Source organism: Electrona antarctica, assembly GCF_951216825.1.
Source record: "Electrona antarctica genome assembly, chromosome: 15".
NCBI lineage: Eukaryota > Metazoa > Chordata > Actinopteri > Myctophiformes > Myctophidae > Electrona > Electrona antarctica.
Window position 1 is genome coordinate 12,489,150 of NC_136796.1, and position 72,089 is coordinate 12,561,238.

At 42.8% G+C, this 72,089-nt stretch overlaps 3 protein-coding genes across 4 annotated transcripts; all 3 read right to left on the bottom strand.

Annotated features, from left to right (window-relative positions):
• Positions 1-24,652: 24,652 nt before the first annotated feature.
• Positions 24,653-29,020, bottom strand: smim13 (small integral membrane protein 13). Its single transcript, XM_079522866.1, has 2 exons — positions 28,523-29,020; positions 24,653-26,921 (listed from the first exon to the last, which is right to left on the bottom strand). Exons 1-2 carry the CDS (start codon positions 28,596-28,598, stop codon positions 26,731-26,733), a joined length of 267 nt encoding a protein of 88 aa, XP_079378992.1. The 5' UTR covers positions 28,599-29,020; the 3' UTR covers positions 24,653-26,730.
• Positions 29,021-32,803: 3,783 nt separating this feature from the next.
• LOC306938956 (lamin-B3-like) lies at positions 32,804-49,570 on the bottom strand. Its single transcript, XM_079523361.1, has 13 exons — positions 49,428-49,570; positions 46,311-46,564; positions 45,287-45,475; positions 44,221-44,377; positions 43,228-43,353; positions 42,838-43,008; positions 41,254-41,379; positions 40,586-40,806; positions 39,435-39,654; positions 38,073-38,180; positions 37,715-37,831; positions 34,279-34,389; positions 32,804-32,980 (listed from the first exon to the last, which is right to left on the bottom strand). Exons 2-13 carry the CDS (start codon positions 46,535-46,537, stop codon positions 32,945-32,947), a joined length of 1,809 nt encoding a protein of 602 aa, XP_079379487.1. The 5' UTR covers positions 46,538-46,564; positions 49,428-49,570; the 3' UTR covers positions 32,804-32,944.
• A 1,705-nt stretch (positions 49,571-51,275) lies between these two features.
• On the bottom strand, positions 51,276-58,845 carry zc3h12ab (zinc finger CCCH-type containing 12Ab). Of its 2 annotated transcripts, none has more exons than XM_079522480.1 (6): positions 58,481-58,845; positions 57,704-57,889; positions 55,494-55,633; positions 52,861-53,095; positions 52,679-52,779; positions 51,276-52,533 (listed from the first exon to the last, which is right to left on the bottom strand). In XM_079522480.1, exons 1-6 carry the CDS (start codon positions 58,678-58,680, stop codon positions 51,500-51,502), a joined length of 1,896 nt encoding a protein of 631 aa, XP_079378606.1. In that variant the 5' UTR covers positions 58,681-58,845; the 3' UTR covers positions 51,276-51,499. The 2 variants fall into 2 exon arrangements, with proteins under 2 accessions (XP_079378606.1, XP_079378605.1); XM_079522479.1 differs by having other exon boundaries at positions 57,704-57,901.
• Between the last annotated feature and the right edge of the window lie 13,244 nt (positions 58,846-72,089).

Below are 72,089 nucleotides of genomic sequence, written 5' to 3' on the forward strand. Positions count from 1 at the left end.
GTTTTGCATCATTTTTGAGGATTTGAAAAAAAGACGAAAATCACTCCGAGACCATGGGCTATAGCCCATCGTCTCGGAGTCATTTTCGTCTTTTTTTCAAATCCTCATTTTTCATCATTTATGACCATGGGCTATAGCCCATATAGGACGGCATACTATAGCATGCCGTTTTCCATCATTTTTGAGGATTTGAAAAAAAAGACGAAAATCACTCCGAGACCATGGGCTATAGCCCATCGTCTCGGAGTCATTTTCGTCTTTTTTTCAAATCCTCGTTTTTCATCATTTATGACCATGGGCTATAGCCCATATAGGACGGCATACTATAGCATGCCGTTTTCCATCATTTTTGAGGATTTGAAATAAAGACGAAAATCACTCCGAGACAATGGGCTATATCCCATCGTCTCGGAGTCATTTTCGTCTTTTTTTCAAATCCTCGTTTTTCATCATTTATGACCATGGGCTATAGCCCATATCGGACGGCATACTATAGCATGCCGTCTGAGGCCATGGGCTGAACTTGAACCCACGACCTGTGGCTCACATAGAGAGCAGCTTATCACAGAGTGCCACCATGCTCTCTGAGAATCTCCTCAGCTTTCCAGTTCTCTTCTGGATGTTATTCTCCAAAACATGCTGCAGCGTGAAAGTAGGAGGAACTCAGCTGGATTTGAACTCACAACCTCTGGCTCACATGGACGTCATCTTAACAAGGGTGCCACTGAGCTCTCAGTGATTTGTAGGTTGTAAGTTGTTCTTCTTGGTGTTACTTTTCAAATGGGGCCTTGGGATCATGTACAGGGCATTTGAATGGTGCTGTGCATCAAATGTGTCTTTAGTGCTTTTAAGTGTTATCTTGGATGTTAATCAGATAATACAGAGGAGAAACCATGACAGGACACAGACAGCCTCCCCATTGGTGGATGTGATCCTGGCAGCCAGCCCAGGTGTGTTCTGGTCCTGTTGATTGAGCTGAGAAGGACCTATAGACCTATAAACCTTCAAGGTTTTTTGAGGATTTGAAAAAAAGACGAAAATCACTCCGAGACCATGCCCATGGTCTCGGAGTCATTTTCGTCTTTTTTTCAAATCCTCGTTTTTCATCATTTATGACCATGGGCTATAGCCCATATCGGACGGCATACTATAGCATGCCGTTTTCCATCATTTTTGAGGATTTGAAAAAAAAGACGAAAATCACTCCGAGACGATGGGCTATAGCCCATGGTCTCGAACGGCATACTATATATAGCATGCCGTTTTGCATCATTTTTGAGGATTTGAAAAAAAGACGAAAATCACTCCGAGACCATGGGCTATAGCCCATCGTCTCGGAGTCATTTTCGTCTTTTTTTCAAATCCTCATTTTTTATCATTTATGACCATGGGCTATAGCCCATATAGGACGGCATACTATAGCATGCCGTTTTCCATCATTTTTGAGGATTCGAAAAAAAGACGAAAATCACTCCGAGACCATGGGCTATAGCCCATCGTCTCGGAGTCATTTTCGTCTTTTTTTCAAATCCTCGTTTTTCATCATTTATGACCATGGGCTATAGCCCATATCGGACGGCATACTATAGCATGCCGTCTGAGGCCATGGGCTGAACTTGAACCCACGACCTGTGGCCCACATAGACAGCAGCTTATCACAGAGTGCCACCATGCTCTCTGAGAATCTCCTCAGCTTTCCAGTTCTCTTCTGGATGTTATTCTCCAAAACATGCTGCAGAGTGAAAGTAGGAGGAACTCAGCTGGATTTGAACTCACAACCTCTGGCTCACATGGACGTCATCTTAACAAGGGTGCCACTGAGCTCTCAGTGATTTGTAGGTTGTAAGTTGTTCTTCTTGGTGTTACTTTTCAAATGGGGCCTTGGGATCATGTACAGAGCATTTGAATGGTGCTGTGCATCAAAGGTGTCTTTAGTGCTTTTAAGTGTTATCTTGGATGTTAATCAGATAATACAGAGGAGAAACCATGACAGGACACAGACAGCCTCCCCATTGGTGGATGTGATCCTGGCAGCCAGCCCAGGTGTGTTCTGGTCCTGTTGATTGAGCTGAGAAGGACCTATAGACCTATAAACCTTCAAGGCTTTTTGAGGATTTGAAAAAAAGACGAAAATCACTCCGAGACGGTCTCGGAGTCATTTTCGTCTTTTTTTCAAATCCTCGTTTTTCATCATTTATGACCATGGGCTATAGCCCATATCGGACGGCATACTATAGCATGCCGTTTTCCATCATTTTTGAGGATTTGAAAAAAAGACGAAAATCACTCCGAGACCATGGGCTATAGCCCATCGTCTCGGAGTAATTTTCGTCTTTTTTTCAAATCCTCGTTTTTCATCATTTATGACCATGGGCTATAGCCCATATAGGACGGCATACTATAGCATGCCGTTTTCCATCATTTTTGAGGATTTGAAAAAAAGACGAAAATCACTCCGAGACGATGGGCTATAGCCCATGGTCTCGAACGGCATACTATAGCATGCCGTTTTGCATCATTTTTGAGGATTTGAAAAAAAGACGAAAATCACTCCGAGACCATGGGCTATAGCCCATCGTCTCTGAGTCATTTTCGTCTTTATTTCAAATCCTAATTTTTCATCATTTATGACCATGGGCTATAGCCCATATAGGACGGCATACTATAGCATGCCGTTTTCCATCATTTTTGAGGATTCGAAAAAAAGACGAAAATCACTCCGAGACCATGGGCTATAGCCCATCGTCTCGGAGTCATTTTCGTCTTTTTTTCAAATCCTCGTTTTTCATCATTTATGACCATGGGCTATAGCCCATATAGGACGGCATACTATAGCATGCCGTTTTCCATCATTTTTGAGGATTCGAAAAAAAGACGAAAATCACTCCGAGACCATGGGCTATAGCCCATCGTCTCGGAGTCATTTTCGTCTTTTTTTCAAATCCTCGTTTTTCATCATTTATGACCATGGGCTATAGCCCATATCGGACGGCATACTATAGCATGCCGTTTTCCATCATTTTTGAGGATTTGAAAAAAAAGACGAAAATCACTCCGAGACGATGGGCTATAGCCCATGGTCTCGAACGGCATACTATATATAGCATGCCGTTTTGCATCATTTTTGAGGATTTGAAAAAAAGACGAAAATCACTCCGAGACCATGGGCTATAGCCCATCGTCTCGGAGTCATTTTCGTCTTTTTTTCAAATCCTCATTTTTTATCATTTATGACCATGGGCTATAGCCCATATAGGACGGCATACTATAGCATGCCGTTTTCCATCATTTTTGAGGATTCGAAAAAAAGACGAAAATCACTCCGAGACCATGGGCTATAGCCCATCGTCTCGGAGTCATTTTCGTCTTTTTTTCAAATCCTCGTTTTTCATCATTTATGACCATGGGCTATAGCCCATATCGGACGGCATACTATAGCATGCCGTCTGAGGCCATGGGCTGAACTTGAACCCACGACCTGTGGCCCACATAGACAGCAGCTTATCACAGAGTGCCACCATGCTCTCTGAGAATCTCCTCAGCTTTCCAGTTCTCTTCTGGATGTTATTCTCCAAAACATGCTGCAGAGTGAAAGTAGGAGGAACTCAGCTGGATTTGAACTCACAACCTCTGGCTCACATGGACGTCATCTTAACAAGGGTGCCACTGAGCTCTCAGTGATTTGTAGGTTGTAAGTTGTTCTTCTTGGTGTTACTTTTCAAATGGGGCCTTGGGATCATGTACAGAGCATTTGAATGGTGCTGTGCATCAAAGGTGTCTTTAGTGCTTTTAAGTGTTATCTTGGATGTTAATCAGATAATACAGAGGAGAAACCATGACAGGACACAGACAGCCTCCCCATTGGTGGATGTGATCCTGGCAGCCAGCCCAGGTGTGTTCTGGTCCTGTTGATTGAGCTGAGAAGGACCTATAGACCTATAAACCTTCAAGGCTTTTTGAGGATTTGAAAAAAAGACGAAAATCACTCCGAGACGGTCTCGGAGTCATTTTCGTCTTTTTTTCAAATCCTCGTTTTTCATCATTTATGACCATGGGCTATAGCCCATATCGGACGGCATACTATAGCATGCCGTTTTCCATCATTTTTGAGGATTTGAAAAAAAGACGAAAATCACTCCGAGACCATGGGCTATAGCCCATCGTCTCGGAGTAATTTTCGTCTTTTTTTCAAATCCTCATTTTTCATCATTTATGACCATGGGCTATAGCCCATATAGGACGGCATACTATAGCATGCCGTTTTCCATCATTTTTGAGGATTTGAAAAAAAGACGAAAATCACTCCGAGACGATGGGCTATAGCCCATGGTCTCGAACGGCATACTATAGCATGCCGTTTTCCATCATTTTTGAGGATTTGAAAAAAAGACGAAAATCACTCCAAGACCATGGGCTATAGCCCATCGTCTCGGAGTAATTTTCGTCTTTTTTTCAAATCCTCGTTTTTCATCATTTATGACCATGGGCTATAGCCCATATAGGACGGCATACTATAGCATTGATTGATTGAGCTGAGAAGGACCTATAGACCTATAAACCTTCAAGGCTTTTTGAGGATTTGAAAAAAAGACGAAAATCACTCCGAGACGGTCTCGGAGTCATTTTCGTCTTTTTTTCAAATCCTCGTTTTTCATCATTTATGACCATGGGCTATAGCCCATATCGGACGGCATACTATAGCATGCCGTTTTCCATCATTTTTGAGGATTTGAAAAAAAGACGAAAATCACTCCGAGACCATGGGCTATAGCCCATCGTCTCGGAGTAATTTTCGTCTTTTTTTCAAATCCTCATTTTTCATCATTTATGACCATGGGCTATAGCCCATATAGGACGGCATACTATAGCATGCCGTTTTCCATCATTTTTGAGGATTTGAAAAAAAGACGAAAATCACTCCGAGACGATGGGCTATAGCCCATGGTCTCGAACGGCATACTATAGCATGCCGTTTTCCATCATTTTTGAGGATTTGAAAAAAAGACGAAAATCACTCCAAGACCATGGGCTATAGCCCATCGTCTCGGAGTAATTTTCGTCTTTTTTTCAAATCCTCGTTTTTCATCATTTATGACCATGGGCTATAGCCCATATAGGACGGCATACTATAGCATGCCGTTTTCCATCATTTTTGAGGATTTGAAAAAAAGACGAAAATCACTCCGAGACGATGGGCTATAGCCCATGGTCTCGAACGGCATACTATAGCATGCCGTTTTGCATCATTTTTGAGGATTTGAAAAAAAGACGAAAATCACTCCGAGACCATGGGCTATAGCCCATCGTCTCTGAGTCATTTTCGTCTTTATTTAAAATCCTAATTTTTCATCATTTATGACCATGGGCTATAGCCCATATAGGACGGCATACTATAGCATGCCGTTTTCCATCATTTTTGAGGATTCGAAAAAAAGACGAAAATCACTCCGAGACCATGGGCTATAGCCCATCGTCTCGGAGTCATTTTCGTCTTTTTTTCAAATCCTCGTTTTTCATCATTTATGACCATGGGCTATAGCCCATATCGGACGGCATACTATAGCATGCCGTCTGAGGCCATGGGCTGAACTTGAACCCACGACCTGTGGCCCACATAGACAGCAGCTTATCACAGAGTGCCACCATGCTCTCTGAGAATCTCCTCAGCTTTCCAGTTCTCTTCTGGATGTTATTCTCCAAAACATGCTGCAGAGTGAAAGTAGGAGGAACTCAGCTGGATTTGAACTCACAACCTCTGGCCCACATGGACGTCATCTTAACAAGGGTGCCACTGAGCTCTCAGTGATTTGTAGGTTGTAAGTTGTTCTTCTTGGTGTTACTTTTCAAATGGGGCCTTGGGATCATGTACAGAGCATTTGAATGGTGCTGTGCATCAAAGGTGTCTTTAGTGCTTTTAAGTGTTATCTTGGATGTTAATCAGATAATACAGAGGAGAAACCATGACAGGACACAGACAGCCTCCCCATTGGTGGATGTGATCCTGGCAGCCAGCCCAGGTGTGTTCTGGTCCTGTTGATTGAGCTGAGAAGGACCTATAGACCTATAAACCTTCAAGGCTTTTTGAGGATTTGAAAAAAAGACGAAAATCACTCCGAGACGGTCTCGGAGTCATTTTCGTCTTTTTTTCAAATCCTCGTTTTTCATCATTTATGACCATGGGCTATAGCCCATATCGGACGGCATACTATAGGATGCCGTTTTCCATCATTTTTGAGGATTTGAAAAAAAGACGAAAATCACTCCGAGACCATGGGCTATAGCCCATCGTCTCGGAGTAATTTTCGTCTTTTTTTCAAATCCTCGTTTTTCATCATTTATGACCATGGGCTATAGCCCATATAGGACGGCATACTATAGCATGCCGTTTTCCATCATTTTTGAGGATTTGAAAAAAAGACGAAAATCACTCCGAGACGATGGGCTATAGCCCATGGTCTCGAACGGCATACTATAGCATGCCGTTTTGCATCATTTTTGAGGATTTGAAAAAAAGACGAAAATCACTCCGAGACCATGGGCTATAGCCCATCGTCTCTGAGTCATTTTCGTCTTTATTTCAAATCCTAATTTTTCATCATTTATGACCATGGGCTATAGCCCATATAGGACGGCATACTATAGCATGCCGTTTTCCATCATTTTTGAGGATTCGAAAAAAAGACGAAAATCACTCCGAGACCATGGGCTATAGCCCATCGTCTCGGAGTCATTTTCGTATTTTTTTCAAATCCTCGTTTTTCATCATTTATGACCATGGGCTATAGCCCATATAGGACGGCATACTATAGCATGCCGTTTTCCATCATTTTTGAGGATTCGAAAAAAAGACGAAAATCACTCCGAGACCATGGGCTATAGCCCATCGTCTCGGAGTCATTTTCGTCTTTTTTTCAAATCCTCGTTTTTCATCATTTATGACCATGGGCTATAGCCCATATCGGACGGCATACTATAGCATGCCGTCTGAGGCCATGGGCTGAACTTGAACCCACGACCTGTGGCCCACATAGACAGCAGCTTATCACAGAGTGCCACCATGCTCTCTGAGAATCTCCTCAGCTTTCCAGTTCTCTTCTGGATGTTATTCTCCAAAACATGCTGCAGAGTGAAAGTAGGAGGAACTCAGCTGGATTTGAACTCACAACCTCTGGCTCACATGGACGTCATCTTAACAAGGGTGCCACTGAGCTCTCAGTGATTTGTAGGTTGTAAGTTGTTCTTCTTGGTGTTACTTTTCAAATGGGGCCTTGGGATCATGTACAGAGCATTTGAATGGTGCTGTGCATCAAAGGTGTCTTTAGTGCTTTTAAGTGTTATCTTGGATGTTAATCAGATAATACAGAGGAGAAACCATGACAGGACACAGACAGCCTCCCCATTGGTGGATGTGATCCTGGCAGCCAGCCCAGGTGTGTTCTGGTCCTGTTGATTGAGCTGAGAAGGACCTATAGACCTATAAACCTTCAAGGCTTTTTGAGGATTTGAAAAAAAGACGAAAATCACTCCGAGACCATGGGCTATAGCCCATGGTCTCGGAGTCATTTTCGTCTTTTTTTCAAATCCTTGTTTTTCATCATTTATGACCATGGGCTATAGCCCATATCGGACGGCATACTATAGCATGCCGTTTTCCATCATTTTTGAGGATTTGAAAAAAAGACGAAAATCACTCCGAGACCATGGGCTATAGCCCATCGTCTCGGAGTCATTTTCGTCTTTTTTTCAAATCCTCGTTTTTCATCATTTATGACCATGGGCTATAGCCCATATCGGACGGCATACTATAGCATGCCGTTTTCCATCATTTTTGAGGATTTGAAAAAAAGACGAAAATCACTCCGAGACCATGGGCTATAGCCCATCGTCTCGGAGTCATTTTCGTCTTTTTTTCAAATCCTCGTTTTTCATCATTTATGACCATGGGCTATAGCCCATATAGGACGGCATACTATAGCATGCCGTTTTCCATCATTTTTGAGGATTTGAAAAAAAGACGAAAATCACTCCGAGACCATGGGCTATAGCCCATCGTCTCGGAGTCATTTTCGTCTTTTTTTCAAATCCTCGTTTTTCATCATTTATGACCATGGGCTATAGCCCATATCGGACGGCATACTATAGCATGCCGTTTTCCATCATTTTTGAGGATTTGAAAAAAAGACGAAAATCACTCCGAGACCATGGGCTATAGCCCATCGTCTCGGAGTCATTTTCGTCTTTTTTTCAAATCCTCGTTTTTCATCATTTATGACCATGGGCTATAGCCCATATCGGACGGCATACTATAGCATGCCGTTTTCCATCATTTTTGAGGATTTGAAAAAAAGACGAAAATCACTCCGAGACCATGGGCTATAGCCCATCGTCTCGGAGTCATTTTCGTCTTTTTTTCAAATCCTCGTTTTTCATAATTTATGACCATGGGCTATAGCCCATATAGGACGGCATACTATAGCATGCCGTTTTCCATCATTTTTGAGGATTCGAAAAAAAGACGAAAATCACTCCGAGACCATGGGCTATAGCCCATCGTCTCGGACCTATTTTCGTCTTTTTTTCAAATCCTCGTTTTTCATAATTTATGACCATGGGCTATAGCCCATATCGGACGGCATACTATAGCATGCCGTTTTCCATCATTTTTGAGGATTTGAAAAAAAGACGAAAATCACTCCGAGACGATGGGCTATAGCCCATGGTCTCGAACGGCATATTATAGCATGCCGTTTTGCATCATTTTTGAGGATTTGAAAAAAAGACGAAAATCACTCCGAGACCATGGGCTATAGCCCATCGTCTCGGAGTCATTTTCGACTTTTTTTCAAATCCTCATTTTTCATCATTTATGACCATGGGCTATAGCCCATATAGGACGGCATACTATAGCATGCCGTTTTCCATCATTTTTGAGGATTTGAAAAAAAGACGAAAATCACTCCGAGACCATGGGCTATAGCCCATCGTCTCGGAGTCATTTTCGTCTTTTTTTCAAATCCTCGTTTTTCATCATTTATGACCATGGGCTATAGCCCATATCGGACGGCATACTATAGCATGCCGTTTTCCATCATTTTTGAGGATTTGAAAAAAAGACGAAAATCACTCCGAGACCATGGGCTATAGCCCATCATCTCGGAGTCATTTTCGTCTTTTTTTCAAATCCTCGTTTTTCATCATTTATGACCATGGGCTATAGCCCATATCGGACGGCATACTATAGCATGCCGTTTTCCATCATTTTTGAGGATTCGAAAAAAAGACGAAAATCACTCCGAGACCATGGGCTATAGCCCATCGTCTCGGAGTCATTTTCGTCTTTTTTTCAAATCCTCGTTTTTCATCATTTATGACCATGGGCTATAGCCCATATCGGACGGCATACTATAGCATGCCGTTTTCCATCATTTTTGAGGATTTGAAAAAAAGACGAAAATCACTCCGAGACCATGGGCTATAGCCCATCATCTCGGAGTCATTTTCGTCTTTTTTTCAAATCCTCGTTTTTCATCATTTATGACCATGGGCTATAGCCCATATCGGACGGCATACTATAGCATGCCGTCTGAGGCCATGGGCTGAACTTGAACCCACGACCTGTGGCTCACATAGAGAGCAGCTTATCACAGAGTGCCACCATGCTCTCTGAGAATCTCCTCAGCTTTCCAGTTCTCTTCTGGATGTTATTCTCCAAAACATGCTGCAGAGTGAAAGTAGGAGGAACTCAGCTGGATTTGAACTCACAACCTCTGGCTCACATGGACGTCATCTTAACAAGGGTGCCACTGAGCTCTCAGTGATTTGTAGGTTGTAAGTTGTTCTTCTTGGTGTTACTTTTCAAATGGGGCCTTGGGATCATGTACAGGGCATTTGAATGGTGCTGTGCATCAAATGTGTCTTTAGTGCTTTTAAGTGTTATCTTGGATGTTAATCAGATAATACAGAGGAGAAACCATGACAGGACACAGACAGCCTCCCCATTGGTGGATGTGATCCTGGCAGCCAGCCCAGGTGTGTTCTGGTCCTGTTGATTGAGCTGAGAAGGACCTATAGACCTATAAACCTTCAAGGTTTTTTGAGGATTTGAAAAAAAGACGAAAATCACTCCGAGACCATGCCCATGGTCTCGGAGTCATTTTCGTCTTTTTTTCAAATCCTCGTTTTTCATAATTTATGACCATGGGCTATAGCCCATATCGGACGGCATACTATAGCATGCCATTTTCCATCATTTTTGAGGATTTGAAAAAAAAGACGAAAATCACTCCGAGACGATGGGCTATAGCCCATGGTCTCGAACGGCATACTATATATAGCATGCCGTTTTGCATCATTTTTGAGGATTTGAAAAAAAGACGAAAATCACTCCGAGACCATGGGCTATAGCCCATCGTCTCGGAGTCATTTTCGTCTTTTTTTCAAATCCACGTTTTTCATAATTTATGACCATGGGCTATAGCCCATATCGGACGGCATACTATAGCATGCCGGCGTTTTGCATCATTTTTGAGGATTTGAAAAAAAGACGAAAATCACTCCGAGACCATGGGCTATAGCCCATCGTCTCGGAGTCATTTTCGTCTTTTTTTCAAATCCTCGTTTTTCATCATTTATGACCATGGGCTATAGCCCATATCGGACGGCATACTATAGCATGCCGTTTTCCATCATTTTTGAGGATTTGAAAAAAAGACGAAAATCACTCCGAGACCATGGGCTATAGCCCATCGTCTCGGAGTCATTTTCGTCTTTTTTTCAAATCCTCGTTTTTCATCATTTATGACCATGGGCTATAGCCCATATCGGACGGCATACTATAGCATGCCGTCTGAGGCCATGGGCTGAACTTGAACCCACGACCTGTGGCCCACATAGACAGCAGCTTATCACAGAGTGCCACCATGCTCTCTGAGAATCTCCTCAGCTTTCCAGTTCTCTTCTGGATGTTATTCTCCAAAACATGCTGCAGAGTGAAAGTAGGAGGAACTCAGCTGGATTTGAACTCACAACCTCTGGCCCACATGGACGTCATCTTAACAAGGGTGCCACTGAGCTCTCAGTGATTTGTAGGTTGTAAGTTGTTCTTCTTGGTGTTACTTTTCAAATGGGGCCTTGGGATCATGTACAGAGCATTTGAATGGTGCTGTGCATCAAAGGTGTCTTTAGTGCTTTTAAGTGTTATCTTGGATGTTAATCAGATAATACAGAGGAGAAACCATGACAGGACACAGACAGCCTCCCCATTGGTGGATGTGATCCTGGCAGCCAGCCCAGGTGTGTTCTGGTCCTGTTGATTGAGCTGAGAAGGACCTATAGACCTATAAACCTTCAAGGCTTTTTGAGGATTTGAAAAAAAGACGAAAATCACTCCGAGACGGTCTCGGAGTCATTTTCGTCTTTTTTTCAAATCCTCGTTTTTCATCATTTATGACCATGGGCTATAGCCCATATCGGACGGCATACTATAGCATGCCGTTTTCCATCATTTTTGAGGATTTGAAAAAAAGACGAAAATCACTCCGAGACCATGGGCTATAGCCCATCGTCTCGGAGTAATTTTCGTCTTTTTTTCAAATCCTCGTTTTTCATCATTTATGACCATGGGCTATAGCCCATATAGGACGGCATACTATAGCATGCCGTTTTCCATCATTTTTGAGGATTTGAAAAAAAGACGAAAATCACTCCGAGACGATGGGCTATAGCCCATGGTCTCGAACGGCATACTATAGCATGCCGTTTTGCATCATTTTTGAGGATTTGAAAAAAAGACGAAAATCACTCCGAGACCATGGGCTATAGCCCATCGTCTCTGAGTCATTTTCGTCTTTATTTCAAATCCTAATTTTTCATCATTTATGACCATGGGCTATAGCCCATATAGGACGGCATACTATAGCATGCCGTTTTCCATCATTTTTGAGGATTCGAAAAAAAGACGAAAATCACTCCGAGACCATGGGCTATAGCCCATCGTCTCGGAGTCATTTTCGTATTTTTTTCAAATCCTCGTTTTTCATCATTTATGACCATGGGCTATAGCCCATATAGGACGGCATACTATAGCATGCCGTTTTCCATCATTTTTGAGGATTCGAAAAAAAGACGAAAATCACTCCGAGACCATGGGCTATAGCCCATCGTCTCGGAGTCATTTTCGTCTTTTTTTCAAATCCTCGTTTTTCATCATTTATGACCATGGGCTATAGCCCATATCGGACGGCATACTATAGCATGCCGTCTGAGGCCATGGGCTGAACTTGAACCCACGACCTGTGGCCCACATAGACAGCAGCTTATCACAGAGTGCCACCATGCTCTCTGAGAATCTCCTCAGCTTTCCAGTTCTCTTCTGGATGTTATTCTCCAAAACATGCTGCAGAGTGAAAGTAGGAGGAACTCAGCTGGATTTGAACTCACAACCTCTGGCTCACATGGACGTCATCTTAACAAGGGTGCCACTGAGCTCTCAGTGATTTGTAGGTTGTAAGTTGTTCTTCTTGGTGTTACTTTTCAAATGGGGCCTTGGGATCATGTACAGAGCATTTGAATGGTGCTGTGCATCAAAGGTGTCTTTAGTGCTTTTAAGTGTTATCTTGGATGTTAATCAGATAATACAGAGGAGAAACCATGACAGGACACAGACAGCCTCCCCATTGGTGGATGTGATCCTGGCAGCCAGCCCAGGTGTGTTCTGGTCCTGTTGATTGAGCTGAGAAGGACCTATAGACCTATAAACCTTCAAGGCTTTTTGAGGATTTGAAAAAAAGACGAAAATCACTCCGAGACCATGGGCTATAGCCCATGGTCTCGGAGTCATTTTCGTCTTTTTTTCAAATCCTTGTTTTTCATCATTTATGACCATGGGCTATAGCCCATATCGGACGGCATACTATAGCATGCCGTTTTCCATCATTTTTGAGGATTTGAAAAAAAGACGAAAATCACTCCGAGACCATGGGCTATAGCCCATCGTCTCGGAGTCATTTTCGTCTTTTTTTCAAATCCTCGTTTTTCATCATTTATGACCATGGGCTATAGCCCATATCGGACGGCATACTATAGCATGCCGTTTTCCATCATTTTTGAGGATTTGAAAAAAAGACGAAAATCACTCCGAGACCATGGGCTATAGCCCATCGTCTCGGAGTCATTTTCGTCTTTTTTTCAAATCCTCGTTTTTCATCATTTATGACCATGGGCTATAGCCCATATAGGACGGCATACTATAGCATGCCGTTTTCCATCATTTTTGAGGATTTGAAAAAAAGACGAAAATCACTCCGAGACCATGGGCTATAGCCCATCGTCTCGGAGTCATTTTCGTCTTTTTTTCAAATCCTCGTTTTTCATCATTTATGACCATGGGCTATAGCCCATATCGGACGGCATACTATAGCATGCCGTTTTCCATCATTTTTGAGGATTTGAAAAAAAGACGAAAATCACTCCGAGACCATGGGCTATAGCCCATCGTCTCGGAGTCATTTTCGTCTTTTTTTCAAATCCTCGTTTTTCATCATTTATGACCATGGGCTATAGCCCATATCGGACGGCATACTATAGCATGCCGTTTTCCATCATTTTTGAGGATTTGAAAAAAAGACGAAAATCACTCCGAGACCATGGGCTATAGCCCATCGTCTCGGAGTCATTTTCGTCTTTTTTTCAAATCCTCGTTTTTCATAATTTATGACCATGGGCTATAGCCCATATAGGACGGCATACTATAGCATGCCGTTTTCCATCATTTTTGAGGATTCGAAAAAAAGACGAAAATCACTCCGAGACCATGGGCTATAGCCCATCGTCTCGGACCTATTTTCGTCTTTTTTTCAAATCCTCGTTTTTCATAATTTATGACCATGGGCTATAGCCCATATCGGACGGCATACTATAGCATGCCGTTTTCCATCATTTTTGAGGATTTGAAAAAAAGACGAAAATCACTCCGAGACGATGGGCTATAGCCCATGGTCTCGAACGGCATATTATAGCATGCCGTTTTGCATCATTTTTGAGGATTTGAAAAAAAGACGAAAATCACTCCGAGACCATGGGCTATAGCCCATCGTCTCGGAGTCATTTTCGTCTTTTTTTCAAATCCTCATTTTTCATCATTTATGACCATGGGCTATAGCCCATATAGGACGGCATACTATAGCATGCCGTTTTCCATCATTTTTGAGGATTTGAAAAAAAGACGAAAATCACTCCGAGACCATGGGCTATAGCCCATCGTCTCGGAGTCATTTTCGTCTTTTTTTCAAATCCTCGTTTTTCATCATTTATGACCATGGGCTATAGCCCATATCGGACGGCATACTATAGCATGCCGTTTTCCATCATTTTTGAGGATTTGAAAAAAAGACGAAAATCACTCCGAGACCATGGGCTATAGCCCATCATCTCGGAGTCATTTTCGTCTTTTTTTCAAATCCTCGTTTTTCATCATTTATGACCATGGGCTATAGCCCATATCGGACGGCATACTATAGCATGCCGTTTTCCATCATTTTTGAGGATTCGAAAAAAAGACGAAAATCACTCCGAGACCATGGGCTATAGCCCATCGTCTCGGAGTCATTTTCGTCTTTTTTTCAAATCCTCGTTTTTCATCATTTATGACCATGGGCTATAGCCCATATCGGACGGCATACTATAGCATGCCGTTTTCCATCATTTTTGAGGATTTGAAAAAAAGACGAAAATCACTCCGAGACCATGGGCTATAGCCCATCATCTCGGAGTCATTTTCGTCTTTTTTTCAAATCCTCGTTTTTCATCATTTATGACCATGGGCTATAGCCCATATCGGACGGCATACTATAGCATGCCGTCTGAGGCCATGGGCTGAACTTGAACCCACGACCTGTGGCCCACATAGACAGCAGCTTATCACAGAGTGCCACCATGCTCTCTGAGAATCTCCTCAGCTTTCCAGTTCTCTTCTGGATGTTATTCTCCAAAACATGCTGCAGAGTGAAAGTAGGAGGAACTCAGCTGGATTTGAACTCACAACCTCTGGCTCACATGGACGTCATCTTAACAAGGGTGCCACTGAGCTCTCAGTGATTTGTAGGTTGTAAGTTGTTCTTCTTGGTGTTACTTTTCAAATGGGGCCTTGGGATCATGTACAGAGCATTTGAATGGTGCTGTGCATCAAAGGTGTCTTTAGTGCTTTTAAGTGTTATCTTGGATGTTAATCAGATAATACAGAGGAGAAACCATGACAGGACACAGACAGCCTCCCCATTGGTGGATGTGATCCTGGCAGCCAGCCCAGGTGTGTTCTGGTCCTGTTGATTGAGCTGAGAAGGACCTATAGACCTATAAACCTTCAAGGCTTTTTGAGGATTTGAAAAAAAGACGAAAATCACTCCGAGACGGTCTCGGAGTCATTTTCGTCTTTTTTTCAAATCCTCGTTTTTCATCATTTATGACCATGGGCTATAGCCCATATCGGACGGCATACTATAGCATGCCGTTTTCCATCATTTTTGAGGATTTGAAAAAAAGACGAAAATCACTCCGAGACCATGGGCTATAGCCCATCGTCTCGGAGTAATTTTCGTCTTTTTTTCAAATCCTCGTTTTTCATCATTTATGACCATGGGCTATAGCCCATATAGGACGGCATACTATAGCATGCCGTTTTCCATCATTTTTGAGGATTTGAAAAAAAGACGAAAATCACTCCGAGACGATGGGCTATAGCCCATGGTCTCGAACGGCATACTATAGCATGCCGTTTTGCATCATTTTTGAGGATTTGAAAAAAAGACGAAAATCACTCCGAGACCATGGGCTATAGCCCATCGTCTCTGAGTCATTTTCGTCTTTATTTCAAATCCTAATTTTTCATCATTTATGACCATGGGCTATAGCCCATATAGGACGGCATACTATAGCATGCCGTTTTCCATCATTTTTGAGGATTCGAAAAAAAGACGAAAATCACTCCGAGACCATGGGCTATAGCCCATCGTCTCGGAGTCATTTTCGTATTTTTTTCAAATCCTCGTTTTTCATCATTTATGACCATGGGCTATAGCCCATATAGGACGGCATACTATAGCATGCCGTTTTCCATCATTTTTGAGGATTCGAAAAAAAGACGAAAATCACTCCGAGACCATGGGCTATAGCCCATCGTCTCGGAGTCATTTTCGTCTTTTTTTCAAATCCTCGTTTTTCATCATTTATGACCATGGGCTATAGCCCATATCGGACGGCATACTATAGCATGCCGTCTGAGGCCATGGGCTGAACTTGAACCCACGACCTGTGGCCCACATAGACAGCAGCTTATCACAGAGTGCCACCATGCTCTCTGAGAATCTCCTCAGCTTTCCAGTTCTCTTCTGGATGTTATTCTCCAAAACATGCTGCAGAGTGAAAGTAGGAGGAACTCAGCTGGATTTGAACTCACAACCTCTGGCTCACATGGACGTCATCTTAACAAGGGTGCCACTGAGCTCTCAGTGATTTGTAGGTTGTAAGTTGTTCTTCTTGGTGTTACTTTTCAAATGGGGCCTTGGGATCATGTACAGAGCATTTGAATGGTGCTGTGCATCAAAGGTGTCTTTAGTGCTTTTAAGTGTTATCTTGGATGTTAATCAGATAATACAGAGGAGAAACCATGACAGGACACAGACAGCCTCCCCATTGGTGGATGTGATCCTGGCAGCCAGCCCAGGTGTGTTCTGGTCCTGTTGATTGAGCTGAGAAGGACCTATAGACCTATAAACCTTCAAGGCTTTTTGAGGATTTGAAAAAAAGACGAAAATCACTCCGAGACCATGGGCTATAGCCCATGGTCTCGGAGTCATTTTCGTCTTTTTTTCAAATCCTTGTTTTTCATCATTTATGACCATGGGCTATAGCCCATATCGGACGGCATACTATAGCATGCCGTTTTCCATCATTTTTGAGGATTTGAAAAAAAGACGAAAATCACTCCGAGACCATGGGCTATAGCCCATCGTCTCGGAGTCATTTTCGTCTTTTTTTCAAATCCTCGTTTTTCATCATTTATGACCATGGGCTATAGCCCATATCGGACGGCATACTATAGCATGCCGTTTTCCATCATTTTTGAGGATTTGAAAAAAAGACGAAAATCACTCCGAGACCATGGGCTATAGCCCATCGTCTCGGAGTCATTTTCGTCTTTTTTTCAAATCCTCGTTTTTCATCATTTATGACCATGGGCTATAGCCCATATAGGACGGCATACTATAGCATGCCGTTTTCCATCATTTTTGAGGATTTGAAAAAAAGACGAAAATCACTCCGAGACCATGGGCTATAGCCCATCGTCTCGGAGTCATTTTCGTCTTTTTTTCAAATCCTCGTTTTTCATCATTTATGACCATGGGCTATAGCCCATATCGGACGGCATACTATAGCATGCCGTTTTCCATCATTTTTGAGGATTTGAAAAAAAGACGAAAATCACTCCGAGACCATGGGCTATAGCCCATCGTCTCGGAGTCATTTTCGTCTTTTTTTCAAATCCTCGTTTTTCATCATTTATGACCATGGGCTATAGCCCATATCGGACGGCATACTATAGCATGCCGTTTTCCATCATTTTTGAGGATTTGAAAAAAAGACGAAAATCACTCCGAGACCATGGGCTATAGCCCATCGTCTCGGAGTCATTTTCGTCTTTTTTTCAAATCCTCGTTTTTCATAATTTATGACCATGGGCTATAGCCCATATAGGACGGCATACTATAGCATGCCGTTTTCCATCATTTTTGAGGATTCGAAAAAAAGACGAAAATCACTCCGAGACCATGGGCTATAGCCCATCGTCTCGGACCTATTTTCGTCTTTTTTTCAAATCCTCGTTTTTCATAATTTATGACCATGGGCTATAGCCCATATCGGACGGCATACTATAGCATGCCGTTTTCCATCATTTTTGAGGATTTGAAAAAAAGACGAAAATCACTCCGAGACGATGGGCTATAGCCCATGGTCTCGAACGGCATATTATAGCATGCCGTTTTGCATCATTTTTGAGGATTTGAAAAAAAGACGAAAATCACTCCGAGACCATGGGCTATAGCCCATCGTCTCGGAGTCATTTTCGTCTTTTTTTCAAATCCTCATTTTTCATCATTTATGACCATGGGCTATAGCCCATATAGGACGGCATACTATAGCATGCCGTTTTCCATCATTTTTGAGGATTTGAAAAAAAGACGAAAATCACTCCGAGACCATGGGCTATAGCCCATCGTCTCGGAGTCATTTTCGTCTTTTTTTCAAATCCTCGTTTTTCATCATTTATGACCATGGGCTATAGCCCATATCGGACGGCATACTATAGCATGCCGTTTTCCATCATTTTTGAGGATTTGAAAAAAAGACGAAAATCACTCCGAGACCATGGGCTATAGCCCATCATCTCGGAGTCATTTTCGTCTTTTTTTCAAATCCTCGTTTTTCATCATTTATGACCATGGGCTATAGCCCATATCGGACGGCATACTATAGCATGCCGTTTTCCATCATTTTTGAGGATTCGAAAAAAAGACGAAAATCACTCCGAGACCATGGGCTATAGCCCATCGTCTCGGAGTCATTTTCGTCTTTTTTTCAAATCCTCGTTTTTCATCATTTATGACCATGGGCTATAGCCCATATCGGACGGCATACTATAGCATGCCGTTTTCCATCATTTTTGAGGATTTGAAAAAAAGACGAAAATCACTCCGAGACCATGGGCTATAGCCCATCATCTCGGAGTCATTTTCGTCTTTTTTTCAAATCCTCGTTTTTCATCATTTATGACCATGGGCTATAGCCCATATCGGACGGCATACTATAGCATGCCGTCTGAGGCCATGGGCTGAACTTGAACCCACGACCTGTGGCTCACATAGAGAGCAGCTTATCACAGAGTGCCACCATGCTCTCTGAGAATCTCCTCAGCTTTCCAGTTCTCTTCTGGATGTTATTCTCCAAAACATGCTGCAGAGTGAAAGTAGGAGGAACTCAGCTGGATTTGAACTCACAACCTCTGGCTCACATGGACGTCATCTTAACAAGGGTGCCACTGAGCTCTCAGTGATTTGTAGGTTGTAAGTTGTTCTTCTTGGTGTTACTTTTCAAATGGGGCCTTGGGATCATGTACAGGGCATTTGAATGGTGCTGTGCATCAAATGTGTCTTTAGTGCTTTTAAGTGTTATCTTGGATGTTAATCAGATAATACAGAGGAGAAACCATGACAGGACACAGACAGCCTCCCCATTGGTGGATGTGATCCTGGCAGCCAGCCCAGGTGTGTTCTGGTCCTGTTGATTGAGCTGAGAAGGACCTATAGACCTATAAACCTTCAAGGTTTTTTGAGGATTTGAAAAAAAGACGAAAATCACTCCGAGACCATGCCCATGGTCTCGGAGTCATTTTCGTCTTTTTTTCAAATCCTCGTTTTTCATAATTTATGACCATGGGCTATAGCCCATATCGGACGGCATACTATAGCATGCCGTTTTCCATCATTTTTGAGGATTTGAAAAAAAAGACGAAAATCACTCCGAGACGATGGGCTATAGCCCATGGTCTCGAACGGCATACTATATATAGCATGCCGTTTTGCATCATTTTTGAGGATTTGAAAAAAAGACGAAAATCACTCCGAGACCATGGGCTATAGCCCATCGTCTCGGAGTCATTTTCGTCTTTTTTTCAAATCCTCGTTTTTCATCATTTATGACCATGGGCTATAGCCCATATCGGACGGCATACTATAGCATGCCGTTTTCCATCATTTTTGAGGATTTGAAAAAAAGACGAAAATCACTCCGAGACCATGGGCTATAGCCCATCGTCTCGGAGTCATTTTCGTCTTTTTTTCAAATCCTAATTTTTCATCATTTATGACCATGGGCTATAGCCCATATCGGACGGCATACTATAGCATGCCGTTTTCCATCATTTTTGAGGATTTGAAAAAAAAGACGAAAATCACTCCGAGATGATGGGCTATAGCCCATGGTCTCAAAGCTGAGGAGATTCTCAGAGAGCATGGTGCCACTCTGTGATAAGCTGCTGTCTATGTGAGCCACAGGTCATGGGTTCAAGTTCAGCCCATGGCCTCAGACGGCATACTATAGCATGCCGGTTTGCATCATTTTTGAGGATTTGAAAAAAAGACGAAAATGACTCCGAGACGATGGGCTATATAGCCCATCGTCTCGGAGTCATTTTCGTCAGCAGCTTATCACAGAGTGGCACCATGCTCTCTGAGAATCTCCTCAGCTTTCCATCTCTTTCCAGTGTTCTTCTGGATGTTATTCTCCAAAACATGCTGCAGAGTGAAAGTAGGAGGAACTCAGATGGATTTGAACTCTCAAGCTCTGACTCACATGGATGTTGTCTTAACAAGGGTGCCACTGAGCTCTCTGTGATTTTAAGTTTTAAGTTGTTCTATGTCTTCAGTGCTTTAAGTGTTATCATGGATGTTAATCAGATAATACAGAGGAGAAACCATGACAGAAATCAGAAAGCCTGGTAGCTCTATGTGTGGCTGTCCACATGATCCAGACATTGTGGTCTTTACTCTGAAACTTTACTTTGAAGAAAGAAGAAGATAAAAGCACCCGGAAATCTCTCTGTGTCAGGCTAAGGTAGTGATGGTGCAGTTGGTAAAGAAAAGGACCTTGAAGTCAAAGAAATTACTTTCACCTAGAAACTCCATTCACACTTTTTAAAATTCATCTTACTGTGGAGACACATGCTGGAACCTTTTACTTTGCAATGTTTTTTAGTTTCTGAGTTATTTAACCTAAACGCCCAATGCATTCTCAATGGCAATAGCACAAACTTTGGCATGCCTACTAGTCCTACATACTTGCACCTAGAAACCCCATTCAAACCTATTTAGGTTCATCTTACGGTAGACATGCCTGAAAAGGAATCTTTGAAATGTTTCATAGTTTTAGAAATATAGTGCTTTCAAATTTGAGAAATGTATAATGGGGGTCAATAGCAGATTTTGGGATGTCAAAAAAGCACTTTCACCTGGAAACTCTTCAAACTTTCTATAATTCAGTTTAGGGTACACACACACACACACACACACACACACACACACACACACACACACACACACACACACACACACACACACACACACACACACACACACACACACACACACACACATACACACACACACACACACATTGATGGGTTATTTTTGAGTGGTGTAAACCACTCCTACATCTGGCTTTGTTAGTCTGTCTGTCTGTGCTCAAAAAATGAGCACGGTTGCTATGGTCACCCAGTTCACACGGGTGTGATTTCATTACGTCAGACCACAGCTGATCAGTCTATATAAGACCTTACACCACTCAGTTCACACAGTGTGACTTTTTTCAGTACATGTACACATGGTTTGAACCGTCACAGTATCCTGTGGTGTCCCGTAGGACTAGCCCACTGCGTCATTGGTACCTGCCAATTCTCACCGAAGTAAAGACTTGAGTGGGGTTTGAACCCACAACCTGTTGTTACTCAAAGGCAAAGGAAGACTAAAATAACAAAAAATAACAGGAGATTTGTCTATTGTTTGTTGTGCTGTTGTTTATCTAGACGTTTGAATGTTTATGAACCACAATGGAAACAAGCCTCTGGCTGGCTCTTCTATCATTATCTATTGGCATCTCTGTACACAGCAAGCTCACTGAGTAAAGAGCCTGCCTGGGAATCAGGAGGCCACAGGTTCAAGTCCCTGCTCCGACTGTGTGTCCCTTGTGACTGCAACAAGTCAAATGGCTTCAACAGAGAATTGGTGAGAAATTGAATCCTAGTAAAGGCCAGTCAATGTAAGCTAAAAAGAGGTGTGACCGAAAATAAATTGCAATAGTAATCATTCAAGGTTATTTATGATCCTTAGGGTCATCCAAATAACAAATTAAAAATTGATTATTATATACATTTTGGATCATGGTAAATTCAGGGGTTGAACGTCGAGGTAGGCCTACCATTGAAAACATTGAAAAAGTAAGGCAAAAATGTCTAATTTGAATTATGCTTTAAGTAGCATGTGCATGTCAAACTAGGGGTTATTCATGATTCTGACTGACTGACCTCATCACATTTGCGCTAGCCCCTCCTATATATATAGGTTTGTTTTTCCTTAAAGGAGCATTCAGTGATTTGGGTGATTTAGAAAACCCCCCGGTCTGCCCCGGGAACAAGATGTGCACTACAGTGGGGGGACACGCAACAGGCCAACAGCACGCACACCAAGGCCTGCCCCCACTCGATCATGATTGGCGGAAGGCCCCTCTCTATCCTGATTGGATGAAGGCTGGGCCACCTAGCCAAAAACTAAACCTAAGGTTTTTGACCCCAGGGGTTAACTGGGGACAGGGAGGAACTCCTTATATGGTCAGCACACTCTATAGTAGGGAGGATTATCACAACAAAACAAACTAAGTGAAACATTAAAAACGCCATTGACAATGAAGGGAAATTTACGTAATTTTGTCCCTACATTAAATGCCATTGACAATAAAGAGAATGTAATGTTTGTTTTGTCTGATAATTACATCATAAAAGATGTAGCCTATATGGGCCATTCTACCGAATTGGTTCAAAGTTGGAAATTGTGTGAAATTTGTATGCTATTTTGAAAAACCATATTCATGTTGCACCAGATCTACGGGACACATATTTAGTAAAGGCACAGTCGATTATCATATTGTATTTTAATAATGTATTGGAATAACTTTCCTCTCCCAAAATGTGTCACTACACAACCTGACAGAAATAAAAAAGGGTCACATTAGTCTTGTGGCACATTAACTGTTTTTATTCTGACTGGCTGCTGTTGCTGTTGTCATTGTGACAACTAGCTGAATCGAGAGGCGAGATCATTCAGCGACATGCGACGTCATCTCGACGATTAAGCAATACATATGACCCTTTTTTATTTATGTCAGGTTGTGTTCCCACTTCCCACATTATTGTTGACTGACATGGGTCATGGGTCTCAAATGAATTGAATGACTGACAGGAACTATATGCCCATAATATAAGATAAGTGTTTAGAACCTAAACGCTTGGGTTTAGTGTGAAACGAAAAAAAACAACAACAACTGTTTTTTAGGCTGGGCGGGCGGGCCCCCATGACGATTATAAAAACATTTCGTCTCTGTTCCTAGCCCTTCTAATCAGCTTTAGTACACTGGTGCCATCTAGTGGTCAAATAGAAGAACTCTTCATTAGTGGTAATGTAGTGGTTCTAGGGCTACTTCAGATGACCTCCGGTTAGTGAGGCCTCACCCTTGACCCTAGAACACCTCAGGAGAAGAAAAAAGTACCGCATGCGGTACTATGTCATAGTACAGTACCATAGTACCACTACCGCATGTACCGCATAAACTGCATGGTAACTCTCTGAACAGTGAACAGATCCCTCTCCATTGACGGAAAACTCAAAATGAGACAAACTGAGTGGCAGGTGCCTCAGTCTAATTCTGCCAGCTGGCAATGAGGCTAACATTGATAGCCCTCAGTTTATTGAGACTTTTGCACAACAAAAGTAGTAATGTATGCTTGATTATACCGACTAATGAGAGAAGCTAGGGACCAGTCCAATGATCCAGACTGTCTACAAATACAAGTCGCACAATCTAAAGAATTGGAGGACACTCACACAACCTGTGAGTCATACGCAATGCCGTTCCTCCCAAAAGCATACAAGCTTTACCATAAGTAATAGAAACCTTTTTAAATAGAGCGGTCCTGTTGAATTGTAAGAAACATCATGATTTATACTGCTAAGCAATGTTTTCTAATAAAAACTTGCTGTGTTTACATACAGTACAAAGGCTACCACATCAAAAACAACACTGCTGTGTTAAGTTGTCAGATTGGTAGCCACTTTTCTTTCTTTCAAATGGGCCCTGTTCCAGAAAAGAATTATAACCACTAGCTGGTATATAGGGAAAGGGGGGCTAGTATAGAGACCTCTGGGGCAAAGTATATATAGGGCTTTAAGTGATCAACGTCTATAAACTCAACAGGTTGAGCAGGCAGAAAGTGTTATTCTTTTCAATCACACATATATGCCATGGGCATGTGTGTCACCAGCTCAGTGGCCTTGTGGTTAGAGTGTCCGCCATGAGACTGGGAGGTTGGGGTTCAATCCCCAGCCGGGTCATACCAAAGACTCTAAAAATGGGACCCAGTGCCTCCCTGCTTGACACTCAGCATCAAGGGTTGGATTGGGGGTAAGTCCCTGCGACATACTAGCGTCATGTCCAGGGGGTGTACTTGTACATCAAGCTGCCTCACGCTACAGAAACAGGAGATAGGCTCCTGCCCTATGGGCCTCATGGCTCGGCAAGGCTACTATGTGTGTCATAGCACATCAAATGTGTAGTTTTATTCCCAAGACGACATGACTCAGAGACAGCAGGTGGGGCATTGTTATCAATTGGGTCACACTTCTTCATCCCCACCTAAAGTTAGGAAAAAAACATGGAATTTCATTTTGACTCTTATGGAACCGTTAAAATGAAACCCATCATTCCTTATTACAATACCACTTATTTCATACCAGTGTAACAAAGCTAATTTATGAAAACATCTTCGTATTTTTGTATTAAATATATTTATTATGAAGGTAAATTGCAGGAAATACTAAACACTTTAAAACTACTACACACAACCATTACATTGCCTACAGACCTTTTCTCTCACCAAAGACAGTTATGACGACACAACAGTATTTGTTCACTTGAAATGCTTGAGTGCTAAAATATTTCTACCAGTAATATAATGCAAAACAAATATGTTTTGTTCACCTGTTGGGGAATAAAGTGACAAAGAACTAAGCTCTGGTCAGCCTGGTACAGCTCTGTAATGGAAACCAATTTATTGTTGGCAATACAAAGGAATCATAGGCCATGTAGTAACAGTGGATGCTATCTATTCTAGACAGGCACTGGTACAGACACAGGACGACATCACAACTGCAGGGTTTCACACCCCTGCAGTATCAAGCCTCATTAGCCACCCACGGTAGGCAGTTAACACTGCACTTTAACATTACCAGAGGTCTTGGCAATTCAAAATATTTTTTGAGAGTGTCTAGAAGAAGCTGCAAGATAAAGGATTTCAACGCTATTGGAATGTAGCCCTGGTAGTTAGTTTTTTCTGGAAGGCTTTGGCAATATCTATTGGTTGTGACACTATTGCATGGTAAGTAATTACCAGAGCCAAGTAAGACAGAGTTACCAAGTAAGACAGAGTTACGACAACTCTGTTCACTTCATGGGGCCAGTCCAATGGCGGCTCTTCTACATAGACTTCTATTGGCGAAGAGCGACAATGTCCTGGACCGGAAGTTGGCAGTATGCACTGGACTCAGGCAACAGCCCAGCTTTAATGATCTTAAATCCCTTTATTTTAGATCGTTTTTTTTGTAATAGTACAACATAAACATTACAGAGACTTTAGTTGTCACTGTACAATACTTTAAAACAGTTGTCATGTTGCACACATGCAAAAAATTGCTGATATTTGCGCCGCCCTCGTTGAAAACAATCAAAACAAATCAAATTCAAAGGCTGTATGAACAGCGCTCGAGTGCTACGTTTTCTGCCCCCTCAATGTCATAACTCTGTCTTACTCTATGGCTCTGGTAATTACTAACACAGTGTACAAACAATAAAAATCTAAGCAAAAAACATTTAGCTTTTTCATTGCACTTACTAGAATATTTTCCCCAAAGAAAATTACATTGATTACCTTAAGTTGTCAGTTATGCAATATTGCAAATAGCTTTTTTCAGTGTGTGTGTGTGTTTAGGTTTTTTTTGTATAATGGTCTAGATAAACTCTACACCTGTCAAAATAAGCTTTCCTTGAACTAAAACAACGATCAAATGACCACTTCACCACTTTTCAACCTATCTTCATATAATTGGTCCTCATTGATGTTCATATTCCACCATTTTTTTCTGCCTGGTCTGTCTCATAAGAGGGCTGTGGGCAGTTTAGAAATCCATCCACCAGATGGGGAATCCAAGCTAATAGAAACTGAAGGCTTTCTATTCCTGAAAAGTTGCGATAATGTATTCTAAATATATTAAAAAACAAATTAAAAACAAATCTGCATAACGATGATGTCACTGGTGGACGGGTTTCTGAACTGCCCACAGCCCTCCTATGAGACAGACCGAGTAGGAAAAGAATTGTGATATTTTATCATGAACATAAGTGAAGACCAATTATATGAGATAGGTTGAAAAGTGGTCCTTTAAGATCAAATTATATAAAGTGTACACATACAATTATGATATAAACGTGTCAGTTGTGTGTCTTGTGATGCAGCAACAGCTGCTGGATGCTAATGAAATCCTAGGTCCACATACAACTAGGAGGCTACATGTACAGACTGAGCAGTTGCTACATAGAAATGGCCAGTCACTTGGATTTCTATTTATCCCTTTAATCCAGAGGAGCTGCCCGGTCAGTTTAAAGTGTCCTGGTGAGGACTAGGAGGGCTGAGTACTGACTGATACCAAGGTCCTTGGGCAGTGCAGAGAAGGCATGGATGGGTAAATAGTTCAGATGATCAGACAGGACACGTAATATAAGCGGTCATCGTGAAACAGAGGTTTCATGTGTAGCAGGTAAAAAGAGTGATGGTAAACAGTAGACCGTTTGGGATGGGGTCTATGTAGTGCTTTCCGGGGCAACAAGTCTTTGGCGTGCAGTCTTGGGACGGTTGCGGACAGCAGCGCTGGCAGAACGTTCACTCTTTGTTTCGGACGGCTGAGTTTCAACCTGCGGAGAACCGGCATCTCCCAGTAGCTCGCGCAGGAACTTGAACTTGGACAGGAAAAGCTGCCAAACTACATACCAACCTGAAGGAAGGGTCAGAATAACAATTTTGAAAAATCTACTCCCAAACTTGTAACACAGTTATGTGTTACAAGCTCCTTCTCAAAAAAAATTAATCTTGTGTAAAAGTTACTTTTCTTCCGTAATATAATTCAAAAAGTTAAAGTTTCATATATTCTTTGCACATAAAGTGAACCTTTTTTTTTTTTTTAATCTTGATGATTATGGCATACAGCTCATGAAAATCAAAAAATCCTATCAAAATTTTACGAGACCACTAAAAAAAAAGTTTTTTATTTGAATCGATAAATGTTGTTTAAATGCAGTAAATACTTGTTCTGGTCTACTTTTGAACAAATGATTTCATCAATGAGGCATGGCATGGAGGTGAGCCTTTGTCACTGTTGGTGTTATGGAAGCCCAGGTTTGCTTTGATAACAGCTGTAAGTTCATTTGTAGTATGTCGCACACCTTCCTCTTGACAATACAACCTAGATTCTCTGTGGGGTTCAGGTCAGGCCAGTTGGCTGGTCAGTTAAGCACAGTAATACCAGTCAGTACTAGCCTGGATCCAGCCCAAAGACCCCGCCCACTCTCTGAGTGGACTCAGTCTCAAGAAAGCTACAGTCTGATAATCAGGCTAAGTCAGTACACCAATTACTAGTAGTTTTGGCACTGTGGGCAGGTGCCAAATCGATTAAAAATCATTTTTTAAGTGGTCTCGTAAAATATTCGAATATTTTTTAGATAGGACTTTTTGATTTTCATGAGCTGTATGTCATAATCATCAAGATTAAAACAAAATGAATTGAGAATATATGAAAGTTTCACTTTTTGAATTATATTACGGAAGAAAATGAACTTTTACACAATATTCTAATTTTTTGAGAAGGAGCTGTACAGTTATATAGTTAGTTATTTGAGAATTGAGATACTAAATCAGTAGAATTGAGATACTAAGTAGTATATCAATTAAAGCATGGGTCACATTTACGAAAATAACATGACATGAATAATGTACTAAAAACAATGGACAAATATTTAGAAATTGCACAAAGCCATGTCTAGAAGGTCAATTGCAGATATGCTGAAGAAGGTGAAGGGAGCTGTAATGTCTTGTCCATGCAGTTACTCTCCCTTCCCCCTTCACATGGTAAAAATAGAAAATCTTCTGAAATAGAATCCAGTTATGCAAAGCCATTCAACACACCGTGTCATATTCTTGACGAGACTTGTACAAATTAACTTAAAGGACTTGCTGACTGTGCTCAAAACAAATTTCGTATTCTAAGTTCTAACTTGGCTTCTTTTCTTGATAACAGGAAGACTGGGAATCAAGTCAAATTGGCTTATTTTCCCCAGTGTGTGTATACTATATATATATATATATATATATATATATATATATATATATATGGAAACCCCATTCTTCCACTAGTATCCCTTCTTTGTAACAGCTTGTTACTTACATAATTCTGTCTGTTACATAAATCACAAGATCGAAAATTCACAACAATGTTATGTCAAGTGGTTCCAGTTCAACCAACGTACATATGATTTACTAGCATTGTATAAATCAGTTAGCAACAAGATAAATAAACAAGCTAGATTGTTTGAAACTTACCAAAAAGCATGAAGAGTAACGCACACACAATTGTGGCCACAATGACCAGCACTGTGAGCCCGACACTTTGCCACATCTTCTTAGCGGAGCACTTAAAACCCGAAATAGCATAAGGAGAGAAATGTAAACGATACGTGTATTTTCCAACTCAAAACTTGGGCTGAGCAAGGTGGTAGTGAGTTTCTTCCTCAGGATGCTAGCATAGCATTTGTACTAATAGCATATAGTTTCGAATTCGAGCTAGTTAGCTTGCTATCCATCCACAGCAATGAGAAAAGACACATCACAACAAAGCTCCACTAGCTTGTTAGGTAGCATCTGGCTATAGCAGCCATGCGATCAAAACGAATCAAAGTGGTGTTACAGTGCCTAACCAACCGAGACACTGTAGCTACATAATTGCAACATATATTTGTTTGGCTCCCATAGAGATAAGCACAGCAAGTAACTAGGTTAAGACAACAAAATCGGTGTCATACGATGAGATCCGAAACTGCGACTGCGCCGGAGACCCAATTGACTTATGGGTCCTGTAGTCTTATATATACTCTGCCTGTAGTCCAGCGTCTGTCTTTTGTTGATGGTTTTTGAAAACTTTATGACCATACCTAACAGCATGCCAAAATTCAAGGAGCAGTTACCAAGTGCATTTCTTTTTTCGCGCAGACGAAATGAAAGCCTGGGTATCGAGGCTACCAAGTGCATAATTGTTATTTTTTACATTAATCCCAGTTTACAGTATAGGCATTTTAGCTCCCAGCAGCCATCACATTAAAAAATCATAACAATTATGCACTTGCGGTAACTACTTTTTGGCATGCGGTTAGATATGGTCATAAGGTTAATTTTCAAAAACCATCGCAAACTAATTTGGCTCGTCCCCTAGTTGTCGGTTTGCAATGAAACCAGGCATTATGGTACATTTAAATAATGGCCATCATTGGCTCCCGGCAGCCATTGTGGACGCCATCTTGAAAACAATTACCTTCTCGTTTGTTTTTCGTAAGAATTTAGTATGTTATTTAGCACACCCAATAGTAACATAGGTATAGTAACAATATAAAAAACAAATTGTAATGTTATGCGACAGCTGAATGCATCACCAGTGGTCTACTACAGTGTGAATGCTTACTTGTGGGCTTTGTGGCAGCTGAGATGTACTTCAAATGTATTTTATTTTTGAAAAGATGATTGATACAATTGATCAACCTCACAAAGGATGTGTGTGCCACGGATTCAAGCCTTTATTAAGCAATATCAAAATCTTTCTTGTGAAGCTAAAACATTCAAAATATTTGTGTAGGCCTATAATTTGTCAAGCAGCATTTTTTTCCTACAAAACAAAAGCAAAAACTGGCACCTTGAGGGGGGTCTCACCTGTGGCTATGTCTAATCAACCGGCAGCCGTGGTCTTTTGACCAGGCTGTATTTCAAAGGACTGGGCTTAAACCTGTAGTGTAGGGTAGCTATAGAGATTCAAATCAGACCATTGTCACTCCACCAAAACCGTTTGCGGTTGGGATCCATGTGACACCCATTTTATGTCATAGTAGGGTGAAGGAATTAGAATTAGAATAGGAATTTGAAACAACCCAGTTACATTGTCCCAGTCACAGTTTTCAAATGTAGGTACTAGTTAATAGTAAGCAATGTAAAAAATACTAAGATCTTATCCTGCTGGATCAGTGTTTTTCAAACTTACCAGTGAGCAAGTTAAAATCTCAATATATGATCTGCTATTTTTGCTATGTTGGAAATATACTCTCACTCACAGACACTTGTGTATGTAAGTGAGAGTGGGGGGAACAGAGAATAAAATGAAATTGAAAGGTAGATAATAAATAATTTGTGTTTCACATGAGTGGATTTTCTGGACCATGTTGAATGAACAAACTGCAGATGTTCATTTATCATGTCCAGAACCTTTTCTTGTGCACATACTGTAGGTTTGTGACGTTTTGAAGGGAATTGATTTTATTTAGCATTTTTGAATATTTAATAGAGTAGCCTATTGGATGATTGTTATGTTAAGTGATACTGACGTGACTTTTTAAGGCATTTAAGTTTAAGTGGTGTTGATTTGATCGTTTTGGTACGTATTTTTATATTATATGAACTTTTGGGTTGATTTATGTCTCTATTCTTTATGTCAAAGGATCCATGTTTTATGAATATACAGTATATGGCCATTGTATATTTAGAAATGAGAATATATGATGAGGTAACTTGGAGTTGCAGTACAAGGACAATGTGTTTAATGCATAGACATGGGAAATGGCTGCTTTTAAAAATTATAACCTATAGGTGTGAGGAATTGTGGACTTTTGCAGCCTGGCTTGGTTAAATTATTAGACATCTAATAGAGGTGTATGGAATTGTGAACTTTCAAGCCATTTAAGATTTGGAATCAGTGTCTGTTATTTTTGTGATTAGTTATATATGGGATATTCCAATACAAAAATAAACCTGCGGGGATGCCTATCATATATGTTACATGTTCTACTTGGTCAGACGCTAATGTTGTATGTATTCACATGGGTGATAAAATGTAAAGGTACATTTAATAGAGTAATTATGTTTTTCAGGTGAATCTTTCCATAACTGTATTGTGAGATTAAGAATGAATGAATTAATGTTGCATTTATTTATCGTTGTGCTTCTTATCGCAAATTGGACTGTTGTATTATTATCATGACATGCATTGATTTCAGGGTTTTTGACAGTCAAATATGTGGCCAGTATTTGATATTTTCCCTTTAGAAAATGAATGTTAATTTATTTTTTATTTTGTCCATATTCAATTATGTATTCTCGTGAACTCTGTATCATATTTTCATACTGTGGAAAGACACTGTATATGTTTAAATTTTGATTTTAGGCATGCATTTGTTTGTATGTAATCTTAATGCCTGTATATGTAACTTGTTTTATTTCATATTTCTGTAATGTCGACAAATTGTCAAAATATATTTCTATATCGACAAGATTGTCGAAATGGGGGAATGTTGTGGGAAATATGAAGATTCAAATCAATATAGTATATTGTTCCATGATAGTCTGTCTGGTCGTGTCTGTGAGCAACGACACCGCCTGAAAGCCTGTCTTAATCCAATCAACCCTTTGATCAAGCTGTATGTAAAAGACCATGTCACACCTATTGTTTGTTATGAGAACCTGCTGGGCCTGAATAGGTATCACTAGGTAGTCCCTGTCTCAGGAGGGGGGCGACAGTCAGGGCGTCTGTATTGTATTGTACCTTTGTGAAGGTCATGTTTATCTGTGGACCTGCTTCTGGGGTATAAGAGAGGACCTACGGAGAAGCTGGGGAGGCTAGTGGGATGGAGACGACGAGAGAGAGATGTACTGGGAGAGAAAGTTGGAGTGATGCAGGCTAAGCCTGCTAGACGAGTAGATGTTTGCTTGTTGCTGTTCTTCTGAATAAACTTCTAAGATATACATTCACCTTGATGGACATATATTATTTCCATAACACCATCTACCGGAAGGGGGCGTGGAAAGGGGGCTGTGAGATAGGCCTATTCATTCTACAAGGAGTTGGTTTACTTTAATTCCTCCTGCTCGTTCCTGACATTAGTGGCGTTTCTTCCATTTGGTCTATTACACAATTACTGTGGTTACATCTTTTTACCTCGGGTATTGTGCGTTACCACATCCACCTCCATGGTTGTGGTTCTAAATGGATCTAACGCCGGGGCTCCACTGGACGCGCCAGCGTTGAGTCGCCGTCACCGTCAGGGAATGTTCCCTTTTTAATCAATGAATGGTGGCTCCACTGCCTACGATGCGTTGCGCTGCGTTCGGTAACTGCTTTAAAATTGCCCCGGTTAGTTTTTTGACCCGCGTCACACCAAGCCCCCAGTAAGGCTATCCAACGTTGAAGATGCCACTACCTACTGGTGAAATGTGGAATTGCAGCACTTAATGGAAGTGGACGGACGTTCGTCATGTGAAAAGCCCGGACCTCAAAATTGAGGTCAAACATTGTCAAATGAAAGGAAGCTTTAAGGGACACAAAGAAAGGATGAAAGCCGTGAATTTGAAACGATAACGCCACCATCCTGTTTAATTACCATCTCAGAGAATCTAGTAGAACCCGCTTCCAGACTACAATAAGTCGCACTCGTCATTTCCTGTGGAAGGAGACAGTGAAGCATGTCCAACCTTCCTGCAGCGAATATTTGTGTTCAGAGAAGGTTTTCACAAAGATGCCACTAAATCCGTTACAACTCTGCAGTTCCAATGAAGCAGCAAGACAATGGATGCATTTGCGTTAGAAAAACCTTTATTATTATGCAAACATCTATTAAAAGGTTCAGTGCGTCCCGGTAAAAAGGTTCAGTGCGAGGTGGAAGGGGGTCCAGTTAATGGTTCAGTGGGATGTGGAACGGGGTCCAGGTAATGTTACATAACGGTACAGCTCGCCTCTGCAGATGAATCCTAGAATAAGACAACACATTAGACACATGGACCCGTGTTGATTTAAAACTACGACAAAAAACGTTTCAGATGACTAAAACTGAACTGTAATTCAAAAAGACTAAAACTAAATAAACACCAACATGGACTGATTGACAAGCAATGACCATTAAATTAGCACAGGCAGCACAGCATGGGGGGGGGGGGGGAGGTCAGAGGTCGGTTATTGATTGACAACAAATTAATGCATGGAATATAAGAACCACATAAAAACCACATGGAATGAGTTAGTTCTGTTGACGTTTTTCAACTAAACTCACATTTATAAGGAAAATCTAGTACTGGACCAGTTTCATTTGGGACAATGCATGCTGGCATGCTGCGACTAGACATTTCAAATTGGCATTAAGCAAAGCCCAGCAGCTCATATGCATACAAGGCAGGAAGTCCAGTCCTCCTCACCTATCATACAGCAGAGTGCTTGCTTGTCCCCCTGCACTAACCTCAAGACACAGAACACACGTCACAGATTGATTTCCTTTTCTTTGGCTTCACAGTACGCAGCAGGGGACGGTAAACAGTGGAAACTACGGTCAACATTTCAATTGCCAACAACCACCGTCTGTGACTGTCTGTTGATGCCAATAGTCTCGAGATACAACTTCCACAATGCCTATAGAACTTCCACAATTTTCAAACGCTTCCGCCTAATAGTCGACCTCGGAAGCACTGATAAGGAATACAAAATAAAATTGATGTCCTTTCCGCCTGTGCCATCTCCCCAATGCCGCACTGTGATTGTTTGCATATACTTCTGATCTCAAGAGCAGATGAGTTTCTTTTACGGGGCAGAACTAATGCTACAAACGTAGCATTCAAACATCTTTTACGGGCGAACGACAAAGGTAGCATTCGAACATCGTGGAAGAGATAAGTCTGGCTTTAGAGATTAGTTTATGCCCAATGTGCCTTGTGTTTACATTTTGGTTTGGATGGCTTTTATGTGCATGCCTTAATAAAAGTAGTGGGTCGCAAGAGTGAGTTGACATTATTTACATGCTGGATAGCTGAAACGTTTGTCCATTCATCTGACATGTAAAGAATAATAAACAAGAAATGATGACAGTCATATTTGTCAGGTGAAACCAGCGCCGTCTCCGCTGTCTCTCCCCCCCCCCCCCCGCCCCCCCCCATCTGACTCTTGTCACTCTGAGTGCGACCCACTACTTTTACGGTATTAATGTTGATCCGAGTGGATATCGCACCAGAGCAGAGCACAGTGGTAATTTATGTCCATGTATGCATTGCATAGTGCTTACCGGTCTCCTTAAACGCCGTACATCATGCCCCTCCATGTACTCTTCGTGGAACATGCCGATTTCCTCTTCACCCGCCGCCTGGGCACACACCACATGGCGCTCCGCTGTCTCCTGGATGTAAGCAGAGAAGAGCAGATACGATCCGGGTTTGTTTTTAACATAAATTAGGTTAGATAGACTACAAATGATTCCCGAGCGCGTCGCGGCTAGGGCTCACCGCTCCAAGAAATGTGTCAAATGCGGAGAACAAAGTACGCATATGTAGGCCTATGTGACAAATAGGACTTTAAAGAGATTGTGACATAAACATTTTTATTTTCAATACATTTTCAATTAACTTTTAACATTCAGTAGATTTTCTGGCTCAAACAAGTGCTCTGATTTGCCTGTAGAGTGTGAGGTAAGACTCCACAAAGCCCATATATGACATAGGGATTTGCCAGCTGATGTCACGGTTGAGGCCTGTTTGCCTCTTTTCATTGCAGCTCAAAAGGGTTCAGAACACATAAAGTTCAGGTTGTTTGGGTGTAATTGAGGTCATAAAACCTAAGAGAAAACGAAAAATAAATAAATGAACATTAATTAATGTCATGAAACCTTCACCCTTTTTGCAAAAAAATATATATAAATGATATATATATATATATATGTTAATGACGTTAAGAAGATTTCGAACACTTTCCTGGGGGTCTATGTGTGTAATGTGGTTTTAGATACAGTATTAGCAGTGAGCCCAGTGTCTGATGCTATATATATATATATATATATATATATATATATATATATATATATATATATATATATATATATATATATATATATATATATATATATATATATATATATATGAATAGAGACGGCACCCGGAGGAAACCCTGAGGCGAAATGGACATAGTGGCCGAATTTGGTATTGCAGTTTGGACCCAAATCGTGAACGCGCTGGTCCGTTGACTATCATTGCGCACGTTCATGATGACACGTGAACGCTGTTTCATACGTGAACGCGTGCAATGATAGTCAACGGCCAGCGCGTTCACGATATGGGTCCAATCCATCCCAGAATGCACTCTGTTCCTACCCGGAAGGAGGAGTGAAATCGCCTCATGCGCTTTTGAGCAACTTAATGCAAGTGGACGGGAGGAGAAATCCGGTGCCGTCTCTATTCATATATACTCTAAGGTCTGATGTCATCGACAATGGGCTCACTTCCTTCCTGGACTACAATTCCCATAATGCTTTGGTGCACTGCTCCTCTGTGTGTATTCAGTATTTTAGCTGCGACGTGAGCGTGAGCACGTGAGATACTTCCGGGTCCTACTTTTGTGTCCCCATATACGCTTTTGTGTCCCCATAGAGTTATACTGTGACGCTCCGTCGGACTAAATCTGAGACGAAAACAACCACGAAAGTCTAATTTTACCGCTTTCCTCGCAACAACAAAGCTGCGCTGCTCTCCCAAATCTGGCGGTGACAGGCCGTCTGCCCCAAACGGAATAATAGCCATTTTATTTCATTGTGTCAACTAAATCCTCATTAATGCAAACTAGATTCAACATACTCAAGCCTGCAAACATTATAAATATGCCCCCGAAATATTTTACTGAGCAAATGGACTGTTACCACCTTCAATAATAATGATAATAATAGTCTTTATTGTCTCCACATCATATTTTTTTTTGTCATGGAAACTTGTACAAAACATTAATAATTCTACTCGAGTTGGAAGCATTAAGACCCATTTTAACCCTCAATGGCTTCCTTTCTGAAAAATAACGTCATTGTAAAAAGATTCACGCGTTTAGATATTCTATTTACAATGAGATGCAGACGGGAGCTGGTGCCACTTGGACCCGGGCGTAACGTAGCACTACAAAATTACGTCGGACTTAAATACTGAATAGGGGGAGGGCTGTCTTACTGAGACAATATGTAGTCCAAGGAAGCTTTGAGAAGGACACTTTCATGGACACTTTCATGGGAGCCAAACTCACACCGGAAGTGCAATGAATACATGGCAGTGAATGGAGCCGGCTGGACCAGCTCATAACAAACATTATTCATGAAATGGACCTTTTGTAAAGTAATCACTTCTGGAAAATAACAGAAGACATATCACAGGTTGTTTTCTAATCACTTACTTTTCGATGTGCACAGTGCACAGTATATAATTTTATCGGAGGATCTAAACAGCAGCAGGTATCGTTTCTGGCTCTGAAGTATCGCAATATTTGGCTGCCAGACAGGAAATGGTGGGAAGTCTCGCGATACTTGGTGCGTTCAGAAAGGTACTTTGTGCTCTTTAGATACCATACCTCTATAAAAATTACACAGTGTACACATCGAATAACACCACAGCAGACAATAATGTGTTACAGGTCTGTTATTTTCCAGAAGTGATTACTTTACAAAAGGTCTCAATTGTTCATAAATAATGTTTGTTCATGAGCTGGTCACTGAGCTCTCATTGACTCCAGTGCATTCTGCCAAACTTCCGGGTAGTTTGGCTCCCATGAAAGTGTCCATGAAAGTGTCATGGCGCAGCCCAGTCACGTGACCACTTCACTTCCTTCTCAGAGCTTCCTTGGTCTCAACCTAGAAACATTAAAGAGTAATGTGCACGGAGGTGTGGCCCGGTCTCCTGCGGGAGGTTGGCACATGTGCAGTGTAAACAGGAACTGCTGGAGTGTTCCAGCAGAGGTGCTAGATAGAAAGCTCATAACTTTGATTTAAACAGCAGTCACCCTTCCCTTTTCAAATGTTTTATATCATCCACAGCACTTGAATGAACAGTATCCATGTTCCTTTGTCATTTCACAAAAATAAAAGTTTAACACATCAAAAGAACATGGAAAATCCACAAAAGGAAAAACACATTTAGTAAATTTACTTTTCCTTTGTCTTTCAGTCTGTTATACACAACATTTTTTCGACAGTTATGAAATTGATTTACTTTTTAAAATAAAAACAAAATCAACATTGTACTATAGGCTATATTGTACTTTTTTTTTATATCCTTTATTATTCAGTTCAGGGTCAGCAACTCTCATGCACCTCTAGCACCTCTGCTGGAACACTCCATCATCGCAGTTCCTGTTTACACTGAGCATGTGCAAACATCCTGCAGGAGACCGAGCCACACCTCCGTGCACATTCCTCTTTATTTGTCCTAGGTCTCAACTGCGCATGTTTCTTTCCTTCCATGGAGCACCATGGAGCAACATGGCGTCGCCCGTACGGTCTTCGCGTCTCGTCCTCTTTAGACAGTCCTTGATGTAGTCCAGGAAGTAAGTGAGCCCAGTGTTGATGACATCAGAGACACTGGGCTCACTACTAAAATCTAAAACCACATAAAGACCCCCAGGAAAGTATTCGCAATCTTCTAAACGTCAGTAACATCCTTTTTTGCAAAAAGGGTGAAGTGTCTCTTTAACCTTACCTCCTGGTCGGGGGTGAGGAGGACCACCCTCACATCAGTGACCGGACCCCAGCTCTTGTGACCCTGCATGACCATGTTCCCAGGGTCAGTCTCCACCTCTGCATCTGCTGCCCAGATCTGACACACACACACACACACACTCTATACAATACAGCATGGAATTGTGGAAAAATCATTCCAAGGACAACATATTCAACGTTTTGTGTCAGAGAGGCTAAATCTCATCAAATGGTGGTTCTGTGGTTCAAATGTTGAATAAATAATGGACCTTTATATGAAAAGAGTTGAAAACCACTGGGTTAGAACTTAGAAACTACTCAGTGAGCATCAGTAGGCTACAATGTACAGTAGAACTTACAGTGAGCGTCTGGCCTCCGTGCAGGACACAGGAAGGAGGGATGTGGAAGGAAACGTTTGCTATGCTCGGGTGAGTCCTTCTGACCACCCATCCCCCTAGTGGCTGCTCCTGGAAATGTCAGCAGGCAGATAAGACAAATAAACCCAATACATTTCTTCTTTTCTAAAACAGATTATTAATGTTACGTTTAAACATTCATATTCAACCAGAACTGATGACAAACTATTGATGTTTGTCAATATTCCAGTAGATAATGAGGCAAAGCAATTAGGTCTTAATCAAAAAGGTTTATTTGAAGATAATACAAAAATGAGAGTAAGTCAAAAGATAAAGTAGATGATACAAGTTGGCTGAGTTCAAATGATTCAGTCAAAATGATGAAGTACAAAGAGTAAGGATGATATTGCCATACAAAGCAAGATGAACCAAAAGTGAGATATGGTCCGTCAGTTTAGTCGGCTATTAGCTGACTTCACTTTGACTGCCCTCAGATTATATAGAGCATGATTTCACAACACCAATGGTTTCACAATATCCCCAATACCGGGCCGGCACACGAATGTTCCGTAGCCCTTCCCAAGATTCTACCAAAACACATTAGTCATCCTTTTCTCAGAACATTTGGATACTGCCAGAACATTTGGATTCTGCCAAAAGGTCGACTTGACATGACAACAAGTTATCGTACTGCACAGAGCATCATACCATATTCCCCACCCAACCAATTCTGATCTTGAGGGAGTAATCAGAATATCTGTGGTGGAAAACAACATGTCACACAAAGGACACAGTGCTGAGACCACATGAATACACTCAGACAGCATACATAGGTCAAAAGGTTAATAGAATATACACCTGTTTATATAGAATGATACGCCTCTATATGTATGATTCCTATACAAATCTTCAGTCTTTGCTTTAGACCGGAGAGTGTAGAGACCCGGTAGCCGAGGATGTTGCAACCATACAACGCAATTTGCAACTAGGGATGCACCGATATGGAAATTCTTGGCCGATACAGATGTTTAAAATATCAATTTAGCCGATAACCGATATACGCTTATTTAGTTTTTATTTCTCCCTTTTGTGCCAGGGAAACAAATACAAGTTCAGAAACTACAGCTTGGTCGGCTGCAGATAAGCACACCAATATAGCCGACGCAGAAATGTATGCTTATCAACAGATAAATATCGGCTACTGCCATCGGTTAATGTCAGTTTTATTTGCCGATACCGATCGATAACGGAAAATATCGGCCGATACATCGGTGCATCCCTAGTTGCAACCATACGGAGTAAGTTGCAACCATACGGAGTAAGTTGCAACCATACGGCGCAAAATCATTTGACAGAGCATCTTACCTCGTCAGAGTTGTTCTTCAGTACGACGTAGTTGCCTTCTACGTCGACTTCATCGATACTGATGGGACCGGAAGCCGTGGAATTGGTGGACATCTTGTAGGCTGGCGTACCTCCACTGGATTCCTCCATCTTGCGTTTCTTCCCCCTCAGCCTACGCGCACCGTGAGCGTGCGTCCGCGGCACCGCCGAGTGCTGGATGGGGCTCGGTGACAGCTTCAGTCTGTAAGACATAGGAACGTGTCACGTTGTGAGCTTGTAGATCGGCCATTTTCTGGGAGTGACACCTAACCAAGCCCCCAGGGAGGCTCTCTAACGTTGAAGCGCTCGGCCCTAGTGGTAAGAGCGGGGACTGCAGGCGAGGATTTATGACGAGGAAACCCCGTGCATCTGGGCTTTAACATTGAGCACTCGTTTGCACTTCCGCATTTTGGACACCATATTTTGGTGTCCAAATCAAAGAAAATGCAGAAGTAGACTGTTCTTCCAGGTGCTTCAAAACGCCACTGAGCAACTTCCACTGAAATTAATAGCAGGGGGCGGAGCTGTCGCTCCGGCCTCTATCCTTTTATTACTCTATGCACCCAACCCTAACCACCATTTTCTTGGCAGTATGTTTAGGTAGCAGACTAACATTTTTAGTCAGTTTTAGTCGACGGAATCAACGCTGGTGTGCGTGTCAATACCTCTGCTCCTCTCCCGCCAACATCTTCCGGTAGGCATTGATCTCATCAGAGTACAGACAGAGTTACGACATTGAGGGGGCAGAAAACGGAGTGCTCGAGCACTGTTCATGCAGCCTGGAGTGTGACAAGCTGGAGTTTGAAATACATTGTTTTCAACGAGGGCGGGGCAAATATCAGCAATTTTAGGCATGTGTGCAACATGCACACAACTGTTTTAAAGTATTGTACAGTGACGACTAAAGTCTGTAATGTTGTACCATTACAAAAACGATCTAAAATAAAGGAATTTAAGATTAAAGCTGGGCTGTTGCCCGAGTCCAGTGCATTCTGTCAACGCTCCAGGACTTTGTCACTCTTCGCCAATATTAGTCTATGTAGAAGATTGGCCTGGCCCCATGAAGTGAACAGAGTTGTAGTAACTCTGGCTCTGATCTCCATGTCCAGAGGGTCAGGGTTAAAGGTCATTACCTCTGCTCCTCTCCCTCCAACATCTTGCGGTAGGCATTTATCTCCATGTCCAGCGCCAGCTTGACGTCCAGCAGGCTCTCGTAGTCTTCCAGCTGGCGGAGCATCTTGGCCTGCATTCCCTGCATGTCCTGTTCCTTCTGGGCCAGCCTCTGGCTCCACAGCTCCCTCTCTCTGTCCAGGGTCCGCTCCAAGTCCTGGACCCGGCCCTCCAGCGACGCTTTCTGACAGGTGCACACACAAGAATGGATGAGTTGTATTTCGAACGTCAATCAAAAAAGCACACACACACAACGTTCAAAAACGAGTAGGATGAAGTATAAAGTAGTTTGGATGTGTCAAGGCCAGAAAGTTGTTTTGCCACCTCTGTAGGCATTCCCGCATAACTTCCGGGTACGATGATGTCACATGCATACCCTCCATCACACTTTTTAAAATGCATTTAGAACCCAAGTATCTCTGCATACGCATTGACAAACATAATAGAAGCAATAACAGAAATAAAATCAATAAAAACATTTCTAAAATATTGTGCAGTTAAAAAAATAATAATACTTTGCACACTATAGCCTATTAGACATAGTAGCTCAGCCACTTAGTAAATCTGGGATATAATTTGTATGCAAAACATCGTACAACTATTCCCGTCTATAATGCTTTAGGCCACCAACCTCTTTCTGGTAGAGCTGCAGCTGTGCGCAGAGGGTCTCCACGCGGACCTTGGTTGTGGTCAACTCATCCTGGGTGGCGTTGACGGCATCGCCCTTCCTCAACGCAGTCTGCTGGGCGTTCTCGAGCTGCGGTACGCAGAGCATTGGAAGCAAACATACAGCATACACAGCGATGAGATTTTTGTCTGAAACATTCAAAACTAAAATACATTTGTTGCCTCGACAAGACAGGATTTATGTGATCATTTTAGCAGGGAAACAGACAAATTATACAGTCTTCCTTTACAGACTCTCTGGCCTAGGTTTCACTTCTTAATGCAGCGTTCACAATAGTGGCGACAACACAACAACCAACGCCTTTTCAGCTACTGTACATTGTCTCCAAGTTTAAACCCATTAAGGCCCCATTTACACTGGCAGCCAGATCCAGCCTGAATCAGATCTGTGCCACATCCAGATTGGAATCCGATTGGTTTAAATAAGTCCGTTCTAAACACAAACAAGTCACATGGAATCAGATTTTTACAAATGCGACTTGAGCCACATTCAGAGGTGGTTTCAAATCCAATTTCAGGAGATCCGAACACAGTAACCAGATCTAAATCGGATTCCATGTGACTCGTTTGTGTTTAGACTTATTTAAACAAATTGGATTCCAATCTAGATGCGACACATTGATCTGATTCAGGCTGTCAGTCTGAACACAAAGTTCCGTGACAGATCCGATCTAGTCACTTGCAAATGCAGTGTGAATGGTCGGGCCAAAAGACCAGCGTTGCTCAAGCCACAATGTGTAAATGAAAAGGGTATAGGTTACTGGAGCGCTGAAAAAAGTCAAAGCCAGCTCAACTTATTTCTAGCCCGTCAAGTCTTAGTGAAAAGAAAGTGCCGGGCATCAGTTTGTAGCATCTTGTTGCAAACTTCCATTGAAAACAGCTCGAAGCGCGTTGCTTTGTCGCCACTAGTGTGAACACGGCGTCACATTGACTTCTACCTCTTTTACTGCTGTCACGGCCATCTTGCCTCGGCTCACTGCACTGCCTTGTGCTCTAATGTTTTCCTGCACAAAATGCCTGCTGCATGTGGCTCCTTGACACAAGAGCTAAGAAAAATAATTGTTGAGGCAACAAACTGAAACATTCGAGAGAGAGGGTTAAAAGAATCTGGAAGAAAAGTGTAATGCGCGTTTGTGTGCAAGGCCAAGTCATCTCGCCTCGTTCCAACAAGTAAAGACAGCCGTGTGCGCACCTCGTGGAAATCTGCAGTATAACCAAACACGTCCTGAGCCGACAGGCACTTAAAGGACAACTTGGTTTTAGGTTGATATTAGAGAGTAAAAGATGAGTGTTAAAAAATGGCAGCAGTGTGCATATCGTCAATACTGTGTGTTGTAGGCTCAATGTCAGTTTGTCACTTCCCCCTTCACATTCAACCTAAAACATGAACCTTGTTTGAAAAACAACAAAAACAAAGTTGTCCTTTAACGTTGCTTTGAGTGGGTGTGTGTGTGTGTGTGTGTGTGCGCACGCGCGCACGCACACCTTGGCATTGGCAGTTGCAGTACTGTGCGTGTGTCTCAGGTACCTTGGCATTGAAGTTGCGTTCCAGCTCCTCTTTGTACTGGCCGATCTGTACATCGTGCTCCTGGCGGAGCTGCTGCATGGCCTCGGCCAGCTTCGTGTCGAACTCTGCACGCCTTCCTGAATCCACCTCCACCAGGCGGCTTTCATGCTTGCGCCGGATATCGTGGACCTCCTGCACGCGCGCACACACCACACACACACACACACACACACACACACACACCAGACACGAGCAACCCATGGGTTGAGAACCCCTGGCTTAGAACACATGCGTTGTAAGCTTGTAGCTCAACTATTTACACCTTTTTGGAAAATGTATGGACATTTTTTCAACATGGAAACAAAAATAACGATTAGTCGATGATGTAATAATGGTGACAGACAGGCATACCTCCTTGCCGATGTTTCTCTCGAAGTCTAGCTGCTCCTTCATAGTCTGCATCTGGTTCTCCATGTCCACCCGCCTCAGCATCTCAGAGTTCATCTGGGTCTTTGTGTCCGCCAGCACTGCATCCAACTAACACACACGGAACACAATCAATAAACCTAACGCAATACAATTAGTTATATTACCGAGCATCTTTATAAAAGTTGGCAATGGGAATGTTTAAAACGCTACTGTAAAGTAATTTCCCCTACACACACACTTCTACACCGTCTGGAAGGCAGACAGTTCAAGTTTCCTTCCGTGTAGTGACACTGTGAATGAAGAGATATTTTTTATGCATTCAAGAAGGCCATCAAAACTCTCCTTCAGGCTTGTGTTCCCTAGCAAGTTTCCCACCCCGGTCACTCACTGTTGCCATCAGGCATACGGTACAGAGTGATCAAGTCAGGGACCAGCAGATTCAGTAACAGCTTCTATCCCACAGCGGTAGTTGCACTCAATGCTGCTAAGAAATGATCTGCTGCAATACATGTTTTTTTTTATTTCCTGCTGTCTTAAGTGCAAAAAGGGTTTGTGCAATAACAGCTGCAATTACATGTTTATTGTGCAATATATATGCTTAGTGCTACAGGGGTTGTGCAATAACCAGAAGTACGGTCATGTGTGTTTTGTTGTTTTAGTTTCATATTTTTAGCTTTGTTGTTTTGTGATCTGATGCACTGATTGGTTGGCACTTCATTTTATTGTACATGTTACAATGACAATAAAGATCCATCTATCTAAGTTATAAGTTGTCCTACGCCTGTTAAACAGAGCAATGCAGATGAACTGAACAGTCTGGTGAAGTACAGTATGACACTATTGTGTTCAACCATTATAACTATACAAATATTGGCCTATTTTGCCAGGTAAACATTATGCTTCACTGCTTCCAACACTACAAGCTAGCTTAACTGGCATGGGGATAAGTTGAAAAAAGAAAATGTGCATACATACATGTTTCTGTTGAGCTTGGAGTTCATCAACGTCAGCGGTCAACCTCTTGGTCTTCGCTAGCTGGGTGCTGTGGTCAGCTTTCTTCTGGTTGAACGCTTCCTCCAGATTCCTCCACTGAGTCAGAGCATGAGCCAGGTCGCTCTCTTTCTTCTGGTTCCTGAGGAAAGAAAACAAACACGCATTGTGAACTTGTAAATCGGCTATTTTTGGTGAAGAGACTGTGGCCCATTTGCCACCGGGGTTGAACCGGTTCGGTTCTTTCCCCCCCCCCCCCCCGCCTTAATATTGAACCAGTTCAGAGCGTTTCCACTGAAAATTAATTGGTTCAGATTCAGAACTGGTTTTGGTTTGGAACTGTGAAAGCACCAAGGGTCCAAGAATCTAGAATGGAACCGGTTCTAGAACCAAAGTACTTTTGGTGGAAAAGGGGCCTTTGTGTACTGTAGGTTGAAAAAGAACGCACCAACTACAGTTTAACTCGGATCCGTTTTACCAAGTCTAGAGGGTATTAACTGGTTAAACTGAAGAGACCAAATATTAAGTATTCTGAGGCACCCTGAACTTGTGTCAAGGCACAACTTTAAGAAGCCCACGTCAGCAGGCTTCAACAAAATAAACAGAAGGTTTCAACTAGCCTTGGCTCAAGACTATCAAATATGTATTTTAATCGATCCGACTTGTACTTGTTCAGTATCCATGTCGAAAATCAATAATATACATCTATAAAGGATAGTCTGTCTTGATCCAAGGTTCACACGATGGGCATGTTCCAGGGTTAGGTTTCAACTAAACACGCAGGATTGTGGTCCTGTTTATTTAGTTGAAACCTTTGTGTTATCCTTTTAGCACCATTTGTATAAATCGTACCAATGTGCTTTTTTTGGTTGCAAACTGTTATTAAATTTTAAACTTTGTTTTTTAATAATGTAACGTTGTTCATCACATTTAGTTCATGGAACAATGAAAGTTACTAATGTGGTGTGGAGAGGAGCTGTTGATGGATTCATGGATGGATTGATGGAACGTGCCATTTGCAAACGGTTAATACATTCGTAGAATCGGTCACCTGGCTCTGAGCTTGGTGAGCTCCTCGGACAGGTTGCCGACCTCCAGCTGCTGACGGGCCCGTTCGTTGGCCATCTCATCCAGGGACTTGCGAGCGTCGGCCAGCTCCGTCTCGTAGAGCCGCCGCACGGTGCTCAGCTCCCGGGTCTTGGACTCTTCGTTCTCGTCGAGCAGCAGCACCATGGCCGACCTGACATGCAAAAACAAACTGGTCACTCCATGCTACTGCTTGTCCTCAATCCTAATATACAACTCACACCTGCTCACACCTGCTCATTTTGATAGGTCAAGATGGCCTATTCATACTCCATTTTTAGGTGTTAAGGTGACCACTGAAACGGTAAACAAGAAAGATGTTTTCGGGTGAGCGGCGAGTTGGCGTGAAGTCATGTTGTAGTTTTCGGTGGTCAACTTATAGGTTATCACCTAAAACTGGAGTTATGAATAGGCCTTTATGGTAGAGGACAGAGTATAGCAACTTACAATGGGCCTGGTCTACAAGATACACAACACTACACCTCATTGACACCCATGTACCTGTCTAACAACTTCCTAAAACCTCAACGCCACCCACAAACACAACACCAGAGGGAGTTCCACAAATCACGTTCAACCCAGATTTGACTGAAACAATTGGGTTAAATTAATTTTGCTCCTATGCTACAAAAATGTAGATTCCAGTCGTAAAGGAATGCGAGCCCTTAAACTGGCCCCTGTAAACAAACAAAAAAGATTTCCAACTGTTGTTTTTGCATAGTACTGTATGCTCCCGATCCAGATCATTTGATTTTGAGACTCGAGTCTGCCGATTTTTATATATATATCACAATATCCAAAATCAGACAATATCCAGTCCAATATCATGATATGGACATATTGATACTAGGGATGTCCCGATCACGTTTTCTTTTGCTCCCAATAAGATTCCGATCATTTGAAAATGATGTGATCGGCCCCGATTTCCGATCACAACCCTAGTTTTCATTTGATCCAACCTCTGCCTATCAGTATTCAATCAATCCCACCTCTGGCTCTCCAGCTCGATGGAGCGCTGGATATAGTTGGCGAGGCGGTCGTTGAGGTGCTGCAGCTCCTCCTTCTCCTGGACTCGGGAGAGACGAGCCGGGCTGGTCCCGGTACCAGTGCCGGACGGGGAGGAATGGGAGGACGCACGGCCACCGGAGGACCGGGGAGCGGAGCGCGAAGAGCGGCCGCTGGAGGTGAACGGGGTGGAGGTGGGCGAGGAGGCCATGCTGAGATGACGATGGTGCTACTACACCTGCAAGCGGTTCCAACACAAAAGACTTTAAACCGTGTTAAAAAAACAGTGGTGGAAAAAAACTCATATTTCTTGCTTAAGTTAAAGTATCAATACTGGAATGTAGAAATAGTTGTGACAAGTTAAAGGCCAGAATTAAACATTTACTTGAGAAAAATGTACGACACATTGTGAGCTTGTAGATCGGCTATTTTCAAATGGCGAAAATGTATATAGACTAATTCAGAAACGGGTCTCATGGTCGCAGCAAACGTTTTTCCTGTAGGCAGAGAAGACAATATCTGTGTAAACTCGCAGGTCTTCTACTAGATTAAATGGTAGAGTGACTGATGTTAGTCTGCTCAAATGTTACTATTTTACAACACTAACTTTACAAAGATGCCCAGAACATCGGGGTGAACCCGTGTAGTTTATGGCTGCTCCAACAGTAGTGGCAACATTCAACTTTGGAGAGAATTAGAAACGGAATGTCAAAAAATACACCACGGTGGCTGAGACCAGAGCCATATAGTAATGGTTGAGACGAAGCAGTGAAAGGTCCTGAAAGATACATAACGTCAGTCTTACCCAATACCCAATCTTTATGTTGTATGAACACAAGGCTGCTGTACTTCATACAGGGACGGATTAACCCCCACGAGGGCCCCTGGGCCGGTAATATTTGCAGGGCCCCCATAGTGCGCGTGCGCGCGCGTGACATTTTCGTGTTTTTCTCATCTTTTGAACCTAAATTTAACAAAATCAACAGCCAATGAAGGGTCCCAGGAGCCCTTTTCAGGGCGTCAAACCTAGTACCTCACGGTCCAATTTCCCCGAGGGGCCCCATAATGCCAAGGGCCCCTGGGCCACGGCCCCACGGTTAATTTGTCCCCGACTTCATACCTCATACCTAGCCCCTTTCGGGACCCTTGGTTAACTTTTCTGAATTTTGGACGGCGGTAGCCTAGGGTCCCTCGTAGCTTATTCCACTCTCCATAGGACGCAGATTTACCTACTCTCTGTTCACGGAGACCTGGGCCGTCGCTCGAGTGTTGGTGAGATGTTTCAAAGATGCATAACACAGCTATAGGAGACAACGGAAACGTGTGCGAAAGAGCGCTTATTGGAGTTGCCGTTTAAGTATTTTTAATCTTTTTTTTTTATTTTGCTTCGCTGCTCCTCTCTCTTCCTTGTTGACATCCCATTGTACCGCCTCCCGCACCGAGACCATGACCGAGACTGGCTAGCTGCACGTCCTAGTTACTGCCTCTGATTGGACGACCGCATACATGCAGGATGTTTATAATACTGTTCTGTCGTGGGAGGCGGGACATGGGAAGTGAGGAAGAGAGAATTTCAGAGAAGCCAAAACTTAAAAAAAAAAAAAATACTTAAACGGAAACTCCGATTAGCGCTCTCTTTTTTTTTTAAGATATTTTTTTTGCGGCTTACGCCTTTTATTGTTTTTTTTTTTTTTTGAAGGGACAGACAGTAGGCTGACAGGAAACGGGAGAGAGATGGGGGAAGACATGCAGTAAAGGCCGTGTCGGGCTCGGGAGTCGAACCCGCGGCACACTGCGACTGGATTATCAGTCGGGTGCCCAGACGGTTACGCCACCGTCTGGGCCCGATTAGCGCTCTTTCGCACACGTTTCCGTTGTCTCCTATAGCTGCTGGGTTATGCATCTTTGAAACATCTCACCAACACTCAAGCGACGGCGCAGGTCTCCGTGAACAGAGAGTAGGTCAATCTGAGTCCTATGGAGAGTGGAATAAGCTACGAGGGACCCTATAGCTACCGCCGTACAAAATTCAGAAAAAGGTAACAGAGGGTCCCAAAAGGGGCTAACCTCATACCATACTTTAAAATGCTTAGTATGAAGTATAAAGTACAGCAGCCTTGTGTTCTTGTGTTCATACACAAGGTGTTCAGACACAAGGCTGATGAATTCCTGTTCCGTTCTTTGGCTATATAGAAGTGTATATTTGTACGTCTCTAAATGTTTTGATGAATTGAACAAGGTGGACCCTCTTGTAAACAAGTGTAATGCTTGGGTCGTCCACTCACAGTTAACAGTTTTTGTATAGAGTTGTGCTTGAAATGTACTGTAATTCTGAAAACTGTTAATACTTAAAACCGGCAGCGGTACACAAAAATGCAGGTTAGAACATCAGAATGAGTGCAAAACCAACTAATAACGCAGAGTTTTTACTCAATATCAAACCCAAAACGAAATGCTAGTGCTCTAACCCGCGGCTAGCCTTGGTGATATGATAAGACACTCCGCCAGTGCTTAGTGCACCGTCACCAGTACAGTACAGCCCGTTGCTTCTCCGTGCATGTACAAAAACATATAGCCTATGTGCTTAATCGGTTCCCCCAAATGTTAACTCGCCCCTCGGAGTCTTTGTGCAATGTATTATTCCATATTATTTAATATGTATGCGTTTTAATCCCATTTGTGTCCGAACGACGTTTTTTCCCCCTAGTTTACTTCCCGTTTACATAGTTTAATTCCGGGTTTCACCGGACGCGCCCCCTCGAGTCACCGCCGTCCATTAAGAACGTCCGAGAGATTCCGACACAGGCGTGATTAAAACACCTCTCTTATTGGGAAAATACGGACTAATACGTTGCACAAAGACTCCGAAGGGCGACTTAACATTTCGGGGCAACCGGTTTGATAATGATATAACAAGTGAATCGATATTCATTCGTTGCAACAGCAAATCTGGAGCAGCAGGATCGACTCTTAAGAGCGCGTTTACAAACACGACCCCAAACAATCAAAACCTCTTACGCAAACAAAACCCGCGGCTGAAATTAATCAATCAATATTATGTGGATGGATGGATGGTGTGTTGTGGAATTTAATTTACTCACAGAAACAGTTGTACAGAAACGCTGTGGTTGTTATTATTGTAGAGGCCGGTGTAGGAGCACAGCACAGTAGCCTAAACTCGATCAGCTCAGCTGATACAGAGGAGCAGATGACTGGATGGAGAGGATACGTCACCAACACGAGACTGCATTTAAAGGGCGACGCAGGTGCGTGGAGGAGATGGACAGATTTTTGATGAATTGAACTATTGGTGGACCCTCTTGTAAACAAATGTAATGCTTTATTTGGGTCGTCCACTCACAGTTAACAGTCTTTGTATTGAGTTGTGCTTGAAATGTACTGTAATTCTGCAAACTGTTTTATTAATATTTCAATCAATCATTTTATTTCACAGTAGTATGTAGAATGGGCAGAAAAAAGTACTCAACTGTTTTTACTTAAAAGGATCCCTGGCTAATATGCAAATACTTTTTATTAGCATGTACATTCCATATATTCCATAGGGCTGGACCACACATGGACATGACCACACCCACAACACCAGAGGGGTCCAACAAACCATGTGCAACCCAGATTCGGCACAAACAATGGACTAATTTCATTTCGCTCATATGCCACCAAAATGTGGAACGCCCTACCAACAGTCATTAAGACATGTGGATCCCTTGACTCCACCTCCCCCCACCGCTTTCCCCTCACTGTTTCAGTTTTTTCCCAGTTTACCTTGTTTTATGATGATTTTCCTGTTTTTGATTTTGTGTATATTTGTATGTACGTCTCTGATGAATTGAAAAGGGTGGACCCTATTGTAAACAAGTGTAATTTATGGTGTCGTCCAGTTAACAGTTTTTGTATTGAGTTGTGCTTGAAATGTACTGTAATTCTCAAGTCCCATTTCACAAGTTCAAAATGTGTAGGCCTACAAAAGCTTTTGAAAATAGCAGATATACAAGCTCACAATGCGTCACATTGCAACGCATTGTGAGCTTGTAGATCTGCTATTTTCAAATGGACGAAATATATACGGTTACCTCCGCTCTGGTAATTCAAACACTCTCAAAGGAAAAAAGACCACGGGGACCGGGCCTTCTGCTCAGTTGCTCCTCGGCAGTGGAATGCCCTCCCAGACCACCTGAGAGCACCACAATCCGCAATAGAATTGTCAGAACAGGTCGTCTAGATTTTGAATGGACAGGTATCAGTCAAAAGGAGACATCGAAGAGGAAGGACGAGTGGGGAAGGATCAACCTATAGAATGTCAGAACAGGCCAGCTCCATATATGGAGATCTAAGAGTTTGAGGTTTGAGGTCAGATGTAGAGTTGCTGGCCGGCTCCATATATACAGATATAGGTGATGATTCAGACTGACTCCATGTATGGCTATCCAGGGTTTGATGAGGTCAGTGTTGTGATCTTCATATATGGAGACAGCCATATATGGAGCGTGTCACGAGGCATACTGACATACTGACAGCCATATATGGTCGCGTGACGTGTCACGAGGCATGATGGACTGACAGCCATACCGTGACGGACCTTCTTTAGCAGGTTTTCTAGTAATCTGCGGCTTACGGTCGCAACAACACAGTTCAGAGGCTTTGCACATGGAGTCTGGAGTCTCTGGACTAGCATGATATCGCTCAGCAAATGTCACGGCAATCTGGCCATTGTGTGTGGACATTTTAGCCAAAGGGGGTACTATAACGTCAGCAAAATCAGTAATAAAACAAATAAATAATAATAAAAATACTTTTAAATGTACAACTATACACAACATTATGGAAATGGATAGCTGCACAAACTGCAATGGCACATGGTGCCAAAATTACAAGCAATTCAATCTTTAAATTGATTATATTACTGTATGGCAACATTCCATAGGGCAACTAATGGTTGTTTACACATATCGCCATTATCCCCAGCCCTCCAACACACAGGAGCTTTACAATGTACTTCCCCTGCATTATTCAGAAAAGATACAATTTGCATCAACCTCTGCATTTGCTACAATGTGACCGTGAGATACCAATATCACCATAATACCATTCAGGCGTGACAACTTACACAGTCTTTTGGACAGAGTCCAACCTTATATGGAACAATGTTCTGACCTTATTTCAGCGGCCTGCCTTGACTTTGTAGCATCAGGATCTCAGCAGCCAGCATTTGTGGATCCATCAACTGAGGAAACATGTCCATGGCCTTGTCTACCAGACAGGCATTAAAGATGGCTAGGAGCTTCTTTCGGACATCCTCTCTCTCCTTTCCACAAGGACCTGGTTGTGTCATATGGGAGGGCTCCCAGTGTGGCTTCTCTCCAGACATTCCGGATAGTGCTTGAGGATAGCCCTGAAATGGATCTGACCAGTAGGTCTGGTGGAGAGAGTCTTGAGCCCTGCTATGCTGGAATTCTCCTGGGTGGCTGTGTGCATGCATGCTCACTGGATATACAGATGCCCCATAGCCATAGTAATGAGAAGGAGTGTAAGCTATAATGTCTGGGTGGTGGGTGCTGGCTAGCCCCATGCTATGGTGTTGGCTATGGGGATGAAAGCCACCTGTGGCCCACGAAGAGGACGAAACATTTGAGCAGCAACTACATGGTGTATTTTTAGGGGAACCAATGTTGAGCACTTTTAGGGGTACTGTTGGCTCACATTGGAGTGGCCTGGAACTGGAGTTGGGATGGAAGCTCCTGTAACTGGCTCCATAGCGGTGATCAGTGTGGTCCCAGTAGGTCTCAATTGGTGGACTATCTATGGAGCCCAAACCAGAGTCCAGCTGCTCCTGAGAGCCAGAGGAGAAAAGAGAGTCCAGGTCAGAAGGAGAGTGTTGACTGACCTTCTCTTTCCTAGATGTTGGCCGCCTGCTGGAGTGGTGAGCCCCTTTGATCAGAACAACATTTTCACTGGTGTGGCCTTTCTTCAAAGAGCCTCTCCACTGTTCCAGGGTCAGTTTCTGGGCCATCGCCTCCTCCAGAGAGAGGTCATTGGCAGTCACTGGACCAGAACCCAATAAAGAATGTTTATGGGCTGATGAAGATTGCCTGGCCTTCTCGCGAAGCTCATCGGCGAGAGAGCAATGGGAATTGTTGGCACGGTCTGGATGGTGGAATTTACATTTAATTCCATAAGTGCATTTCTTCCCTGAATGAGGATAGATTTATGAGATCATTATAGTGCTGTTTATTTTTTCCATATATCAATACAAAATGCACACAAACTTATATTATATTATACAGATTGAGACCAGATATTGAAAAATCATATTATTATATGGAAGTGGCCTCACCATAAGGACACAGCTGCTTCTTGGGTGTCCTTGGGACCTTTCTCAGGAAGTTGTCCAAAGCTGGTCCATGGCGACCTAGAGGGTCATCGGGAGGCATAAACCTGCAGATGAGATTCACGTTAGGTATCATCTGCCTAATACTCCCAAGAAGCAAGTATAGTGAGTGACAGAAGATGATTTACTTGTCATTAACAAAGGAGTACATGAGAAGCCTCTCCTCTATGAACCGCTTCCACTCCGGGTTCTCTCCTTGGAGATCACGGTACGTGTCGTTGGACACAACGATGCCATCAGATTCGTATGCCAGCTTGACAATGAAGCGGTCATCATAGCAGATCACCCGTTTGCCAGCGATGCGGCGCGAAGGTGTAAATACCAGACATTTCTTCCTCTCAAGGTCCCACAGAATGTGTTGGTCTTCGCAGAACATTTTATGAAAAAGATAGGGTAGATGTCAGATTTATCACTGAAACAAGAATTTATATTTATTTCTGGCTATGTTGATCTACCGGTCTCTATAGTCTATACTATACAGTGTACAATATATTGCATGAAGTATCGTTTATACTGTATTTTGCTTATCTTTGAGTAAATAGTTGAGACAAATGCCTTGTATGCCTTGTACAAATATCTGGCAATGATAAATAATTCTGATAGTATAGATAAATACTAATAATGAACTGAAGAATTAAAAGCAACCAACAATTTTATATAATAGCCTCTACTATTTTCTGAAAGGTAATTTTATTAGACATTGTGAGGACAACGTTGTGAGAAAAGGGCCTTGAGTTCCCTCTCCAATGAAATGTATTCCAATCCTCTCCATGAATGAATCAAGTGTCAGTGATATCAAAAGCAAACAGGTTCTGCAGAATAGGACAATAGGATCTGGAAATGATCATGCTTTTACAACCACTGTTGGTAATAGATGAACAGGCAGTTATCTATGAGTAACACAGGAAATGATATAGCTGATAAAATAAAAGTCCCAGGTTAGCAACATTTGAGTATGAAGTACACAGATCAAAAGTGAGGTTCATTCCAGTTGGAAAGGGAAACTTTCTGGGGTATTTCCATCAGTGTCTAATTCAAGATTCAACATAACATTATTGTCTGTCACAAGGAACATAAATCTCTTGTGGTCTCTTTGACCAGGCTCAGCAGTGCATATTTAGTGGCAGCGGTGGCCGAACGGATTGCGGAGCGGTCTTGATACCGGAAGGTCGCCAGTTCGAATCAGCGGTCCGACACGTTAAAATTACCACCGCTGAAGTGCCCTTGAGCAAGGCATTGCACCACTACCATGAAATGTTCTATGAGCAGGGCCTGGCTGGAAACAAGTTCTTGAGCTTAGCCCAGATACCCTGGGTAAATATAGTAACTATGCTTTGCTATTTAAAACACATGTACTGTAAACGCACGCATGCACACACACAGCAATGGTAGCATTTTTTCGCTAGCTTTGCTTTGGAGTTGATCGATTGGTATAGGATATTATTGTCTCCACCAGGCCGAAGGCATGAGAGAGTATGTTTTGCACTCCGTCCGTGTGTCCGTGTGTGTGTGTGTGTGTCCGTCTGTCTGTTACCAGCTAATCTCCGGCACCGTTAACCCGGTCGATGCCAAACTTTGCACACACACTCCCTGGATGCCAACGATGAACCTCTGCCCCACATTTTCCAGAACGGTCTGTTATAGCGCCACCATGAGGCAGCTTTTCACATTTTTTACCTAAAACTGCACCGATCTGTGTGAAACGTTGCATGCACACTCCCTAGAGGCCAAGGACAAACCGTTGACCTGCATTTTCCGCATCTGCCTTTTATAGCGCCACCAGGAGGCCGACTTTTGTAAAACACATTTTTTTATATTACTCCTCCAGATTCTGTCCAAAAATCTCACAAATCGTTACACACTATCTCTATGGTCATGTGCTCAAGTCGGATCTGTCCGATATTTCATATTCCATCCTAATTGGCTATAATTAGCTTTCACAGTTTGCAAGATTGCCCCGTTTTGAACAAAAGCCTCAAATCATGAACGCAGCATGCAATTTACGTGAAATCTTTCACACATTTTCTTACTAGGCTGAGGAATATATCCCACCCTTTACACATTGGCCTGTTATAGCGCCACCAACAGGTTGATTTTTGCAAAACACATTTTTGGAACAATTAATCCTAAACATTTTGCCAAACATCTCACACAGTCCTATCCTCCTGGTGGAGACCTGTGCCCAGAAGGGCACTTTTTCTAGTTATAGTATATGATACACCAGTAAGACGCCCTAAAGGGCAGGGTCGCGCTGAAACAACAGAGCTCCTTAATATGGCACAGTTGAGAAGCAGGAGTTAAAAAATGAATCTGGTGTCAGTGAGGTCAGATGTACAGTTGCTGGCTGGCTCAATATATGCAGATCTAAGTATGTCAAACCATGTATGGCTATCCAGGGTTTGATGAGGTCAGTGTTATGATCTTCATATATGGAGATCTAGGTGATGATAGTCAGCTCCACATATGGAGATCCATGTGTTGTACCAACTTCATTTGCAAGTGTGACTCGCGTCGCAGCAACCACACTGGTTATTGCGACCGCAGGTCGCATTTACTATAATCGTGCATTTCCCGTCAGTGTGTTGGTTGGATGGTCGGTTGGTCACCCCAGGCATGCCCCCATATATGGTGCCCAGGTCATCGTGACATCACGTGACATCAGCCCCATATGGTGCCCAGGTCATCGTGACATCACGTCACGTGACATAATCAGGGATAGATATGTCATAGAAAATGCAACCTGCTGTCGCAGTTACTGTACCTGTGATGGGGACATCAGGTCTGGGGTGCGCCTTCCTCCATGATGGCACAAACACAGTGACATCAGTGTGACCTCTTTCAAGGAAGTAGCTCACAGCCAAGTGGATTCCCAGACAAGAGAACACTTCCTTGTTTCCGTGGCTGAATAAGCACAGGAAAAATGAAATAGCATGAGCAAGCAAGCGTTTGGTCTTCAAATGAAACAGTAGTTTATTACTGCAAGCACACATGCAAACATGCTTTCACCGTACCATTGATTGCCTGTTGCTGTCTTTTTATATCGCACTGTTTTTGTTCTTTTCTTAATGCCCTTTTTATTATGTTCTCTAATGTTTGTTTATATTGTATTGTTTGCCCTTTGTCTTTAATATTTAATCTGTACAGCACTTTGGTTGACCTGGTCATGTTAAATGTGCTATATAAATACAATTGGAGTTGAGTTGAGTTGAGTTGAGTTGAGTTGAGTTGAGTTGAGTACCTGTTAATTTCATTCAATGCTGTAGTAGTAGACGGCAATGACACATTCCGCTTTCATGGCAACAAGTTACATAAAAAATGCAGTTGTGTGAACAAATATGTAGCAGCACTTACAGTATTTCCACAGCATATCGCAACATTTGCTATGCAAATGACTAAACTGCCCAATATACAAGAAGTCGGGCCACTTGTCTCAGACACAATTCTACAAATCTAATTGAATTGCTAAAATCTAAGAACCAAAATAAATGAAATAAAACACGAGTAACGTTTTATTTGCTACATTTAGCAAACAGTGGTACAATTGAATTGAAATAATTTGTTCAAGTTACCAAAGTAAAAGTACTGTTTTTAGTCTAGTGAGATATTATATACCGGTAACTACAGAGGTTCGGGCCACTACGCAGCCCTCACATCTAGAGTTCGGCTCCATTAAGCCAATTTTAACATATAAGAAAAGTTATAGAACTTTAATTGGAATTGGTACAGGCATCAAAATAAAAAATACAAATAAATATCTCAAGATCTAATGTAATTGTGCCAAACCACCTACATTACACAGCAAAATGTTAATTTAACTCTGGGAGTATACGAATTAAACCAAAATGGACCCATAATTGAGGATTTTATAGTGTAGTATAGTGATCATACCTAATTGCCTAATTACAGTATGCTCTGTCACCCGCCAAAAATAGGCAATCTATATCTGACTTCAGAAGAATGGAGCCATGAATTAAAGTGTTGTCAGGCCTGTTTCTATTCTGTGCACTGCAGACCTATAAAACAACTGTTCTCTGAGGAGAGCGGAAAACTGTGATTTGCATGTTAAGATTTGCATACATTCTGCGGTGAGTGCAGAATGTACCTGCACAGGCGTGCCTGTGTTGTGTGCACAAAATGGGACAGTACAAATTATAGACGTGTGTGTGTGTGTGCGTGTGTGTGTGTGTGTGTGTGTGTGTGTGTGTGTGTGTGTGTGTGTGTGTGTGTGTGTGTGTGTGTGTGCGCGTGCGTGCGTGCGTGCGTGTGGCACGCATGTATAAAAGAAGGTGAGTGTACGTGAGGCAGAAAAGGTTGAGTCTTCCCACAGGCAGAGACTGGAATATAAGATGTTATCTTAAGGCTTAATTCACTGAGGGCATTCTCAACAGACTATGTAATTTATGAAGAGCTGGCAAGGACAGAATGTACCGTATTCTAAATGGCAACAGATATCCCTAGGATATTCAGCATCCCTATTCTGAGCATGTTATAAACGGCTATATATATATACAAGCTCTACGTGAGTTTATAGATCGGCTTTTTGTGGCAAAGAGTTTTGGTATTGAAGGACAAAACTGGGTTAAGTCAAGTATCAGACTCCTGGGGACCCCGGTCAACAAAATATGTACGGTTTAAGTGGTTAAGTAGTACATGTTTGAAAAACTGCCTCATTATCTTCTAAAACAGTGGTTCTCAAGTCAACATGAGGTCTGGGGATCCCCAGGGTTCCTTGAGGGGCATTAGTAGTAGTAGTCGTAATAGCATAAATCTGCTAACTGAGAAGTTAACCAGTATAGAGTAATGCCCAGTGGATAATAGGCTAATAATGATACCTCCAAATAATTTCAAGGCAGCAGAACAGTCAGTTCAGAAAAACATTCTTAATGCTAATTGGCTACTTCATTGGATGACTGTGTTGTACAATTGAAACAAATTTGTTTGTTTGTTCAATGAGCGTTTACATTTTCCCACCTCATAGCCACATTGCTCCCATCAATGACGATGGGTCTCAGAGCGTCCCCATCCACACCGGCCTCTTCTCTGCTGAGAGACATGGAGTGCTCCTCCCGGCTCCTGGACAACGGCAGCGACATGATGGTGACCGGCACCTCCTTCTCTTCTGGGCTGACACCAGCCTGGACCAGCTCCCCGAGAACCCTGTTAGTCAGCCTGTCACAATTATTATATTATCACCTGATTGCAATTATTCAAGGTAATCGCAATAAAATAAAGTGGGTAACATTGGCACAAAAACTAATTTTACCTACTTTTGTTTTTTTACTTCTGTAAACCTTTGATGTGACAATAAAGCTGATTCTTGCATGATCATCGTAATCGTTACCATTTTGATAAATGTTCATACATAAAGATAAAGATAGGGGAAATAGCAGATCTACAAGCTCACAAAGCCTCGCATTGCAGCGGCGTTGTAAGCTTGTAGATCGGTTATTTACACTATTACATTTTTTGGGGGCGAAAGCATAGCCTAATTATTTAAAAGAAAATGGCAATTTTGGTCATAGTACATTATTTATTTCTTTATTATTGGTACCTGTCATTGTCAGTCATTTCTTTGTATATTTAAGTTATTTGTCATATCTTGCCATATGCAATTATTGTTCACATAGCCTAAAAGCCAAACAGAAACAGAAAACAAATTTATGTTCCAGTGTTCAAGGCCAAAAACACAATTAAATCTTTAATCACAATTATTTGTATGACAATTAATCGTCAACTAAAATGCCCTACCTGTTAGTGTCTGTGTTCAGGCCAAACCTCTGCAGTACGACCTGCACCTGTTCTGTGGAATATCCCAGTTTATGGAAGAAGTCAAGCTGAGTCTCTCCATGGGGTTCCAACAGAGGGATCTTGGACTCATTGAGGAAAGAAGGATGACCACCGCACCACAAGACTGGGGCTCGGGGTTCTGGTTGTCGACTTCCATGCATCTGTGTCAGTCTGTGTGGTTCAGACTGGCTGCATACAGGGTTTCGTTTCAACAACAACACCAGCTTTCATCTCTCCATCTTCCATGCAACTTAGAAAGCATATTTAGTGTTAGTTGCTGAACTGTTCAGCTCATGTTATTGGGATTTAAATCACTGGCAGCTGAGCATGAGCAAAATTAACTGACTTTACAACAATTGATATATCATTGTCATGGTAGTTATTGATATAAACATTATGAATACAGAAACAATAGTAGCCTATAGGCTACTGTATGTAGCCTACCTGTCACATAAATTGCATCTTATTTTTATCACAGCCCACTTTTAAATAGCTATTAGACCTGCGTATCTATCTATACCAGTATAGATACTGTAGATGTGGCTATAGATTATATAGCCTACCCATGTATTTAAGATAAATAAAAATAGATGATTCTACTAAACTTCTATTTAAGATTTATAGAATACCGTAAATAAAATAAATGATACTACTAAACTTTATTTTAAGGTAACTTACCCGGACGGTGACACTTGAAACTGTTTTCTGTGCGACGATGGCATGTGTTTGCACCATTGAGTTATATGGTGGTTTACACTTCTGTGTCAAATATAATCCGAGGTGATGAAATCAGTCGCCGGAGCTGGCATGAGGAAGTTGCATGCATAATAAACCAATGTAGGTTTGTAGGCTATGTAATGTTGCTTGCAGCTTGGTTACCTGATGTGTTTGTCAGAATTCAGTGCTCAGATTGTGCATTAAGAAGGGAGGGGGTGGGGGGGGGGGCTAATGTAAATCATTAGAGCTCATGAACCCGTCAGTTTTGCCAACCCCCCTCCCTCTCTCTCTCTTTCTCTCTCATAATGGGCCACACACTGAAAATGCACTTTTTGCTGGTGTGTGAATGTAGGAAGTGAGGACGCTGGCGTCGACTGTTCGCGCTTCACCTCCCAATGTATGAATGAATGAACCATTGTAAAGCGCTATAAAATGCAATTCATTACAGGTCAATAAATACTAAATCATGCTACGAGGATAAAACATTGCATTAAGTATTAAGACTTGTTTACATCAGGGTCTAATTCATTAGAGTATTGATTGAATACTTTATTAACGGTTTGCAAAAAAGCACAGTTTAAAACAAATGCAATGCTAAAAGTAAAAAGGATTGAACCTAAGAAAGCTCTATGACTTGTTTCCATTGGGGTCCTGAGTATTCAATTCATATTAATTTAAACATTTAGTGACAGACAAATATACAATACTATTATACTATCAAAAACATCATATACACGACTCAACACGAGTACTAATCAAAAAGAAAAATATTTAACCCATTTGGGGCTTGGGGGGCACTTCCGGTGATAAGTTTGGAATTTTTACAGGGGCTAGTTCCGAATTTCAGCCACCTGTAAGTGCTCTTTAGAGCAGTTTTGAAGGAGAGTAAGGAATCAAGGATTCACAATGTTTTATGTGGAGCTCCCTCTGGTGTTGTATTTGTGGACGTCTTTAACGTTTTTGAAGTAGTTTGACATGGGTGTCTTTGTGGTGTTACTGGTGTAGGCCAGGCCCATTGCAAGTTGCTGTACTCTGTCTTCTACCCTGAGCCATCCTGATCCCACCCTAGCAGGGGTTAGATGAGTTGTAGTTTGGGATGTCTGTAGCCTCATTTTTAAGGCCTTTGTGGTACCATGAGGTGCATGCATAGTCATAGTGACATTGGTTGAGTGCTCCAGCTAGAGTCCTCAATGTGTTCCGACTGACCAGTGAGGAGATCCTGTACAAAGATCTTGTTCTTTGGTTGCAATTTTGATCTGATCCAGGTTTTCAACATAGTTCCACGGGGGACACATGCTCCAGAATTTTGCAGTCTTTTGATGAATCATACTTACATTTCTCCCGGGGCAAAAGGATTGAAGCCTGAATCAGCCACATATTTGATGGATGGACCATAATAATAAAATGCATTTTAGCAAGATATATCAATGTGTTCAGTAAGAAATAGTCAATGCCCAGAACAAGGCTGCTGGCCTTGAGGTTAAATTCCCTTCCCAAACATTTCTGAATGAAAGTCGTATTGGTACTATGCATTATACGGCTATATGAAATGATTCATTTTACTGTCAAAAAATATGAAATGAAAATAAATAGTGAAAATAAATATTTTTAATGCGACGCTATATAAAGTATTGTGACTACAGTGGAACGGTAGCACAGTCTGTACCACTGTTTCACTGTCTCACAGCTAGAAGGTCCTGGTATGGGATTGATTCCAGCTGGGGATGCGTGGTCTCTCCTCCACATCATCAGTGTCCATACCCTGGGTGGGAGTTGGCAAAAGGGCCTCTCTGTGTGGGGTTTGCATGTTCTCCCTGTGTCCCCTATGGTACTATAGGTACCCTCACAAAAACATGAAGTAATTCTGGTCTCTATACTGCCTCCCCCTGGCCAGCTGGGGTACCCTGATGGACGAGAAAGGAACGGTTGAAATAACGTGGTCCTTCCATGCGCTACGTCCAACTGGGGAAACTCCCCCCTGTCAGGTGAAAAGAAGCGGTTTGGACTCCTCAAGCATACAAGGAAGCATGAGCTCAGTCCGTTGCTCTCCCCAGGTTGGGGAGTGTGTGTAGCGCCCAGGACACTGGGTGAAGAAAATGGGTTACAGAGATAGAGATAAAAATGTATTTAAAAAAAAGAACAATATTGTGACTACTGTACATAGAGTAGAAAGCATAAGTACTGCATGCTTCAATAAACCTTTTTCAGTGCTAACTTAAAGGACTTAGAAAACTTAAGAAAATAAAGGACTTTCTTCTAATTCAGTAATTTCTTATAAAGACTTACATTTTCAAATCACTGGAGTGGGAGTGTACTATACAAAAAATGCCTGTGTTTATCACTCAAAAATGTAATGATGTGGAATAGTTTACTTATATAACCTTTTAGTCCTGTGTAACTCACTGTTATGTGTAGTTCACCACTACATTAGGTTTTGGACGGTTATGGATTTTTGGTAAATAATTGTCTGTCTATGTTGTTGCTAATAACTGGCAACCATGTAATGAAAACAATAATACATGAGGCCATGATATATGATTATACCACATGCCGATGAAGGCAGATTTAGACTTTATTATTGCTTAGTTAATTCTGGATTCCATTATGAATGTTAATGTTTTGCAATGAATGCCTTTTATGCAATTTATTTAGATGTGTGATTCTTTTTCTTCAGAGTTTCCCATCCCACTTTGTGAATAATGAAAATAATCGCTTCCGTTTATGACAATCTTTCTTTTTCTTTGGTAGCTCCACCTTGGTCAGTGCTTCAAGGTTTGGCACATATGTTGGCTCTGACACTTGCTCAGACATAGGCGAGTTGGAGTCAGGTGTCTTTTCTGCCATAGTCAGAGGCTCAACTGTTGGTCTTGACTCTGAGTGCAATGTTGGAGACTCAGGATTAGATGCTGGTCCAGATGTTGGTGCAGGATTTGAGTTGGATTCAAGCGTTGGTTCGGTCCCTTTCTTTGACATTGGCTCTGGTGTTGTGAGTGGCACAGTTGACTGTTCTAACAGAGATGATGCCTCAGGATACATTTTTGGCTCAAGTGTTGCTTCAGAACGTTGCTCGGTTATTGGTGACTCAGACTCAGGTGCTTTTTCAAGTGTGATGGGAGGCTGAGATATAACTTCTAGTAGAGGTTCAGTCACATGCTGAATTGTGGTCTGTAGCTCAGGTATTGTTTCTGACTGAAACGTAGGTTCAAGTGTGGTACGCCCTTCAAGTGTTACTTCTGGCCCTTGGTCAACTATAGGTCCTGCTGTGGAGGGAGGTCCAGGCGTGGGTTCTGAATATGATGCTTTTTCTGGAGTAGTGAGTGGCTCATGTGTTGGCTCTGACACTTGCTCAGCCATAGGTGAATTGGACTCGGGTGTCTTTTCAGCCTTAGTGAGTGACTCATGTGTTGGTCCTGACTCTGATTGTGATGTTGGTGACTCAGGATTAGATGCTGGTCCAGATGTTGGTGCAGGATTTGAGTTGGATTCAAGCATTGGTTCGGTCTCTTTCTTGGACATTGGTCCAGGTGTTGTGAGTGGCACAGGCGACTGTTCAAACTGAGATGATGCTTCAGGATTAGTTTTGGACTCAAGTGTTGCTTCAGAACGTTGCTCGGTTATTGGTGACTCAGACTCAGGTGCTTTTTCAAGTGTGATGGGAGGCTGAGATATAACTTCTAGTAGAGGTTCAGTCACATGCTGAATTGTGGTCTGTAGCTCAGGTATTGTTTCTGACTGAAATGTAGGTTCAAGTGTGGTACGCCCTTCAAGTGTTACTTTTGGCCCTTGGTCAACTATAGGTCCTGCTGTGGAGGGAGGTCCAGGCTTGGGTTCTGAATATGATGCTTTTTCTGGAGTAGTGAGTGGCTCATGTGTTGGCTCTGACACTTGCTCAGCCATAGGTGAATTGGACTCGGGTGTCTTTTCAGCCTTAGTGAGTGACTCATGTGTTGGTCCTGACTCTGATTGTGATGTTGGTGACTCAGGATTAGATGCTGGTCCAGATGTTGGTGCAGGATTTGAGTTGGATTCAAGCATTGGTTCGGTCTCTTTCTTGGACATTGGTCCAGGTGTTGTGAGTGGCACAGGCGACTGTTCAAACTTTGATGATGCTTCAGGATTAGTTTTGGACTCAAGTGTTGCTTCAGAACGTTGCTCGGTTATTGGTGACTCAGACTCAGGTGCTTTTTCAAGTGTGATGGGAGGCTGAGATATAACTTCTAGTAGAGGTTCAGTCACATGCTGAATTGTGGTCTGTAGCTCAGGTATTGTTTCTGACTGAAACGTAGGTTCAAGTGTGGTACGCCCTTCAAGTGTTGCTTCTGGCCCTTGGTCAACTATAGGTTCTGCTGTGGAGGGAGGTCCAGGCGTGGGTTCTGAATATGATGCTTTTTCTGGAGTAGTGAGTGGCTCATGTGTTGGCTCTGACACTTGCTCAGACATAGGTGAATTGGACTCGGGTGTCTTTTCAGCCTTAGTGAGTGACTCATGTGTTGGTCCTGACTCTGATTGCGATGTTGGTGACTCAGGATTAGATGCTGGTCCAGATGTTGGTGCAGGATTTGAGTTGGATTCAAGCGTTGGTTCGGTCTCTTTCTTGGACATTGGTCCAGGTGTTGTGAGTGGCACAGGCGACTGTTCAAACTGAGATGATGCTTCAGGATTAGTTTTGGACTCAAGTGTTGCTTCAGAACGTTGCTCGGTTATTGCTGACTCAGATTCAGGTGCTTTTTCAAGTGTGATGGGAGGCTGAGATATAACTTCTAGTAGAGGTTCAGTCACATGCTGAATTGTGGTCTGTAGCTCAGGTATTGTTTCTGACTGAAACGTAGGTTCAAGTGTGGTATGCCCTTCAAGTGTTGCTTCTGGCCCTTGGTCAACTATAGGTCCTGTTGTGGAGGGAGGTCCAGGCATGGGTTCTGAATATGATGCTTTTTCTGGAGTAGTGAGTGGCTCATGTGTTGGCTCTGACACTTGCTCAGACATAGGTGAATGGGACTCGGGTGTCTTTTCAGCCTTAGTGAGTGACTCATGTGTTGGTCCTGACTCTGATTGCGATGTTGGTGACTCAGGATTAGATGCTGGTCCAGATGTTGGTGCAGGATTTGAGTTGGATTCAAGCGTTGGTTCGGTCTCTTTCTTGGACATTGGTCCAGGTGTTGTGAGTGGCACAGGCGACTGTTCAAACTGAGATGATGCTTCAGGATTAGTTTTGGACTCAAGTGTTGCTTCAGAACGTTGCTCGGTTATTGGTGACTCAGACTCGGGTGCTTTTTCAAGTGTGATGGGAGGCTGAGATATAACTTCTAGTAGAGGTTCAGTCACATGCTGAATTGTGGTCTGTAGCTCAGGTATTGTTTCTGACTGAAACGTAGGTTCAAGTGTGGTATGCCCTTCAAGTGTTGCTTCTGGCCCTTGGTCAACTATAGGTCCTGCTGTGGAGGGAGGTCCAGGTGTGGGTTCTGAATATGATGCTTTTTCTGGAGTAGTGAGTGGCTCATGTGTTGGCTCTGACACTTGCTCAGACATAGGTGAATTGGACTCGGGTGTCTTTTCAGCCTTAGTGAGGGACTCATGTGTTGGTCCTGACTCTGATTGCGATGTTGGTGACTCAGGATTAGATGCTGGTCCAGATGTTGGTGCAGGATTTGAGTTGGATTCAAGCGTTGGTTCGGTCTCTTTCTTGGACATTGGTCCAGGTGTTGTGAGTGGCACAGGCGACTGTTCAAACTGAGATGATGCTTCAGGATTAGTTTTGGACTCAAGTGTTGCTTCAGAACGTTGCTCGGTTATTGGTGACTCAGACTCAGGTGTTTTTTCAAGTGTGATGGGAGGCTGAGATATAACTTCTAGTAGAGGTTCAGTCACATGCTGAATTGTGGTCTGTAGCTCAGGTATTGTTTCAGACTGAAACGTAGGTTCAAGTGTGGTATGCCCTTCAAGTGTTGCTTCTGGCCCTTGGTCAACTATAGGTCCTGCTGTGGAGGGAGGTCCAGGCGTGGGTTCTGAATATGATGCTTTTTCTGGAGTAGTGAGTGGCTCATGTGTTGGCTCTGACACTTGCTCAGACATAGGTAAATTGGACTCGGGTGTCTTTTCAGCCTTAGTGAGTGACTCATGTGTTGGTCCTGACTCTGTTTGTGATGTTGGTGACTCAGGATTAGATGCTGGTCCAGATGTTGGTGCAGGATTTGAGTTGGATTCAAGCGTTGGTTCGGTCTCTTTCTTGGACATTGGTTCAGGTGTTGTGAGTGGCACAGGCGACTGTTCAAACTGAGATGATGCTTCAGGATTAGTTTTGGACTCAAGTGTTACTTCAGAACGTTGCTCGGTTATTGGTGACTCAGACTCAGGTGCTTTTTCAAGTGTGATGGGAGGCTGAGATATAACTTCTAGTAGAGGTTCAGTCACATGCTGAATTGTGGTCTGTAGCTCAGGTATTGTTTCTGACTGAAACGTAGGTTCAAGTGTGGTACGCCCTTCAAGTGTTGCTTCTGGCCCTTGGTCAACTATAGGTCCTGCTGTGGAGGGAGGTCCTGGCGTGGGTTCTGTATATGATGCTTTTTCTGGAGTAGTGAGTGGCTCATGTGTTGGCTCTGACACTTGCTCAGACATAGGTGAATTGGACTCGGGTGTCTTTTCAGCCTTAGTGAGTGACTCAAGTGTTGGTCCTGACTCTGATTGCGATGTTGGTGACTCAGCCTTAGATGCTGGTCCAGATGTTGTTGCAGGATTTGGGTTGGGTTCAAGCGTTGGTTCGGTCTCTTTCTTGGACATTGGTTCAGGTGTTGTGAGTGGCACAGGCGACTGTTCAAACTGAGATGATGCTTCAGGGTTAGTTTTTGACTCAAGTGTTGCTTCAGAACGTTGCTCGGTTATTGGTGACTCAGACTCAGGTGCTTTTTCAAGTGTGACAGGAGGCTGAGATATAACTTCTAGTAGAGGTTCAGTCACATGCTGAATTGTGGTCTGTAGCTCAGGTATTGTTTCTGACTGAAATGTAGGTTCAAGTGTGGTATGCCCTTCAAGTGTTGCTTCTGGCCCTTGGTCAACTATAGGTCCTGCTGTGGAGGGAGGTACAGGCGTGGGTTCTGAATATGATGCTTTTTCTGGAGTAGTGAGTGGCTCAAGTGTTGGCTCTGACATTTGCTCAGACATAGGTGAATTGGACTCGGGTGTCTTTTCAGCCTTAGTGAGTGACTCAAGTGTTGATCCTGACTCTGATTGCGATGTTGGTGACTCAGCCTTAGATGCTGGTCCAGATGTTGTTGCAGGATTTGAGTTGGGTTCAAGCGTTGGTTCGGTCTCTTTCTTGGACATTGGTTCAGGTGTTGTGAGTGGCACAGGCGACTGTTCAAACTGAGATGATGCTTCAGGGTTAGTTTTTGACTCAAGTGTTGCTTCAGAACGTTGCTCAGTTATTGGTGACTCAGACTCGGGTGCTTTTTCAAGTGTGACAGGAAGCTGAGATATAACTTCTAGTAGAGGTTCAGTCACATGCTGAATTGTGGTCTGTAGCTCAGGTATTGTTTCTGACTGAAATGTAGGTTCAAGTGTGGTATGCCCTTCAAGTGTTGCTTCTGGCCATTGGTCAACTATAGGTCCTGCTGTGGAGGGAGGTCCAGGCGTGGGTTCTGAATATGATGCTTTTTCTGGAGTAGTGAGTGGCTCATGTGTTGGCTCTGACACTTGCTCAGACATAGGTGAATTGGACTCGGGTGTCTTTTCAGCCTTAGTGAGTGACTCATGTGTTGGTCCTGACTCTGATTGCGATGTTGGTGACTCAGGATTAGATGCTGGTCCAGATGTTGGTGCAGGATTTGAGTTGGATTCAAGCGTTGGTTCGGTCTCTTTCTTGGACATTGGTTCAGGTGTTGTGAGTGGCACAGGCGACTGTTCAAACTGAGATGATGCTTCAGGGTTAGTTTTTGACTCAAGTGTTGCTTCAGAACGTTGCTCGGTTATTGGTGACTCAGACTCAGGTGCTTTTTCAAGTGTGATGGGAGGCTGAGATATAACTTCTAGTAGAGGTTCAGTCACATGCTGAATTGTGGTCTGTAGCTCAGGTATTGTTTCTGACTGAAACGTAGGTTCAAGTGTGGTACGCCCTTCAAGTGTTGCTTCTGGCCCTTGGTCAACTATAGGTTCTGCTGTGGAGGGAGGTCCAGGCGTGGGTTCTGAATATGATGCTTTTTCTGGAGTAGTGAGTGGCTCATGTGTTGGCTCTGACACTTGCTCAGACATAGGTGAATTGGACTCGGGTGTCTTTTCAGCCTTAGTGAGTGACTCATGTGTTGGTCCTGACTCTGATTGCGATGTTGGTGACTCAGGATTAGATGCTGGTCCAGATGTTGGTGCAGGATTTGAGTTGGATTCAAGCGTTGGTTCGGTCTCTTTCTTGGACATTGGTCCAGGTGTTGTGAGTGGCACAGGCGACTGTTCAAACTGAGATGATGCTTCAGGATTAGTTTTGGACTCAAGTGTTGCTTCAGAACGTTGCTCGGTTATTGCTGACTCAGATTCAGGTGCTTTTTCAAGTGTGATGGGAGGCTGAGATATAACTTCTAGTAGAGGTTCAGTCACATGCTGAATTGTGGTCTGTAGCTCAGGTATTGTTTCTGACTGAAACGTAGGTTCAAGTGTGGTATGCCCTTCAAGTGTTGCTTCTGGCCCTTGGTCAACTATAGGTCCTGTTGTGGAGGGAGGTCCAGGCATGGGTTCTGAATATGATGCTTTTTCTGGAGTAGTGAGTGGCTCATGTGTTGGCTCTGACACTTGCTCAGACATAGGTGAATGGGACTCGGGTGTCTTTTCAGCCTTAGTGAGTGACTCATGTGTTGGTCCTGACTCTGATTGCGATGTTGGTGACTCAGGATTAGATGCTGGTCCAGATGTTGGTGCAGGATTTGAGTTGGATTCAAGCGTTGGTTCGGTCTCTTTCTTGGACATTGGTCCAGGTGTTGTGAGTGGCACAGGCGACTGTTCAAACTGAGATGATGCTTCAGGATTAGTTTTGGACTCAAGTGTTGCTTCAGAACGTTGCTCGGTTATTGGTGACTCAGACTCGGGTGCTTTTTCAAGTGTGATGGGAGGCTGAGATATAACTTCTAGTAGAGGTTCAGTCACATGCTGAATTGTGGTCTGTAGCTCAGGTATTGTTTCTGACTGAAACGTAGGTTCAAGTGTGGTATGCCCTTCAAGTGTTGCTTCTGGCCCTTGGTCAACTATAGGTCCTGCTGTGGAGGGAGGTCCAGGTGTGGGTTCTGAATATGATGCTTTTTCTGGAGTAGTGAGTGGCTCATGTGTTGGCTCTGACACTTGCTCAGACATAGGTGAATTGGACTCGGGTGTCTTTTCAGCCTTAGTGAGGGACTCATGTGTTGGTCCTGACTCTGATTGCGATGTTGGTGACTCAGGATTAGATGCTGGTCCAGATGTTGGTGCAGGATTTGAGTTGGATTCAAGCGTTGGTTCGGTCTCTTTCTTGGACATTGGTCCAGGTGTTGTGAGTGGCACAGGCGACTGTTCAAACTGAGATGATGCTTCAGGATTAGTTTTGGACTCAAGTGTTGCTTCAGAACGTTGCTCGGTTATTGGTGACTCAGACTCAGGTGTTTTTTCAAGTGTGATGGGAGGCTGAGATATAACTTCTAGTAGAGGTTCAGTCACATGCTGAATTGTGGTCTGTAGCTCAGGTATTGTTTCAGACTGAAACGTAGGTTCAAGTGTGGTATGCCCTTCAAGTGTTGCTTCTGGCCCTTGGTCAACTATAGGTCCTGCTGTGGAGGGAGGTCCAGGCGTGGGTTCTGAATATGATGCTTTTTCTGGAGTAGTGAGTGGCTCATGTGTTGGCTCTGACACTTGCTCAGACATAGGTAAATTGGACTCGGGTGTCTTTTCAGCCTTAGTGAGTGACTCATGTGTTGGTCCTGACTCTGTTTGTGATGTTGGTGACTCAGGATTAGATGCTGGTCCAGATGTTGGTGCAGGATTTGAGTTGGATTCAAGCGTTGGTTCGGTCTCTTTCTTGGACATTGGTTCAGGTGTTGTGAGTGGCACAGGCGACTGTTCAAACTGAGATGATGCTTCAGGATTAGTTTTGGACTCAAGTGTTACTTCAGAACGTTGCTCGGTTATTGGTGACTCAGACTCAGGTGCTTTTTCAAGTGTGATGGGAGGCTGAGATATAACTTCTAGTAGAGGTTCAGTCACATGCTGAATTGTGGTCTGTAGCTCAGGTATTGTTTCTGACTGAAACGTAGGTTCAAGTGTGGTACGCCCTTCAAGTGTTGCTTCTGGCCCTTGGTCAACTATAGGTCCTGCTGTGGAGGGAGGTCCTGGCGTGGGTTCTGTATATGATGCTTTTTCTGGAGTAGTGAGTGGCTCATGTGTTGGCTCTGACACTTGCTCAGACATAGGTGAATTGGACTCGGGTGTCTTTTCAGCCTTAGTGAGTGACTCAAGTGTTGGTCCTGACTCTGATTGCGATGTTGGTGACTCAGCCTTAGATGCTGGTCCAGATGTTGTTGCAGGATTTGGGTTGGGTTCAAGCGTTGGTTCGGTCTCTTTCTTGGACATTGGTTCAGGTGTTGTGAGTGGCACAGGCGACTGTTCAAACTGAGATGATGCTTCAGGGTTAGTTTTTGACTCAAGTGTTGCTTCAGAACGTTGCTCGGTTATTGGTGACTCAGACTCAGGTGCTTTTTCAAGTGTGACAGGAGGCTGAGATATAACTTCTAGTAGAGGTTCAGTCACATGCTGAATTGTGGTCTGTAGCTCAGGTATTGTTTCTGACTGAAATGTAGGTTCAAGTGTGGTATGCCCTTCAAGTGTTGCTTCTGGCCCTTGGTCAACTATAGGTCCTGCTGTGGAGGGAGGTACAGGCGTGGGTTCTGAATATGATGCTTTTTCTGGAGTAGTGAGTGGCTCAAGTGTTGGCTCTGACATTTGCTCAGACATAGGTGAATTGGACTCGGGTGTCTTTTCAGCCTTAGTGAGTGACTCAAGTGTTGATCCTGACTCTGATTGCGATGTTGGTGACTCAGCCTTAGATGCTGGTCCAGATGTTGTTGCAGGATTTGAGTTGGGTTCAAGCGTTGGTTCGGTCTCTTTCTTGGACATTGGTTCAGGTGTTGTGAGTGGCACAGGCGACTGTTCAAACTGAGATGATGCTTCAGGGTTAGTTTTTGACTCAAGTGTTGCTTCAGAACGTTGCTCAGTTATTGGTGACTCAGACTCGGGTGCTTTTTCAAGTGTGACAGGAAGCTGAGATATAACTTCTAGTAGAGGTTCAGTCACATGCTGAATTGTGGTCTGTAGCTCAGGTATTGTTTCTGACTGAAATGTAGGTTCAAGTGTGGTATGCCCTTCAAGTGTTGCTTCTGGCCATTGGTCAACTATAGGTCCTGCTGTGGAGGGAGGTCCAGGCGTGGGTTCTGAATATGATGCTTTTTCTGGAGTAGTGAGTGGCTCATGTGTTGGCTCTGACACTTGCTCAGACATAGGTGAATTGGACTCGGGTGTCTTTTCAGCCTTAGTGAGTGACTCATGTGTTGGTCCTGACTCTGATTGCGATGTTGGTGACTCAGGATTAGATGCTGGTCCAGATGTTGGTGCAGGATTTGAGTTGGATTCAAGCGTTGGTTCGGTCTCTTTCTTGGACATTGGTTCAGGTGTTGTGAGTGGCACAGGCGACTGTTCAAACTGAGATGATGCTTCAGGGTTAGTTTTTGACTCAAGTGTTGCTTCAGAACGTTGCTCGGTTATTGGTGACTCAGACTCGGGTGCTTTTTCAAGTGTGACAGGAAGCTGAGATATAACTTCTAGTAGAGGTTCAGTCACATGCTGAATTGTGGTCTGTAGCTCAGGTATTGTTTCTGACTGAAACGTAGGTTCAAGTGTGGTACGCCCTTCAAGTGTTACTTCTGGCCCTTGGTCAACTATAGGTCCTGCTGTGGAGGGAGGTCCAGGCGTGGGTTCTGAATATGATGCTTTTTCTGGAGTAGTGAGTGGCTCATGTGTTGGCTCTGACACTTGCTCAGACATAGGTGAATTGGACTCAGGTGTCTTTTCAGCCTTAGTGAGTGACTCATGTGTTGGTCCTGACTCTGTTTGTGATGTTGGTGACTCAGGATTAGATGCTGGTCCAGATGTTGGTGCAGGATTTGAGTTGGATTCAAGCGTTGGTTCGGTCTCTTTCTTGGACATTGGTTCAGGTGTTGTGAGTGGCACAGGCGACTGTTCAAACTGAGATGATGCTTCAGGATTAGTTTTGGACTCAAGTGTTACTTCAGAACGTTGCTCGGTTATTGGTGACTCAGACTCAGGTGCTTTTTCAAGTGTGATGGGAGGCTGAGATATAACTTCTAGTAGAGGTTCAGTCACATGCTGAATTGTGGTCTGTAGCTCAGGTATTGTTTCTGACTGAAACGTAGGTTCAAGTGTGGTACGCCCTTCAAGTGTTGCTTCTGGCCCTTGGTCAACTATAGGTTCTGCTGTGGAGGGAGGTCCTGGCGTGGGTTCTGTATATGATGCTTTTTCTGGAGTAGTGAGTGGCTCATGTGTTGGCTCTGACACTTGCTCAGACATAGGTGAATTGGACTCGGGTGTCTTTTCAGCCTTAGTGAGTGACTCATGTGTTGGTCCTGACTCTGATTGCGATGTTGGTGACTCAGGATTAGATGCTGGTCCAGATGTTGGTGCAGGATTTGAGTTGGATTCAAGCGTTGATTCGGTCTCTTTCTTGGACATTGGTTCAGGTGTTGTGAGTGGCACAGGCGACTGTTCAAACTGAGATGATGCTTCAGGATTAGTTTTGGACTCAAGTGTTACTTCAGAACGTTGCTCGGTTATTGGT

Coding starts and splice junctions, on each gene's coding strand:
- smim13 (XM_079522866.1), bottom strand. CDS start 28,598: ATGTGGCAAAGTGTCGGGCTCACAGTGCTGGTCATTGTGGCCACAATT. Junction 26,922..28,522: donor GTTACTCTTCATGCTTTTTG/GTAAGTTTCAAA, acceptor CCCTTCCTTCAG/GTTGGTATGTAGTTTGGCAG.
- LOC306938956 (XM_079523361.1), bottom strand. CDS start 46,537: ATGGCCTCCTCGCCCACCTCCACCCCGTTCACCTCCAGCGGCCGCTCT. Junction 45,476..46,310: donor ATCGAGCTGGAGAGCCAGAG/GTGGGATTGATT, acceptor TTTGCATGTCAG/GTCGGCCATGGTGCTGCTGC. Junction 38,181..39,434: donor TGAAGAACAACTCTGACGAG/GTAAGATGCTCT, acceptor TGACATTTCCAG/GAGCAGCCACTAGGGGGATG.
- zc3h12ab (XM_079522479.1), bottom strand. CDS start 58,680: ATGCATGGAAGTCGACAACCAGAACCCCGAGCCCCAGTCTTGTGGTGC. Junction 52,780..52,860: donor TACTCCTTTGTTAATGACAA/GTAAATCATCTT, acceptor TCTCATCTGCAG/GTTTATGCCTCCCGATGACC. Junction 52,534..52,678: donor GAAGCAGCTGTGTCCTTATG/GTGAGGCCACTT, acceptor ATCCTCATTCAG/GGAAGAAATGCACTTATGGA.